Source organism: Scyliorhinus torazame, chromosome 8 (assembly GCF_047496885.1).
Source record: "Scyliorhinus torazame isolate Kashiwa2021f chromosome 8, sScyTor2.1, whole genome shotgun sequence".
Taxonomy (NCBI): domain Eukaryota; kingdom Metazoa; phylum Chordata; class Chondrichthyes; order Carcharhiniformes; family Scyliorhinidae; genus Scyliorhinus; species Scyliorhinus torazame.
Window position 1 is genome coordinate 124,969,918 of NC_092714.1, and position 60,948 is coordinate 125,030,865.

Consider the following 60,948-nt stretch of genomic DNA (forward strand, 5'->3'; position numbering starts at 1 on the left):
GTTGTGGCACTTCCCAATGTTCCAGGTTGGGCTCAGGATACAGTAGATGATCTATCTTCACATGATCACAAATTTCTCTCTCGTCTCAGCTTGCACCAACAATAGGATCCTTCTGGCTTTCTACTAGTCTTTTCTGCACCATAACTGCAAGTTCTTTGGGTGGGGTTTTCTGGCCCTGATACCGGTGGCCATCGACGTGGGCGGAACGAGAACATTTGGAGAGCCGTTCAATAATGTCTTTGCTGATCTCTTCCTGGTCTCAAAGCCAACTCCCTACCTGTTGCCCATAGCCCCTTAATCCATTTTTTAAATCAGAAATATATCTATCTCCCTGATGAAACCATTCAATGATTCAGACTCCACCGCACTATGGGGCAGCGAGTTCCACAGATTCACCACCCTCTGCGAGAAGTAGTGCCTCCTCATCTCAGTTTTAAATCTACCGCCTCTCAACCTATATCGGTGACCTCTTATTCCAGGTTGCCCCACAAGGGGGAACATTTGGTTCACATTAACTTTATCAATTACTTTTAGTATTTTATAAACCGATCAGATCCCCTCGCATCCTTCTAAACTCCAGCGAGTATAAGCCCAAACTGTTTAATCTCTCCTCATAAGTCAACCCGTTAATCAGAAGGAGGCCATTCAGCCCATTGGGTCTGCACCAACCCTCTGAAAGAACACCTAAACCAGGCCCCCATCCTATCCCCTGTTATCCGTAACCCCACCTATCCTGCACATCTTTGGACACTAAGGGGCAATTTAGCTTGACAAACATTTTTGGACTATGGGAGGAAACCAGAGCACCCGGAGGAAAACCACACAGAAATTGGCAGAACATGCAAACTCCACACAGTCAGCCAAGGGCGTAATTGAACCGGGTCCCTGCCACTGTGAGGCAGCAGCGCTAGCCACTGTGCCACTGGCCACCCTAAAAAACACACCTGACCTGCCAGTGGAGATTTTTTGGACAACTCCAAAACTCCCTGTCAGGGAATTGAACCCTGGTCTCCCGTGTGACAGGCGGGGATACTAATCACTATACTAACAAGGAACTCAATTTTTCAGGAGCACCCGAGGCAGGCAAGGGGAGACAGTGCTAACTCCACACAGTCAGCAATGTTGGCATTGAACTAGGGTCACTGACACTGTGAGGCAGCAGTACTAACTATGCCACCATGGGAGTGCAGAATTCTGACATTTCAAAATTACTTTTCACAAAATTCACGAGGAGAACTTTATGCTCAATTTTCTATTCCATTTCCCTGTAATGAATACAAGGAAAACGAAAGATTTGTCAAAAATATTAGTTTTCTAAATCTGAATCAGCCTAATGTGTCTGACTTTTCTCAAATGTTTGTTTTAATTGACATGTAAATATACCTAATCAGGAAATGACAAACACCAATTAAAATAACACTAATTCCTAGATCAATGAGAAGTACTCTCTGATAGGCAGACATGATTAGTACAATCGCACAGGGGACAATAGCCATTTCATGTCTTAGCCATGTAGTCATTCTGCCTGTCAGAGCAACCTCCATCCTCAAAATACCCCAACACAATGTCTTGAAAAAGCCACTCCCCACTAAGGGTCCTGAACACACATCAATGCCTACCCCATAGTCTGTGGCAATGCCCCCTTCCCTATTGCCACCTTAGGGCAGCACGGTAGCATAGTGGTTAGCAAAATTGCTTCACAGCTCCAGGATCCCAGGTTCGATTCCCGGCTTGGGTCACTGACTGTGCGGAGTCTGCACGTTCTCCCCGTGTCTGCATGGGTTTCCTCCGGGTGCTCCAGTTTCCTCCCACAGTCCAAAGATGTGCAGTTTAGGTGGATTGACCATGCTAAATTGCCCTTAGTGTCCAAAATTTCCCTTAGTGTTGGGTGGGGCTACTGGGTTATGGGGATAGGGTGGAGGTGTGGGCTTGGGTAGGGTGCTCTTTCCAAGAGCCGGTGCAGACTCGATGGGCCGAATGGCCTCCTTCTGCCCTGTAAATTCTATGAAAACATCCCCACCATTCACGGCGCCAACTTATCACTAAATTTCTTATAGGGCTCCACTGAAAACACATCCGGTCTTGCTACCTTCCCCGATTGCATCCTCCCAATCGCTTCCTTTATCTCCTGCTTCCTTATCACCTCCTTCAATATGGCCCTATCCTCCTCCCCCAACCTCAAATATTCCAAGCCATCCAGGAATTCCTGCATCCCCCGGTCCTCCCCCGTGGTTCCGACCTATAAAACCTCTCATAAAACTGCTCAAACGCCCTATTAATCCGGCCTGGAGCCACCACCAACTTCCCTGCCCTATTCCGCATCTGAACAATTTCCCTAGCCGCTGCCTCCCTCTGAAGTTGGTTTGCCAACATGCCTTTAGCTCAGGGACTGTTTAGCACAGGTCTAAATCGCTGGCTTTGAAAGCAGACCAACGTAGGCCAGCAGTACGGTTCAATTCCCGTACCAGCCTCCCCGAACAGGCGCCGGAATGTGGCGACTAGGGGTTTTTCACAGAAACTTCATTTGAAGCCTACTTGTGACAATAAGCGATTTTCATTTCATTTCTCTCCATACCACTCGTAGACTGCTCCTCTCGCCCGCCTCAATTGGCGCACAGCCTTCCTTGTGGACAGCCGATCAAAGCTCGCCTACAACTCCTTCCTCTTTTCCAACAGTGCTGGATCCACATTCTCTGCATACCTACTGTCTACCTCCGACATCCTGTCTATTAATCTTTGCCGCTCCACCCTCGCCTCCTTATCCACCTTTGCCTTAAACGATATCATCTCCCCCCTCACCACTGCCTTCAAAGCTTCCCATACCATTGCCTGCGAAACCTCCCCCGTACAATTAAACCCCACATTTTCCTCAATTATTTTCCCAATCTTATCACAAAACCCTCGGTCCCCCAACAGCCCCACATCTAATCTCCACCCCCACCTCTGCACTATTCCCTTCTCCAACATCATATCAACCCAATGCGGCACGTGATCCGATATCGCAATTGCCGAATATTGCGACCCCTTGACCCCGGTCAACAGCGCCTTCCCCACCACAAAAACATCTATCTGCAAATAGACCTTACGAACCGAAGAGAAAAATGAATACTCCCGCTCACCCGGGTGCAGAAACTGCCAAGGGTCCATGATGCGACCATCAATTCACTCAAGGACTTATGTCGGAGTTAAACAGTGGTTTTAATTAACTATTAACTTTGCCTGCCTGCAACTGGTACATACTGAGGACAGTCCCACAGGCCAGCTACTCTTATATTCCTTCAAAGGGGCGGAGCCATGGGCGGAGCCCGTACATGCTCCAACATCCTCCAACATCTCCCCCTGTGGGTGAAGCCATACAATGGCCCACAGATAAAACCCACAGGGTTAATAACATAGAACATAACTGGTGAATTAACTGTATTTACAAACATAGAACATAACTGGTGAATTAACCGTATTTACATTCATCACATTCATCCCCTGTAAAAAAATAAAGTCCGGCGGGGGAGATGGGTCATCAGCCGGTCCGGTGCCCGGATCGTACGCTGTGACTGCCGAAGCACTGGTGTTGCAGCCGCTTCAGGTGGCTGGGGAAGTGGGTTCGGTGCAGCCCCAAGGGTGGACTCCGGGAGCGGCTCTTCCTGAGCTTCATTCCTGCGGACTGGTGTGCCGGGCGGAAGGGAACGCAGGAGCCAAATAGGCGCAGCGGTGTTGGGCATGGGAGAAAGAGCGGGGTACAGCGCGGGTGGGACTGTGGACGTAGTGGAGGCGGAGCCTGCGGGCGCAAGGTCTCAGAGGGAGACGGTATCCTGTTGACCATCGGGGTGCTCAACATATGCATAGTTCGGTTTTGAGTGCAGGAGCTGCACCCTCTCTACCAGGGGATCGGTCTTATGGGTCCGATCGTGTTTCCGGAGGAGAACAGGACCCAGTGTCATCAGCCAGGGTGGGAGCAAGGCCCCTGAGGTAGTCCTCCTAGGGAAAATAAACAAGCGGTCATGAGGTGTCTGGTTTGTGGCCATGCAAATGAGGGACCTAATAGAATGGAGCGCATCAGGGAGGACTTCCTGCCAGTGGGAAACCGGGAGATTCCTGGACCGTAGGGTCAGTAGGACGGTCTTCCAGACTGTCGCGTTCTCCCTCTCCACCTGTCCATTTCCCCAGGGGTTGTAACTGGTAGTCCTGCTCGAGGCGATGCCTTTACTGAGCAGGTACTAACGCAGTTCGTCGCTCATGAATGACGAGCCCCTGTCGCTCTGGACGTAGTTGGGGAAACCAAACAGGGTGAAGACACTGTGCAGGGCTCTAATAACAGTGGGGGTGGTCATATCGGGGCACGGGATGGCAAACGGGAAATGGGAGAACTCATCAATAATATTTAGATAGTAGATATTGCGATTATTCAAGGGGAGGGGCCCTTTGAAATCGATACTGAGGCGTTCAAAGGGCCGGGACGCCTTCACCAGGTGGGCGTTATCCGGTCGATAGAAGTGCGGTTTACACTCCGCACAGATTTGGCAGTCCCTGGTTACAGCTTTGACCTCCTCGGTGTAGTAGGGCAGGTTGCGGGCCTTGATATAATGGGCGTGCCGGGTGACCCCCCGGGTGGCAGAGGTCGTCGTGGATAGCCCGTAGTTGGTCCTCTTGCGCACTGGCGCATGTGCCACGGCACAGGACATCTGGGGACTCGTTGAGCTTCCCAGGACGATATACTATATCGTAATTACAGGTGGAGGGTTTGATTCTCCACCTCAAGATCTTATCGTTCTTGATTTTGCCCCGCTGCGTATTGTCAAACATGAAGGCTACCGATCATTGGTCGGTGACGAGGGTAAACCTCGTACCAGCGAGGTAGTGCCTCCAGTGCCGCATGGCTTCCACGATGCTTGAGCTTCTTTTTTGACCGAGGAGTGTCGAAGTTCAGAGGTGGTGAGGGTGCGTGAAAAAAACGCAACCGTTCTGCCTGCTTGATTGAGAGTGGTGGCGAGAGCGACCTCTGATGCGTCGCTCTCCACCTGAAAGGGGACAGACTCGTCCACCGCGTGCATCGCGGCTTTGGCGATGTCCACCTTGATGCAATTCAAGGCCTGGCGGGCCATGGCTGCCAGAGGGAAAAGGGTGGCCTTAAATAGTGGGCGGGCTTCATCCGCATACTGGGGGACCCACTGGGCGTAGTAGAAAAAAATCCAAGGCACATCTTGAGGGCCTTGGGACAGTGAGGGAGAGGGAGTTGCAGGAGGGGGCGCAGACGGTCAGGGTCGGGCCCTAGGACCCCGTTCTCCACGACGTAGCCGAGGATGGCCAGCCTGGTGGTGCGGAAAACGCATTTCTCCTTATTATAGGTGAGATTCATTTTTTGGGCAGTTTGGAGAAATCGGTGGAGGTTGGCGTCGTATTCCTGCTGATCATGGCCGCAGATGATGACGTTGTCCAAGTACGGAAACGTGGCCCGCAGCCCGTACTGGTCCACCATTCGGTCCATTGCTCGTTGGAACACCGAAACCCCATTCGTGACGCCAAAAGGGACCCGGAGGAAATGAAAAAGGCGGCCGTCTGCTTCAAACGCCGTGTAGTGGCGGTCCTCCGGACGGATTGGGAGCTGGTGGTATGCAGACTTCAGATCCACCGTGGAGAACACGCGGTAGTGAGCGATCGGATTGACCACGTCTGCAATCCGGGGAAGAGGGTATGCATCAAGTTGCATAAACCGGTTAATGGTCTGGCTGTAATCAACCACCATCCGGAGCTTCTCCCCGGTCTTGACGACCACCACCTGAGCTCTCCAGGGGCTATTGCTGGCCTCTATGACTCCTTCCCGCAAGAGACGCAGGACCTCAGACCTAATAAATATTCTGTCCTGCATGCTATATCGCCTGCTGCGAGTGGCTACTGGCTTGCAATCAGCGGTGAGATTAGCAAAGAGGGAAGGAGGGTCGACTTTCAGAGTGGCTAGGCTGCACACAGTGAGTGGGGGCACGGGTCCGCCAAAGCTAAGCGTCAGGCTCTTGAGATTACATTGAAAATCAAACCCTAAAATGAGGGGGGCGCAGAGGTCTGGGAGCACGTACAGCTGGAAATTAGTGCACTCAGCGCCCTGTACCGCTAAGGTTACCGTAGTGCACCCTCTGATTTGTACCGAGTGCGACCCGGAGACGAGGGAAATTGTTTGTTGCGCCGGGAATATCGGGAGCGAGCAGCGGCTTACCAGATCCGGATGGATGAAACTATCGGTGCTCCCGGAGTCGAACAGCAATGTGTCTCGTACCCATTAACCCGGACGGCCATCATTGAGCTCTTGAGGTGCTTGGGTCGCAACTGGTCCAAGGTGACTGCACTGAGTTGAGGGTAACCAGCGGCGTGGTCGGCTGTGCTGGGGCGGCCCCCCGGTGACTGTCCGAGCAGGTCGTACGCGTCAAGCGGCGTAGCAGATGGCATCCAAGATGGTGGCCCCCGTTGGTCAAGCGTGGCGGGCGTCGAGGAAGATGGCGTCCAAGATGGCGGCCCCCATGGATCGCACGTGGCCAAAATGGCAGCCCCCGTGAGTCGCACGTGCTATGCGGAGTCGGAGTCGGCAGGCACGCTGCCACATTGCGAGGTCTGTGGGCCTGAGAGTCGGTAGTCCGGGTCTGAGAGTTTGCGTGCTTAGGCTTGGCGAGGCAGACCTTGGCGAAGTGCCCTTTTCGGCCGCAACTGTTGCAGTGCGCGTTGCGGGCCGGGCAGTGCTGTTGAGTCTGGCCGCAAAAATAACAAGGCAACCCCCCATGATGAGCGGGTGGGCGTGCAGCACAAGCCTGGGGTAGTCTCTGGTCAGGAGCCCACGAGGGTGTCGAGTGTTCGGCCGGAATGCAGTGAGGCTCTGGAAAGCGACCTCCAGTGAAGTCGCCAGTTTCACCGTCTCATCCAGGTCCTGGGCCCCTTTCTCGAGCAGTCGCTGCCGCACGTAATTTGATCTGACCCCCGCAACGTAGACGTCTCGGACAGCGAGCTCCATGTGCTGAGTGGCCGTAACGGCCTGATAGTTGCAGTTGCGCACGAGGGCTTTGAGGTTGCGCAGATAGTCGTTGAGTGACTCCCCGGGGCGCTGGCGTCGAGTAGTAAGAATATGTCGCGCATAGACCTCGTTCACAGGCCACACGTAGATGCGCTCGAGGATTGCGAGAGCGGCGGTATATGAGGTGGCCTCTTCGAGTTGCACAGAAATGCGGTGACTAACCCGTGCGTGGAGGAGACTCAATTTTTGTTTGTCCGTGAACACCGCAGCCAGTGTGAAAAAATTTCCTTTGCCTCCGCGGCCTGTGGATCGAGCTCCAGTCTGTCAGGTTTGAGGGCTGACTCCATAATCGTTTTTGTTCAGATAGTTAATTAAATTGATGCGACCATCAATTCACTCAAGGACTCGTGTCGGAGTAAAACAGTGGTTTTAATTAACTATCAACTTTGCCTGCCTGCGACTGGTACATACTGAGGACAGTCCCAAAGGCCAGCTACTCTTATACTCCTTCAAAGGGGCGGAGCCATGGGCGGAGCCCGTACATGTTCCAACATCCTCCAACATCTCCCCCTGTGGGTGAAGCCATACAATGGCCCACAGATAAACCTACAGGGTTAATAACATAGAACATAACTGGTGAATTAACTGTATTTACAAACATAGAACATAACCGGTGAATTAACTGTATTTACATTCACCACAGTCCACTTCTCCCATTTCCACATTAGACCAGCCAATGCCTTTGCCCCCCCCCCCACCCCCCACCCACCCACCCCCGATTGGGCAAGTGAGCGCAGCTGTGACCTGTCCAATCTTGGCTCCTGCACCAAGTTTCAGTCTCTACCCACTATTAATTCATGTGAATCCAAATCGGGAATGGCCCCACACACCTTCTTTACAAACCCTACACCATCACAGTTGGGACCATACATGCTTACTAACCTCCTCACCAATGTCCCTGTTACTATCACCTACCTACCTCCCTGGTCCGCCACTACTTTCTCCATTTGGAACCTCACTCTTTTATTAACCAGGACCTCAACCTCCCCGCGCCCTGCCATCAAAACCCAAATGAAACAACTGACTAATCCAGCCCTTGCTAAGCTTCACCTGATCCTTCATCCTCAAGTGAGTCTCCTGCAGCATCGCCACATCAGCCTTCAAATGTTTCAGGTGCGAAAGCACCCTCGGCATCTTCACTGGGCCTCCCAACCCTCTCACGTTCCATGTAACTACCCTAAAAGGGGGTCTTCCCCCCTCTTCCCCCCCTTCCTATCTACCATCATCATAACTCCGGGCCCTGCCCCACGAGCCTGACCCACCCCTATCCATTGTTAACACAGAACCCATCCCACCTCCCAGAAACCCCTCTGCACTTCCTCTCGAAGAACCCTCACCCAGTCTTGATCCCCTCCCCCCCACAATTTTCACACCTCCTAGGCCCATTGAAATCTGCTCGCCAGGCTCCAAAGTCCTCAGCCCCTCCCACCACAACACCTCCATTCACTAGCCGACTTAAGGCCTGCCCAGGCCTTCCCTCCCCTCCCGCCCAGCCCCAGGAAAACCAATCAAACATACACATCTCAGAAAAAAATGTCGCCACAAAGAACAATAAAAAACTTAATCTCCAAACCAGCATGAAGTAAAAATATGAGTCAAAACTACATGTATACACTCTCCCAACTCCCCTTCCACAGTCCACAACCCATCTTCAGTCCCATTCTTTTTTTTATCATAATCTTTATTGTCACAAGTAGGCTTACATTAACACTGCAATTAAGTTACTGTGAAAAGCCCTAGTCGCCACACTCCGGCGCCTCTTCGGGTACACTGAGGGAATATTCAGAATGTTCAATTCACCTAACAAGCACGTCTTTCGGGGCATTGGAGATTTTACTTAAACAAAGCTATGATTTTATTTACACTACTAAACTGGGTTTTGAAACTTGGTCCTTTTAGAATACAGAATTGATCAATAACATCTAACTAAACTCACCTACTGATAATCTCACTAACTGGTATAACTATAGTACGAAGTCTTACAACACCAGGTTAAAGTCCAACAGGTTTGTTTCGATGTCACTAGCTTTCGGAGAGCTGCTCCTTCCTCAGGTGAATCACCTGATTCACCTGAGGAAGGAGCAGCGCTCCGAAAGCTAGTGACATCGAAACAAACCTGTTGGACTTTAACCTGGTGTTGTAAGACTTTGTACTGTGCTCACCCCAGTCCAACGCCGGCATCTCCACATCATGGTATAACTATAATCTAACCTTCTCACACTAAGTGCTCTGATGGCCTTCACTAGCTGTCTCCTACTTACACTCCTCCCCTAAGGTCCAGCATCATTGCTTTATATAGTAGTATCTGCAGATCCCTCTAGTGGCTATTCATGATACTACATTAACCCATGAAATGCTGACAGTCATGATAATACCACACCACCGTGCTGACCTTTTATTCCATCTCTTCTCATTGTTTAAACCCAAAACACTACTTCCTGGTGAAACATCAGGCAGAGTTTTCCAGCCCCTCCCACAGAAGATTTTCCAGCAGAGGAGCCGGCTCGCCACTAACAAAATCTTCCAGTCCCACCAATGTCTATGCCTTTATGTGTGGCTCACCTGTCCCTCTACTGGGGAACCTGCCGTGTGAGTTGCCTTTGGCAGGACCGGAAGATCCCACTGGCAGGAGGGGCTGGAAAATCCCACCTATTATTTTACTTCATTCAGCTTAGTATACTGTATTTGCTGTTCACAGTCTCGTCTCCACTGCATTGTGGAGGCTAAACAAAGTCTGCAGAGCAACTACGTTGAGTTCCTTAATCTTTCCCACCCTCTTCCCTGTCACAGACCTTCTCTTTTAATCTTCTCTCCATCCTCAACACCCCCCATTGCCGAAAAGCTATTACATTTTGACTTTTCCCAGTTCTAATGAAAGGTTACAGACCTAAAAGCATTAACTCTGGGTAGGATTTTCGAAGGATTGGGATGGGCTAGAGGGAGGAGGGCCCGGAATTTTGTGCCACTAGTTGGCTTGCCCGCTTGCCAGCACTATCCCAACCTCAAGCTATTTCCAAGAAGCACCAGGGATTTCATTGCACCAGGGACCTCCCTCCCAGCTGCTCCAATGATTGGATTGCCATCCACAATCTTGATCTGACAGTTGAGGCCATCTTAAAATCATAATTTTTAGCTGGTCTTGAGTGGACCGCTCTATTGAGTCATCCTCTCTTTCTTTCTGCAGACATTGGCACACCCCACTTCGGGCAGTGGACGCCAACGTGCCATTGCTACAGGATCTCCTATATACCCTCCAACCTCAGAAGCCTGCCTGCTGTCTTTAATTGGAGCTCTCCAACTTTACTGTTCCCCAACCCTGAACAGCCTGTTTCTTCCTCCTTCCCAAAATCCTAAAACATGGCTTGCCTGGTAGACCCATCATTTCAGCCTGTTCCTGCCTGACTAACTGTTCCTTTCCTATCTTGAGTCTATTTCTTCCTCTTCTTCTCCAGTCTCTTCTCCTCTACATCTCTGACTCTTCTGATGACCTTTAATATTTGCCAGGAATCGTCTCCATTGCATCTTGGATGTCCAGTCCATCTACAATCCCATCCCCCACCAGATGGTCAGAGGGCCGTCCACTTCTTCCTTAAACAGAGGCTCAAACAGCCCCCATCCTTCACTACCCCACCCGCCTATCTCCTCTACCTGACTGCATTTGTTCTCACATTGCATAACTTCTCCTTTAGCTCTAATCACTTTCTCCAAAGAGCAGATGTTGCTAGGTGTACCCACGTGGGTCCAAGCTCCAGTTGCCTTTGTTCCAGTAGACCGCTCCCTCATCTCATTTTCATGACAACACCGGTACAGTTTTCTGTTCCCGCCCTCAACAGGAAAATTTAATTGACTTTGCTTCCAATTTCTACCTTTCGCGCACGTTCATACATCCCCACCTCCAACTCTTCCCTTCCTTGACTTCTCTGTTTTTATATCTAGTGATATGTTATCTATCAATATTCAGTGTAAGCCCACCAAATCTCACATCTACAACTATATTTCCTCACACCCTGCTTCCTGTAAAGGCTCCCTTCCATTCACCCAGTTTCTTCTTCATCTCTGTTGCATCTGTTTGGATGATGCAACCCTCCATTCTGAAGCTTCCAATATGGTTTCCTTTGTCCTCAACACAGGATTGACATCCCCTTAATTAAATGTGGTTAACAGGATCCTTGATCCTATCCATTCTATTACACCTCTGCTTTCACCTTTTCTCCTCCATCCCAGAACCCTGATAGGATTCTACAGAAGGTAGATAAATCACTTGGTTGCATGGTGTACTGAAGGCAACCTCTCTCTAAATGTTGGAAAGACCAAAGAACTGATCATCGACTTCAGGAAGCGTAGCACGACACCACCCCCCATCTGCATCAATGGCTCCGAAGTGGAGATGGTCGATAGATTTAAGTTCCTGCAGGTCACCATCACCAACAGTCTGTCCTGGTTCACTCACGTTGATGCAACAGTCAAGAAAGCCCAACAACGTCTCTACTTCCTACGGAAGCTAAATAAATTTGGCATTTCTGCATCGACTTTCACAAACTTCTACAGATGTGCCATAGAGAGCATCCTATCCGGCTGTATCACAGCTTGGTATGGCAACTGCTCGGTCCAAGATGGCAAGAAACTGCAGTGTGGTGAACTCAGTGCAACGCATCACACAAGCTTGTCACCCTCACACTGATTCTGTATACACCTCCCGCTGCCTCAGGAAGGCAGGCAGCATTATCAGAGACCCCTCCCACCCAGGCTTGGCCTTCTTCCAGACCCTTCCATCAGGCAGAAGGTACAGAAGTCTGAAGACCCGCACATCCAAACAGAAGAACAGCTTCTTCCCCACAGTTACAAGGCTCCTCAACGACTCTCCCTCAGACTGATCTGTTCCCTGTAAGATCACTATTCACAACGCCCTATGCTGCTCTAGCTCATGCATTGCTTTGTTTGGCCCCTTGTAACCAATCACTGTTTGTCGATGTACCAATTGTCAATGTACTCTGTTGATTATTCTTTTTGTCTACTATGTACGTACCGTGTATGTTCCCTTGGCCGCAGAAAAATACTTTTCACTGTACTTCGGTACATGTGACAATAAATCAAATCAAAATCCCCTTGTCTTCATCTTTCACTGCACCAGATTCCATGTTCATGGGTCATCCTTCACAATTTCAACCACCTCCAGCATGATTCCACCACCAAACACAACACCCTGCTCCCCTTTCAGCCTTTTAAAATCAAGATGTGTATCCCCCAGCAAGCGTTCTCGGGTCACCGCATTGCGGATGCCGCACACCAACCTGTATCTGAGTGCCTCAGACAAGGTTGGGCCGAACTCGCAAAACTCAGCAACGAGCCCCTCGAACCTTCCGATTAGTGACAGGCTCACAGCCTGGATGCAGGCCTCCTGAGGCCTAGTCCATAGAATCAGATAATTTACAGTGCAGAAGGAGGCCATTCAGCCCATTGAATCTGCACTGGCCCTTGGAAAGAGCACCTTACTTAAGCCCATGCCTCCACCCTATTCCCGTAACCTAACCTTTTTGGACACTAAGGGCAATTTAACATGGCCAATCCACCAAACCTGCACATCTTTGGACTGTGGCAGGAAACCGGAGCACCCGGAGAAAACCCACGCAGACATGGGGAGAACATGTAGACAGTGACCAAGCTGGGAATCTAACCTGGGACCCTGGAGCTGTGAAGCAATTATGCTAACCAGTGTTCTACTTTGCTGCCCAACACAGTAGCACAGGTTGAAGTGAGTCTGGTCTGAAGGAAATGGCGTTTCCTGCAGCTGCACTTTGCTCTTGTCGCCAGTGTAAAGTTCCAGGCGAACGACCACACGGAAGCGATGACTGTAAGAAAAGCTCAAGTTTATTTACCTACTATAATACAGCTCCTACACTCCGAAGAGCCTCCCGCGCCTGGCCGGGGTATTCACGTTCCTTGGCTTAAGAGTGTAGCTCTGCCCTCACTTCCAGTGACGGGGATGTGCTGAGCAGTCACAAATCAGGTGGCTCTCCTCGAGAACACAGTAAAATAGGCACATTTGGACGAATTTAGCATGGATATCCGGACTCAACCTACCCATAAACAGCAAAGGAAGAGAAAAGGAGCAATATGCCAGCAAATGGGAGTTCAAGAGGCCGCAGGGAAGGCAGAAGCGGTGGAAAAGGACAGGAACAGTGAGCGAGTGAGTTGGTGGTCCCAGGAGGCGATGGGTCCCTGGCCACCCCCGAGAGAGGGAGACAGATGACCTGAACAACGGGCTCCCCCTCCCACCTGGAGAGGGAAGACAGTGAATGCGATGGAGGAGGAAATCACAGTGGAGGTCCAGGTGGTGGTCAAGTTGGCGGAGACGCTGGTCGCCATGCGGATGGCGCTCAACGGAATAGGGAAGAAGCTGGAGGCTCAGGGGAAGATAATCCAGGAGCTCAAAAGGGTATCGACTGACCAGAGCGACAGGATTATTGCTCTGGAGACTGAAATAAAACGGTTGGTGGCGACCCAGGGGAGCCTCAAGGGAAGGTCAAGCATCAGGTTTCGACACCAAAATATTCAAATAGTGGGCCTGCCAGAGGGTATCAAGGGCAGGGACCCGACAGATTATGTGACCCAGATGCTGGGCAATTTATTGGAAGGGACAGCTTACCCAAGCCGCCAGAGATTGACGGGGTGCACAGACCACTCCGACCAAAGTCCAAGGTTGCCAATAATCGCCAAACTACACAGGTATCAGGATCAGGAGAGGATCCTGCATTGGGCTCGGCAGACAAAAGCGAGCAGTTGGGAAGGACACAGAATACGGGTGTATTAAGGCAGTGGGGCAGACCTGGCAAAGCACAGAGCCAAGTTTAACCAAGCGAAATCAACCATGTCCAAGAACGGAATGAAATGCGGAATGTTATTCCCAGCCAGGCTCTAGGTGACATTCCAGAACAAAGAACATTATTTCGCCATCCCGGCAGAGATGGACGGGTTCGGGCGGATGAATGGCCTCGACAAAAGGCAGACAAAGCAGCGATGAGGAAGATGCAGAGGGATAAAAGAGAAAGAAAAATGATGGACATGAGCAATGATTGTGCGGGACTATAGTGCCTCACTTTGAGCAAGAGCACCAGCTCACAGGGAGGAAAGGGCGAGGGTAGCGGAGGGCAGGAAAGGGGGAAGAAAAGACAAAGGGAAAGGCAATTGATTGGGCATAAAGAGAGGATAAGATCACCCATGGAGGGTGCCACCACACCAGCAAAGGAAAGCAAGCGGCAGGAGGTATGAAAGCAAAGGGGGCCGCACCGCATCTGCCAGCAGGGAGTGCCTGGGCGGGCGGGCGTATGGAAAAAGGGAAAGGCACATGTGCTGTGCACGTTGGGAACTGCGTGTGTGCATTGGGAACTGTGCATGTGCAGCGCACGTTGAGAACTGCGCATGTGCAGTGCTCATTGGGACCTGCGTATCGCCCAGGATCCTTGTGAGATTTCCCATTCATGAACTCGACATTCAAAAAAGATGCAGAATCCGGAATTTTTAATTTTTCGGAATTTCGGATCAGGGATGCTCAACGTGTAGTATCTCTAGCATTTTCTGTGTTCATTTCTGATTTCCAGCATCCGCAGTATTTGGTTTTTATTTGTGCATTACAGCAGAATGGTTGGTGTGCATTACAGCAGAATACACTTATTCAGCAGTCTATTTACACAATGTTGCCTGATGAAAGTAGGATCATTTTTCCAGCAAAGTGCATATGCTTAGAGAATAGTTATGTAATACGAATCGCATAAATCCCAGTCACTCACAGTGGTGCCTTCTCCAGGTGTGATTTACAGGGGGAATTATGCTGAAGGGGGAATAAGCGCAAGGGAACATAGACAGCACCTTCCCAAGGAGGTGGTGCCACCAGAAGTTGCAGCCTTCCTGCGTGAAGAGCAACATGCCAGCTTGGGACTCAGTGCCCAGACACTTGGACTGACTCTGCATTTCGGGAGCTGCATTCTGGCCGGAATTGTTAATCACTTTATCCAGTCTTTTATTTTTGCTTGTCTCAGGTTGAATGTGTTGTTTTGCAAGGTGAGTATTCTCAGGATGGGGAGGGAAGGATGGCGGAATACTGGTAATATCACTGGATTAGTAATTTAGAACAATTTAGGTCAAATGCTCTGGGGCATGAGTTCAAATCCCAGCATGGCAATCGATGGAATTTAAATTCAATTAATAAATCTGGAATTTATAACTCGACTCAGTAACAGTCACCTTAAAATTCTTGTCAATTGTTGTAAAAAAAACATCTGGCTCACTGATGTCACTTAGGGAAGGAAATTTGCCAAACTTCCCTGCAATGACCTACATGTGACTCCTGACCCACGGTAAAGTAACAGACTCTGAGATTGCTTCACAAATCCCTTGGTTCAAGGGCAATTAGGGATGGGCAACAAATGTTGATCTTACTGGTATTTTTGTTAGATCATTGGATCAATCACTCACATGGTCAGTACCCAAAATAGTCAGTGGATTTGCTGAGAGGACATTGACCTGAAATGTTCATCTCCCCCTATCGCCATATAGGTCCATCTATATCCATCCATATCCATCCCCAGCCCATCTATATCCATCTCCATCCATATTCATCCCTATCCCATCCATATCCATCTCCATCCATATCCATCCCCATCCATATCCAAACCATATCCATCCATATTCATCCCTATCCCATCCATACCATATCCATCTCCATCCCCATCCATATCGCCCATCACCCTCCAGCCGTTTGCCTCATCTGTCTTCAAGGGGCTGAGTCTCAGCAGCGCCGCCTGCGGCCGCTGCTGGAAGGGCGCATGCGCACTGGCGGCAGCCGACACCTTCCGCCCAGCGCGTGCCGGGCGTTCCAGGCACTTCCGTGTTGTGCAACGTCACTTGGAGACGGACGGAGATGTTCCGAACGGTCGGCAGCTGGTTCGGCCTGGAGGGCCCCCAGGAGCAGCCGGCCCCAGGGGGTGCCGGGGACAGCGGCGGCGGGGAAAAGGAGCAAGAAGGAGGAGAAGCGGTCGGCGGGGATGAGGCTCCCGAGATGCTGAATCAGGCCAAGGGTCTGGGCGGTGAGTGTGGAGCCGGAGCGGCGGCTCTTCACGGCGGGGAGGCCGCAGCTTCTGCAGCGGGCGGTGCCGCCTCCTCCTCGGGAAGGTGCTGCCCTCTCCTCGGGAAGGTGCCGCCTCCTCCTCGGGAAGGTGCTGCCCTTCGAGCTGGTCCGTCCCCCCCAGCGTAGGCAGCATCCAGGGTGTCGGTCACAGGGATAGTGAGCAATGTCCCATCTCAGTATAATACACATGTTGCCAGCCTTGGGAGCACTCTCGTCTCTCCATCAGCAGGTGGACCTGCCCCAGGCCCACAGGCTTGAGCACAAACTATGGTGATGCTCCAGCGTTGTTGGTGGCGAGCCCTTTTGGACCGCTGGACGCCCACCTGATGTAGGTACGCCCACAGTGTTGTTAGGTGAGGGGTATCTCGGATTTTGGCGAAGCAATAACGCACTGTTAAATTGTCTGAGATGCTTTCTTTCCGATGTGATAAACTGAGGTGCTAACTGCCCCTTAAGGGTCACACAACATATTGGTGGTGTTCTGATTATGTCAATGACAGGCCCATTTGGCACTTTTTGCAACCATGGTCGTCTCAACGTGCTTTATGTCAGTGCTTTTCAAACTTTTTTACCAAGCACCCATTTTTACCGACCTTCGTGACCCATGCTGCCCAAACTTTGTGACCCACCTTTTTGCTTATCTTTAATGCGACAGGTGAGCCGGCTTGGTCCTCATGATCGCACTTTCGTTGTCATTCAATGTTACATTTCTGCTATGGACTTCAGCTGATGATTAAAGTTCTCACTGCATTCCTTGAAAAACATGATGTGGAGATGCCGGCGTTGGCGAGACCATGCAGACGCTGCGACAACGAATGAATGGACATCGCGCGACAATCACCAGGCAGGAATGTTCCCTTCCAGTCGGGGAACACTTAAGCAGTCAAGGGCATTCAGCATCTGATCTCCGGTAAGCGTTCTCCAAGGCGGCCTTCAGGACGCGCGACAACGCAGAATCGCTGAACAGAAGCTTATAGCCAAGTTCCGCACACATGAGTGCGGCCTCAACCGGGACCTGGGATTCATGTCGCATTACATTCATCCCCCACCATCTGGCCTGCGAAATCCTACCAACTGTCCTGGCTTGACACAATTCACACCTCCTTAACCTGGGGTTGCCCCATCTCTGGATCTGTAAAGATTTAATCACCTGCTAATGCTTGCATTCCAAGCATTGTCTGGCATCTTTGAATCTGTCTATATATATGTTTCTGGAACATACCTCTTCATTCACCTGAGGAAGGAGCAGCGCTCCGAAAGCTAGTGACATCGAAACAAACCTGTTGGACTTTAACCTGGTGTTGTAAGACTTCTTACTTTTCTTTGAAAAAGATCAAGAGATTTGACCTCAAACTCACCATTCTTAGTCTTCAAATGCCTTTTGAAGTTTTGAGGGTTTTAATCTTCAATTTGCCAGTAGTTCACTGCTCATAACACACTTGAGCTTTGCATTCTGATTTGCATTGGCACAGTTAATAAAGCCATACCTCAAGAAAGCTTCTTTATACTGCTTTGAAATCAATTTCAGCTTCTTAATGGGTTGTTCATCAGAAGCCCTGGAACTTACACCACCACTGCTTTGTCCTGCCGTGCACTCTTCTGAGAAGTTCTCTCCAGCAGAAGATTCAGTTGTGAGATCCTGGCCTGTTTGCGTCTCACGCCCTTTCTACCTTATTGGAAACTGATCCATCTTCAGTTATTCACACACTCCTGTTGCTTGCTTGCTGGCAGCTACAAAATGGAGGAATCTCCTCTGTGATTTTGCGGCCACATCACGGATCGTGTGACGTATGTGCCCAGCATGTGACCTGCTCTCTGTTGCCACTTCTAATGGGAAGACTCTGCCGTTTTTAAAAATAAATTTGATCCTGGGACAGCGAGCTGATGTCGGGAGGAGACGGTCCTAGGGCAGCGTGCTGATGTCAGGAGGAGACTGTCCTGGGACAGAGCACTGACATCAGGAGGAGACGGTACTGGTACAGTGCACTGATGTCAGGAGGAGACGGTACTGGGACAGTGCACTGACGTCAGGAGGAGACGGTACTGGGACAGTGCACTGACGTCAGGAGGAGATGGTACTGGGACAGTGCACTGACGTCAGGAGGAGACGGTACCGGGGCAGCGCACTGACGTCAGGAGGAGACTGTACTGGGACAGCGCACTGACGTCAGGAGGTGGCCGTACTGGGACAGCGCACTGACGTCAGGAGGTGGCAGTCTGGGGCACCGGGCCTGTGCACTGTTGGATCCACTTGAAGGGGCATGCATGCGGACGGCATTCTTTTTTTTTTAAACAGCATATAGCATCCCATGAGTTTTATTTGCGAAGACTGATGACTTATACACCATTACAGTGACAAGATTGCAGAGGTTTCAAACATTCACACATTTCACATGCTGTTCCTTAGATTCCACTTGCCCTGCCCCAGAGGAGAACCACATGTCATTTCTATTCTGTGATTGCGGCTGGCATCTTCTTCTTGGATCTCAGTTTGAAGAACAAACAAATTACTGCAATCCCTGTTTATGTAGCTATCACATAATTCCTCCTCCCTGTGATGGTGTGGGCATTGAAGTACTTGTGGAAGTGAAGTGCCAGCAGCATGACCTGCCATTCCCTACCCTCACACAAACGTCACTCGGCCGCTCTCTGTGTCCTTCACCGGCCGCAATCTGCAAAAGTCTCACCGCTGGGAGTACCGCCCCCCTCGTCCTATTGGTCAGTGGAACAATGCGGCGCCGGATGTGACGTTAGGAAAGCTAATCACCCATTGGATAATCTGGGTGCCAATCGGATGGAGCAAGGCAAAATGCTGCAAATGTTGGGAACATAGCAGCCAGTGTACATAGCAAATTCTCAAAATGCAATGTGATAATGAGCGGATAATCGTTTTTTATAATGTTGATTGTGAGATAAATATGGTTCAGGATCCCAAGGATAACCTCCCTGCTGTTCTTTGAAATAGTACCATGACATCATGTAATACATCTGTCCAAACAGGTAGATTTTGATGCACAATCTCATCTGAAAGTTAACATCTCTGGCAATGCAGTATTCCTGCAGTACTGCAGTGAGTACCAACTTTGATCTTGGACTGGGACTTTAACCCACAACCTTGTGACTCAGTTGAGAGTTCTATCAACTGAACCATGGCTGACTGTTAATGGCATTATTGTCGTAAGGCAACAGTGATAAACCGAATACTTATTCTGTCCTCCAGGACTGCCATGGAGGCTTCAAGCTTTGAACTCCTGAAAGAAGATCACAACCACGTTGAGCTCTGATATGCCTGAGCACACTAACTTTTCTTTAATAAATTTAGAGTACCCATTCTTTTTCAGTTAAGGGGCAATTTAGCACAGCTAATTCACATATCCTGCACATCTTTTTGGGTTGTGGAGGTGAAACCCAAGCAGACATGGTGAGAATGTGCAAACCCCACATGGATAGTGACCCGGGGCCAAGATTGAACCCGAACCTCGCCAGCGTGAGGTAGCAGTGCCAACCACTGCGCCGTCGTGCTGCCCCTGAGCACACTAACCGTGGTACTTGGTAGACGCTTCCAAATACTAAACAACTATTAAGGCATTTTCAGTGTGACATTTTAATTGACTTCAAATTTGTTTCATGTGATTTGAATTAATGTAAAGAAGATCATGCTTTTAGAATGTCTTCTCTATCTATAACCATTACTGACAGTTGGTAAGTAATTTGGCTCTGATGGAATGTATCCTTAGTTGCTGAAAGAAAAAAAGATAGAAATTATGTAACACAATTTTCAATCCTCATTGGGTAAAGGAGTAGTGCTGGAGGATTGCTACAAAAGCAAAAAGATCAAGAATTGGGAGAGAGAGAAACCAAGAAGCTGCAGGCCAGTCAGCCTAATAATGGTAGTGGGGAAATTATTAAAAAACCATTATCAGGGACAAAATAAACCTTAATTTTGAAAGACATGCGTTAATCTAGCAGTGCCATCATGTATTTGCTAAAGGAAAATAGTGTCTCACTGACGTGACGGAATTTCGAGGTTGATCAAGGTAGTGCATATAGGGGCTTTTGGAAGATATTCGACAAAGTGCCACACAGGCTTATTAAGCTAAAAACAAGGGTGGTGCCGAGTCTAAAGGTGACGATTTTTGGAGTGTCAGAAGATCTGGGAGTCCAGGGGGCGAGAGAGGCCGACATCTTGCCCAGAGACAGATATTGCTAGCGTGGATGGACTCGAAGCCTCCAAAATCCGAGATCTGGGTTAGCGACATGGCCGGGTTTCTCAGACTTGAGAAAATTAAGTTCGCCTGAAGAGGGACGATGCTGGGGTTGGTCCGGAGAGGGCAGCCGTTTGTCGACTTCCTCGACGAAAACGGCAAAAAGTAAAGGGGGGGGGGGGGGGTGGGGGGAGTTAGGCTATTTTCTATTTAGGGTAGGTGGGATTTGTTAGGGATGGAGATGGTTTATGCACAATGATTATATTTGGACTTGTACGGGGAAGCACGGTGGAGCAATGGGTTAGCCCTGCTGCCTCATGGCATTGAGGTCCCAGGTTCGATCCCGGCTCTGGGTCACTGTCCGTGTGGAGTTTGCACGTTCTCCCCATGTTTGCGCGGGTTTCACCCCTACAACCCAAAGATGTGCAGGGTAGATGTATTGGCCACGCTAAATTGCCCCTTAAATTGAATAACATTTATTTGGTTCTCCACATTTATAAAAAAAAAAAATTGTATTTGTCCTGTTTACTGTTATTATTATAAAATTATAAATACCTTAATAAAATGTTTTACCAAAAAAAGATGAAAGTCCATGAAATTAATAGGAGGACGATAATTAGGAAAATGGTTAACGGCAAGTTTTGTAAATGATGTAGAATTGAGCATTGAGTGTAGCATTATTAAGTTTGCAGATGATACAAAACTTGGCAAAGTAGTAGGACAGTCATAGGTTTCCGGAAGATAAAATGGGCAGAAGCATGGAAGATGGAATTCCATGCAAAGAAGTGCAAAATAATGCACATTGGGAAGACAAATATAGGACAGTATATAATAAATGGCACATTTTTGAAAAGTGTTGATGAGCATGGGGTCTTTCGTGTCCAAATACACACATTTTCAGTGTGGCAGGATTGATCAAGTTAAAGAGACAGATGGGTTTATAAATTGAGGTAGGCCTTAGCTGGGGAATTGTGGACAATTCAGCACCACACGTCTGGAAAGATGTAAATATATTTGAAAGATTACTGTTCAAGTTGCCAGGATCATACCAATGATGAGGGGTGGCAATTAGGAAGGGAGATTGGAAAAGTTAGGACTGTTTTCCTTGTACATGGAAAGCTGATATGCAACTTAATGGAGGTTTACAAGATGATAGGTTTTGAAGGAGTGGATAGAGTAAAACAAAATTTCTCTCATAAGTTGGTCAATAATTAGAGGTAATGGATATAAAGTCATTGGAAAAGATCTGTGGGGTGGGTGGGGGTGATAAATATTTTCAATGAGTGGTTGGGATCAGGAATGCTCTGAGTAGGTGATGAAATTTGATTCTATACGTTTTAATAAGAAATTGGACAGGTAACTGGGGAGCTTTACAAGGTTCTATACAAAAAGGAGCGCGAGGTGTGAGACTTGGTATGACTGCTCTTTTAAAGAGTCGGTAAGTCCACCCCCTTGACTATTAAGTTTCAATGATTCTAGTACATTAAAAACCTCCAAAACCATCCTTAACCCTCCCACTAGTTTATGGAACTTGCAGTTCTTTTTGTCTTTCGTATTACATGAGATCATTCATGCTATTCAGCACACTCTTTACATGTCATTTGAAGTATGGTGCCTTGTCCATATATTGTAACAATCAATTTTCCCTTTTAATTACTTATTGCAAGTTGCTAAGTGCCAGGTACCTGCCAAAACCTCAACTGTGCTAATCCTGTTTTCTTTATGACATACTTATTTCTCATTCTTTCATCCAAAATACAAAGTTTGGCATTTTTCACGATCAAGTTTAATGTATTTGCTCAGTTAACACACAAATCATCCTGTATCCTCCAACCTCATTACACCCTATTTATGTAATCTCTAATTACAATAAGTTTACAGCTGGTTTCTAAATCCAGGTCATTTGATGTAGATGGAAATAAAATCCAATTCTCAGCCCATATCCAAGACCTCCATTCAGGATCTCTGCATTTTATATATTTTAATCCAAGTTTTCTCCACTCTGATATTGCATCTTAATTTCTGTTGATTTTACTTTAGTTGGTCTTTTGTGTACAACTTTATCAAAGACTTGCTGGAAGTCAAAATAAACCAAATCTGAAGGATTTCTACATTTTTGTGTTTGTAACTTCCTAAATGGGAGATTTGGTGAGTAGAATCACTTTATCCCTACAGCTTGATGACCGTTACTCATAAGCTTTTACTATACAGGTGTTCATTCACCCTGTACAGTGCAATTCCATTATTTCACCCTGTATTAATGCAAGGCTAATAGACCTCTGATACATACACTCCTTTGGTTTCTCCCCTTATTTAAAATGGGGTGATCCCATGTTTGTTTCCTTGCAATTCTTCAGACTTTTCAAGTAAACAGTGAATCTTCGACTAACCAATACCTCAGATTTTTCTCTAATCTACCTCCTCGATTGTATACCATCTGGCCCAGGTTACAGGTGGAAAATGTCCACATGGCTTGATGTGTTTTTTTTTGTTTTTTTTAAATTTATTCTCCTTTTTCACATTTTCTCCCACATTTACATCCATCAACAATAAACAGTAATCAGCAAGATATGTCAGTCCCCATAATAACAACGATCCCATCTACCCACCAACCCCCGAACCTCAACCCGCATGTTTACATAAACAAATGACAAAAAGGAATCGGGGATTACCCGTAGTCACCCTTAATCTTACACAGCTCCCCCCCCCCCCCCCCCCCCCCCACTCCTCCCACCGCAGGTCTCCAGCTCCTCCCGTCCACTGCCTCTTGTAAAACTCCTCCTCCCAACCTTGGTTCCTTCCCCCCAACTTTCCACCCCGGCTAGACCACTCGGACCCTGTTCTGCCAGGCTCCGATGGCCGCAGCCCCTCCCCCCACCTCACTCCCGTTCACTGACTGGCCAGCGCGAGGCCCCCGCCCGGGTCCCTTTCCCACTTGCCCGGCCCTAGGAAAGCCCAAAGATCCCCTTTTAGCACACAAACCCCGCATATCCACCTACACCCCAAAGAACTCTCATTTCGAGTGAAAGTCCCGTCCCTTCCCTTGTCCAAATATATACCACATTGGCTCCTTTAATCTCGACACCCGCGCACAGTGATACAAAAAAGAAGAAAATACAATCATGAGGTTGCATCGGCACATGGCCATTCCCCAATTTGTCAGTTCTGCCACAGTCCTCCTGCTTTCGCAAACTCCTCCGCTGCTTCCGCCGTTCCAAAATAAAAGTCCCTGAGCTTCTAAGTCACCCTCCGCTTCGCTGGATATACAATGCCGCACCGCGCTAATGTACAGTGCCCTCTTCACCCGGTTGAAGGCAGCCTGCCTCCTTGCCAGCTCCTCCGTAAAGTCCTGGTATACACGTATACCAGCTCCAGCCCACTGCACCACCCGCTTCTGCTTGGCCCAGCTCAGGACCTTCTCCTTCACCCTGTACCTACGGAAGCACAGAGTCACTGCCCTTGGCGGCTCACTCGCCTTTGGTACAGGCCTCCACGACCGATGAGCCCGATCCAGTTCATATCGGGAAGGATCCTCCCCCTCCCCCAATAGTTTTGCCAGCATTGTGGCAAAATACTCAGTCGGCTTCGGTCCTTCAACTCTTTCGGGCAGCCCCACAATCCTCAAATTCTGTCGCCTTGATCTGTTTTCCAGGTCTTCCATTTTTCCTCGCAGATCCTTATTAGTATCCATCACCTTCTGCGTCTCTTTCCCCATCGAGGCAAGTTGATCACCGTGCTGCAATAACGTCTCCTCCCCTTGCTCTCGCACCTCCGCCACTGCGCTCGCCACCTCCGTCCTCACCGGGGAAACCGCCTCCTCCACCAGCACACTCAAAACCTCTCTCATCTCCTTCCTCGCCGTCTCCATGCATTTCGCAATCTGCGCTAACTGCTTTTCAAATTCCGCAGCCATCACCTTCGTTATTTCTTCAGCCGTAAGCAGTGCGGCCTTCCCTGGTGCTCCAGCCTCCATTTTTCCTGGTGACCTTTCCACGCCCCGACGGACCTCCAGCTGTTTTTGTTCCGGCCGTTTTCTTGCTCACTCTCGACATTTTTCTTTGTTCTTTTTTTCCTCCTGTGTCTTCACTGTGCCTCCTCCGTGCCTTCTCCCTGCTTCTGCCGCCTCCGCGGACCTTGGGACCGGGCTTAAAGCCCCGAAAATGCTGTTGCCGAACGGGAGCCCTCCATTGTGCGGCCGCCGCCATCCGGCTTGATGTGTTGATGCGTGAAAGATTCTATATGCTGTCCACAAGCTAAGGCAACGAGTTCAATTAGGTATCCTATGAAGTAGGGCAGCACGGTGGTGCAGTGATTAGCACTGCTGCATCACGGCGCCGAGGTCCCAGGTTCAATCCCGACCCTGGGGTTTGCACATTCTCCCCATGTTTGCAGGGTTTCGCCCCCACAACCCAAAGATGTGCAGGGTAGGTAGATTGGCCACACTAAATTGCCCCTTAATTTGAAAATAATGAATTGGGTACTCTTAAATTTTGTTTTTAAAGGTATCCTATGAAGTATGTAGAAAAGTTATTTTGCCCCAAGCAAATGAACAGTTGCTGATATTGGAGACTAAACACTTGCCATCAAAATTGAAAGCCTATAATTCAATATTAAAGCGCAGTGCATTTAGACTTACTTTGCATGAAAGAATAGTTCAAAAGTGTTTGTAAAACTTTGCTTTCCCAATTTGAGTTTTGCTGATTTTTTAAAAGATTGCCTTTGAACGGTAGCACAGTGGTTAGCGCTGTTGCTTCACAGTGCCAAGGACCCGGGTTCGATTCCTGGCTTGGGTCACTGTCTGTGCGGAGTCTGCACGTTCTCCCCTTATGTGTATGGGCTTCCTCCCACAAATCCCGAAAGATGTGCTTGTTAGGTGAATTGGACATTCTGAATTTTCCCTCCGTGTATCCGACCACATGACTAGGGGATTGTCACAGTAACTTCATTGTAGTGTTAATGTAAGTCTACTTGTGACACTAATACAAATTATTATTATTGTTAATAATGTCTCACTGCCTGCCCACTGTTGCTTACTGAACCCATAGAGATTTTTTCAAAATAAATTTAGAGTACCCATAATTTTTTTTTTTCAATTAAGGGGCAATTTAGCATGGCCAATCCACCTAACCTGCACATATTTGGGTTGTGGGGGTGAAACCCACGCAGACACAGGGAGAATGTGCAAACTCCACACAGACAGTGACCCGGGGCCTGGATCGTACCCCAGTCCTCAGCGCTTATAGGCAGCAGTGCTAACCACCATGCCACCGTGTCTCCCGATCTAGAGAGATCTTTACCATTTGCAGGATATCGATAGTAGGGCGAGTTGGTGGGTCATTGGGGGTATTAATGCAGTAATCTGACAATCAATAGAATAATCTGGATATAGGATGAGAATTATCAGTCCTGAAATTAATTGAATTAATTGAAGGAGTCCAGCGATGACCATTATTGGGGACATAATTTAAACATTGGGATTAATTCCTTTGTCTTTGTTTCAAGCATTGAATTGAAGTTCATATCATACATAAAAATGTATCAAACAATTCACTGGAGTTATCTCTTATAAGCTTTAGTCTAGAGTCCAAGTTGATGTGGAACTTTCACAGTTAGCATGGAGGAATCTAATTTGTAGGTTACTAACATGTGAATAAGAGTTCAAGCAGAATTGTAAGTTAGCACTGTTAGGGACACCCAGAATATGGCATTTCAAACTTAGCCAGACTGAGCTTGGTGAGTGGGTGGGGATGGAATCGATGGCAAGGCAATCCAAAAGATCAGAAAGAATTAGATGTTGAAGCCCTTTACAGTGGTGATCTGTACCTTGAAAGACTTCCTGAATACTATTATGACTGTCACACTAATGGAACTTTACATCAGGACCAAATAGTTTAATTTTCTGACTTGTTTATATTTCGCCCTTTTATTGGCTTCACTGTGTTCCACGTTTTTAGAAAAAGAAAAAAAATCCGTGTGTACAAATCTCCTGTTTGCCCTGGTGACAATTGTGAAATCATGGTGAAAAACCTTCCAATCAATTGCTGGTATATTTGTTGTATTTTAAACACGAGCAGCAACTTGAAAATGTATCAGTGTTGGTGGACTTCTATATTAGTTAAATCTGACAACTAGAGACCTGAGTCATGTATCAAATTAGTTGCTGATTTATTTTCAGTATAACTTATATTTATATTACATATTGTAACATTGTGTTTTTTCCTCAAGTGAACCTTGAGCGATAGAACAGGGAACAAGCAGTCTATCTGTTCCCAGGATTGATTACTTTGAAGACGTTCTTTCCCTTTGTAAAATAAAAACAATTGGCCTTGTACTGTTAAAATCAATAACTCAGTCATGGACTGAATAGAATTTACCTTATTTTTTGCCCAGTGGTTTCCTTAATTAAAAAAATATATACATTTACGCGATGTGGGCATCGCTGGTTATTCATAGTTATTCATAGAATTTACAGTGCAGAAGAAGGCCATTCGTGCCATCAAGTCTGCGCCGGCCCTTACAAAGAGCACCCTACTGAAGCCCACGTATCACCCCTAACCCCGTAACCCAGTGAAATCATGGTGAAATTGCCCATCCCTCGTTACCCTTCAGAATGTGGTGATGAGTTGCCTTCTTTGAATCGCTGCAATCCCTGAGGTGTAGCTACACCCACAGCGCTGTAAGGGAGGAAGTTCCAGGATTTTGACCCAGCGACAATGAAGTAACGGTGATGTATTTTCAACTTAGGATGGTGAGTGACTTGGAGGAGAACCTCCAAGTGATGGGGTTCCTCGGTATTTGCTGCTCTTGTCCTGGTGGTCGTGGGTTTGCAAGATGCTGCCTGAGGGGTGACACAGTGATTAGCCCTGCTGCCTCACAGCTCCAGGGTCCCGGGTCAATTCCAGCCTCGGATGACTTTGTGTGGAGTTTGCACTTTCTCCCCATGTCTGCGTGGGTTTTCTCCGGGTGCTCCGGTTACCTCCCACAGTCCAAAGATGGTTAGGTGGGTTGGCCATGTAAATTGCACCTTAGTGTTCAGAAAGTTAGGTGGGGTTACTGGGTTCCAGAGATGTGGTGGAGGTGTGGTCTTAAGTGGGGTGCTTTTTCCAAGAGCCAGTGCAGGCTCGATGGGCCAAATGGCCTCCTTCTGTACTGTAAAAATTATGATTCTAAGAGGAGCCTTGGTCAGTTCCTGCAATGCATCTTGTAGGTGGTACATACGGCTGCTCTGTTCATCGGTGGTGGAGGAGTTGAATGTTTGTGGAAGGGGTAGCAATCATGTGGGCTGCTTTGTCCTGGATGGTGTTGAATCGAGTGTTGTTGGAGCTGCACTCATCCAGGCAAGCGGAGAGTATTCCATTACACTCCTGACTTGTGCCTTGTAGATGGTGAACAGGCTTTGGGGCTCAGGAAGTGAGTTACTCGCTGTAGGATTCCTAGCCTTTGACCTGCTCTGATAGCCGCAGTATTAATATGGCTAGTCCAGTTCAGTTTCTGATCAATGGTAACTCCCAGGATGTTGATTGTGGGGGATTCAGCGATGGGAATGTCATGGGGAGATGGTGGGATTCTCTCTTGTTGGAGGTGGGCATTGCCTGGCACTTGTGTAGCATGAATACTTGTCACTTGTCAGCCCAAGCCTGGATATTGTCCAGGTCTTGCTTCAGTATCTGAGGACTCACATGATGTTGAAGATTGTGTAATCATCAGCGAACTCCTACAGTGATGTCCTGGAGCTGAGACGACTGACCTCCAACCACCACAACCATCTTTTTCCAGGTATGACTCCAACCAGCAGAGCGTTTTCCCTGATTCCCATTGACTCCAGTTTTCCTAAGACTCCTTGATGCCATAACTCGGTTAAATGCTGCATTGATGACAAGGGCAGCCATTCTCACCTCACCTCTGACATTCGGCTCTTTTGACCATGTTTGAACCAAGGTTGTAATGAGGTCAGGAGCTGAAGTGACTCTGGCGGAACCCAAACTGAGCGTCCATGAGCAAGTTATTGCTGAAATGGGCTCTTGATTCTTTTTAAGCCATTACTACATGACTTTATCCAGAGACAGTCCATTTTAAATTAAAACAGGGGGTTCTCTTCTTTAGAAGACAGAGATCATTGTATCGTAAGGTTTAAAATGATGGTAGAAATGGGCAATAGGCAGTCTAGATTAACATAATTAACTGAGGGAGTGCCGACTTCAATGTGGCAAGAACAGAGCTGGGCCAGTTAGACTGGAACAAACGTTGGTGGGAAAAACTAGCTGAACAATGTGTTATTTTCAAAACAGAAATGGTCTGGACACTTTCAAAGCATATTCCTTTAAAAGGAAAGATAGGATAAACAAATTCTAAACTCCTTAGAAGAAAAAGGAGCTTGAAATTAAGATAAGGAAGATAAAGTGTGCTAAGGACTGGTGTCGGATAAAAAACAGTTGAGAACCAAGAAGGTTCAAAGGGGAGGTGAAAAAGCACATTAGAGAAGTGAAGAGAGATTGAGAAAAGACAGGCAGCCAACATAATGGGGAATCCAAAGTCTTTTATAGGCATATAAAAGTGTGGTAAAAGGAGGAGTGGAGCCAATCAGGGACCAAAAACGGAATTTATACAAGCAGTCTGGGGACAAGGCTGAGATATTAAAGGAATACTTTGCATCTGTCTTTAGCAAGGAGGTAGATGCTGCCTAGGCTATGGAGACAGATAAGGAAACACTGTCCCTCAAAGGGTTAAAAATTGATAAGGAGGAAGTGTTGATTGTCAGTACTTAAAAATGACAAGGCACTGGGATGCATGAGGATGTTGATGGAAGTGAGAATGGAAATTGCAGGGGTGTGACCATAATCTTCCAGCCTTCTCTAGACTGTAGGGAGGTACCAGAGGACTGGAGAATTGCAAATGTTATACCCTTGTTCAAAAAAGATTGTGATGTTAGCTCTCGCCACCAGGTCAGGATAACAGCAGTGAGGGGCAAACAAACAATTGTTTGAGATAGAATTAGTAGTCACTTGGAAAACTGGGTCAATTAGGAAGAGCTAAAGAGGAAATCATGTTTACCTAACTTGCTGGAGTTTTTTTGAGGTGATAACAGAAAGGGTTGATGAGGGTAGTGTTGTTGATCTAGTGTACATCAGTGTTTTTCAAACTGTTTTTCCCGGGACCTACTTTTACCAACTAGCGGAACTTTGGGACCCATGCCAGCTAACAATAACGACCCACGTTGTCCGACCATCGCAACACACCATTATTGCTTACATTTAATGCAACAGGTGAGCCTGCTTGGGCCTCCCAATTTCACTTGCTTGGTCCTCACAATCTCACTTGCTTTGTCATTCAGTGCTACATTTATGCTAAGGACTTCGGCTGATGATTTAAGTTCTCGTTGCATCCTTTGAAAAAAAAAGCAAGAGGTTTGACCTTGAATTTGGCATGCTCAGTCTTTAAAAGCCTTTGACGATTTGAGGTTTTTAAACTTTCATTTGCCATTACTTCCCTGCATATCACACTCGTGGGTTTTGTATCTGATTTGCATTGGCACAATAAAGCCATACCTCAAGAAACCACCTTTATACTGCTTTGTTTCTGATTTCAGTTTCTTCTTAATGAGTTGTTCACCAGAGACCCAGCAGGCACCAGCATTGCTTTTTCATGCCGGAGACTCTCCGAAGAAGTTCTCTCCAGCAGATTCAGTTGTGAGATCCTGACCTGTTTGTGTCTCTGGCCCTATCTTTCTTATTACAAAAATAATCCATCTTCAGTTCTTCAAACAGTCCTGTTGCTTGCTTGCTGGCAGCTACAAAAAGCACAGGGCTTGTGGCGTCAGCGTACGCGCCGAGGAGGTGACCTCTCTGGCAAAAAGACTCAACGTTCATATTTAAAGCCTGTCGCAGCCGGCATTCTTTTTTTATTTACTTTGAAACTTTATTTCCAATACCTGATTTTTCCTTGTTTATGACTTTTTACAACTGAAAATCAAACAATTTCAGTTGAACATGCGCATCCTTATATTAACACAAACTTTGTTTTAAATATATACCAATTTCTTTAGAAATTTAAACAAGTATGGAAAAAGGTGCAATCTTGTTTTTACTTTACAATCTATGACTTTAGACGCGATGAAGTAACTTGTCCAACACACACAATGTAACAATATTTATTATTCGTTCCACTGCATTGCACTTTCCATACACCCAAGCCATCACCCTCTCCATTCTCACCAAAAGCACTGACTTCCTGGTTTCCAGAGAGTTGTGACACAAAGTGATGACGTGTGGACTTCCAGTGTTGACATGTGTCAGCCGTATTGACTGGCCTCGTTTATCAGTATTCCTGGCTGACAAACCTGACCTGACTTCCCCCTCATTGTTCAGTAGCTGCATCTACCCCAGTCACTGACTGCTGACCATTTCCCGACCAGTACTTCACGTTGTGGGATTGCAAGCAGAAGTACTACCGGCCGTTGAACAGCTTGACCACTGAGCCACAGTTCGCATACTTCTAATCGGTGGTGGGAACGAGCTAAGCAGTGCGCAGAGGACGAGCACTAGAGAGCCGCTACAAGCTGGGACCACCACTGTTAGCATCGCAAATCCACTTGGATGCCTGTCAGCTCCCTGTCCCCACCCGTGCGCGCGCAGTGACCAGGGCACAGCCCAGCCTCGCGCCGCCCCACCATCTCAAACGGCGCAACCAATCGGGGACTGCCCGCGGTGGGCAATCTTAACAACCGGTTGTGGCCATTGGGGACTTCTTCCCGCAATTGGGAACGCCACAACCGATCGCTCCACGACCCCCACAGCCCCCCAGCTGGTCGCAAACCTGAGTTTGAAAAACTCTGGTGTACATGAATTTTCAGAAGGCATTCGATGCAGTGCCATACAACCGACTTGTGAGAAAAGCTATAGCTCATGGAATAAAATGGACAGCAAAAACGTGGATTCAAAATTGACTGAATAATAGGAAGCAGAGAGTACTAGTCAGTGGATATTGTTCAGGCTGGAGGAAGGTTTGTAGTGGTGTTCTCCGGGGGGGGGGGGGGGGGGGGGTCAGTATTGGGACCCTTGCTTTTCCTGATAAATTGATCAAAATCTTGGTGTGCAGGGGACAATTTCAAAGTTTGTGGCTGATACGAACCTTGAAAGTATTGTAACCTGTGAAGCGGAGAACCGTGTAGAACTTCAGAAGGACATAGACAAGTTGGAGTGGGCAGATTGGTGGCAGATGAAGTTCAGTGTGAGTTGATAATTTAGCTAGGAAGAACATAGAGAGACAATATAAAATAAGAGGTAAAATTCTAAATGAGCTGCAGGAGCAGAGGGACCTTGGTGTACATGTGCATAGATCATTGAAGGTGGCAGAACACGTGGAGAGAGCAGTTAATAAAGCATCTAGTATTCTGGGCTTTTCTAATAGGGGTGTAGGCTACAAGAGCAAGATGGTTATGCTGAACTTGTATAAGACACTAGTTAGACCTCAGCTGGAATATTGTGTACAGTTCTGCGTGCGCGCCACTATAGGAAGGATGTGAAAACATTGGAGAGAGTGCAGAAGAGGTTTACAAGAATGGTTCCAGAGATGAGAAACTTCAGTTATGAGGATAGATTTGAGGAGTTTAATTGACATATGTGCTGTGTCAGAAATTGGAAAGAGAATTTAGACCCTTGGGATAAAAGAACCAATACCTAGTTTAGGTGCAGCATCCCTTGGTGACACCCAAAATTTGTCAATATCAATCTGTTCAGTTAATAGATCAGCTTTGTTTGATTAAAAACTTCACAACTGTAATACTGCATGAGTATTTAACCATGTGTTTGTTGCTTTGTAGAATCTCTTAGATGACAGATATTTTGTACACATTAGCATACAAGTTGCGAAATGTAGATTCCACAGGAATACCAAAAGAACCTGACTCAGTATTTGGCAAGTTTTATTGAAGGTCTCAAAACAAGGGCAAGGAAGCAGGATAATCATAGAATTTACAGTGTAGAAGGAGGCCATTCGGCCCATCGAGTCTGCACCGGCTCTTGGAAAGAGCACCCTACCCAAGGTCAACACCTCCACCCTATCCCCATAACCCAGTAACCCCACCCAACACTAAGGGCAATTTTGGACACTAAGGGCAATTTATCATGGCCAATCCACCTAACCTGCACATCTTTGGACTGTGGGAGGAAACCGGAGCACACTGAGGAAACCCACGCACACGCTGGGAGGATGTGCAGAATCCGCACAGACAGTGACCAAAGCCGGAATCGAACCTGGGACCCTGGAGCTGTGAAGCAATTGTGCTATCCACAATGCTACCGTGCTGCCCTTTGTTCATGTTGTTATGCCCTGTTGTTAAAGGGCATAATGTTACATGCCCTTTTAATTAATTGAGGGTTCTGTTAACTTAGTTTAGATACTTGTTATATACTTAGAGAGTCGCGTTACGTATCTGACATTTTCTTCTCTTGCATAGATTATCTGTTCAGCTTTGCCACTGCTGCGACCAAAAAGATATCTGAATCCATGGTTGAGACTGCACAGACTATTAAGAAATCTGTCGAGGAAGGAAATATTGATGGTGTGATTGACAAGGTTCGTATGCTTCCACTGAAAGACACATATATGTTGATGTATTACAGCCATGGTGGATGGTGTTGAGGAAATGAAAGAAGAATATGTGAGAATTCTGGTGCTGTTATGCCCATGTCCAGTAATTTGTGATGTCTGGGTAGAGTTTTTGCTTTGGAGGCAGTTGGGTACAAATTGTGCAGGTTAATATATAGTTCAGGTATTTGTAAAAATTAATTTGCATATTCACATGGAAAATGTCCCATGAAGCAGTGTAATCAGGTGAAGTAATAGAAAGTAATTATTTATTTCCTTTACACGTTACATTTAACAGTGGTAACTTAGTGCAGTTTTATCAATGCTGCTGGAACTGGAGTTATTGCAACAAACGAGCATATTTACAAAGCATTGACTCCTCCACCTATGAGCAGCCAAATTTTATATCACTGAAAGGGATTTTTAAAAAACATTTCCGAATCTCAACAGAAGAAACTTGCCATCTCGTTATTTTGACAGGTGACCTGGCCAGTTTTGGGGTTGGGGGAAAGCTTCAAGCTTTGTTTTAACCCCATGTTAAAGATTTCTTTTAAATGTATTTTATTACAAACGTGTAAAAACAGTAACATATGCAACACACTCCACTACATCACAATCTACAGTCTGTACAATTTTCCCCCTTTCCCCTACCCCCCCCTCCTCCTCCCCCACGACGAACAGTTCCTCAAACGTTATGAACAATCCCCATCGTGTCTCGAAGCCCTCCTCCAATCCCCTCAACTCAAATTTGTTCTTTTCCAACCATAAAAAAATCATACAGATCTCCCAGCCAGGCCGCCACCCCCAGCAGTATATCTGACCTCCAATTTAGCAAGATCCTTCACCGGGCAATTAAAGAAGAGAAGGCCACAACATCAGCACCCTTCTCCTTAATCAGCTCCGGGATTTCCTACACCCTAAAGATCACCACTATTGGGTCCTCTGTGACCTTCACCCCAACAATTTTGGACAATGTCCCAAACACCGCTTCCCAGTACCTCTCCAGCTTCTCACAACCCCAGAACATGAGTGCATGATTCCCCGGCCCTCTCCTGCACTTCTCGCACTCGTCAGCCACCCCTTGAAAGAACCCACTCATCCTTGCCCGAGTCATATGCACCTTGAACTGAATCAAGCTCATCCGTGCGCAAGAGGAGGTTGAATCCACCCTACGCATCGCCTCACAGCACAGACTCCAGTCTATCCGCCGCCCCCCCCCCCAACTCATCCTCCCACATGTACCTGATCCTCAGCACTGGCATTGCAGCCCCCCCTGCTCCCCCAACCACCCATATATATCCCCAAACCTACCCTCTCTCCCAACTCGTCCAGGAGCAGCAATTGCCCTCACCAGCCTCGCCTGCCTCCACTTCCCGTACATCCCATTCATCTCCCCTGCCTTAAACATATGGTTCTCGCACAGTGGTGTCGACACCAACATCCCCTCCAATTTAAAGTGCCTCCTCAGCTGATTCCACACCCTGACCGTCGACTGTACCACCGGGCTCCCCGTATACTTCCTTTGAATTAACAGCAACAGAGCCGTCACCATGGCTCTATTCCTCCATCTTGACCCACTTGCCCTGCCCTTGCAAACTCTTGAGATCACCATCTCCAATTTCCGAAAAAGGTCTTCGGGAGGAAGATCGGTAGGATCTGGAAAACAACAGGAACCTTGGCAGCACATTCATTTTCACAACCTGCACCCTCCCTGCCAGTGTCAGGTGTAATGTGTCCCATCTCTTAAAATTCCCCTAATCTCCTCCACCAACGTTGTCAAATTCCACTTGTGCATTGTAGCCCAATCCCTCGTCACCTGTATCCCCAAATACCTGAACCTTTCCCTAGCTACCTTAAATGGCAGCATCCTCAAATTGGCCCCCAGCCCCACCGCATTCACCGGAACGCCTCGCTCTTCTCGACTTTCAACTCGCTCTTCCCGACTTTCAACTTCTACCCAGAGACCCGAAACACGTGCTGTTGGGTGAATTGGACATTCTGTATTCTGCCTCTGTGTACCCCACCCCACTCCCCTTCCATAACGCTATTAATATCTCCACCCATAATCAATTGGTGCGTATCCAGATCCGTGATCGCTCCCAGCAAACCCCTCACAAGCCCCACATATTTCCAATTCAGCACATGCATATTGACTGGCACCACCGCCGTCCCCTCAATCACCCCACTTACTATCACATATCTCCCCCCCCCCCCCCCCCCCCCCGGATCCTGCACTTCCTTGGCCCCCACAAATCCTGTTCTTTTGTTCAACAAAATGGCCACCCACCAGGCGACTTTGAGTCAAACCATCGAGTGGAATACCTGTCACACCCATCCCTTCCTCAACCTAACCTTGACCTTCACTCGGAGGTGCTCTATAAGAAGATCACCTCCGTCTTCAAAAAACTCCTAGAGTGCGCAGAAATTCTGGACCTCTTAACCGGCCAATTAACCCCCGAACACTCCACGTTACAATTCTTACCGGAGGCTTACGCCTCCACTCCCCCCTACCGTCCGCCATCATCCCTCTCCAGTTCTGCCTCCTCTAATACCACCCTAAATCGGGGCCCATCCAAGATGGTCCCCCTCTTTGTCCATGACCATGCTCAGTCTCCAATGTGCCACGTCGCATTCCCCCATCTCTCCCTCCCGTCCCGCCCCTCAGCTCGCCACCCCGCTCGGCCTCCTCCCCACCTCTCTCGGACTCCTCCCCACCTCACCTCTTTTCACCAGCGTTACCTGCCAGCGTGGCAGCGCCGAGGCTTGAAGGCCCCCCCACACACACCCTGTGGATTATAAAAAAAACAACTAAAGCCATATTCCAACCCCTCTAAAAGAAAAACACCACAGATGGGGGGAGAGGGGGACAGCTACCCCTGTACATATGTTTAACACCGCAAAATACAATATACAATAACATCAACAAACCAAAGGAACCCCCTCCCACCCTCCGGCAACGTACAACAACCATAACCTCCAACATTTGCAGATGCAGCTCCTCGATCTCACACCAACTCTCAGATCTCCCTCAGTTTATGGCCCCTTATTAAGTCATTAGCCTCTTCTGCGGTTTCCAAATAGTACTCCCGGCCTGCGAATGTACCCCACAGTTGAGCCGGATAAAGGACCCCAAATCGGATCTGCCTTCGGTACAGCACCAGCTTGATCCTGTTGAATCCTACACGCCCCTTCGCCAGCTCCGCACCAATATCTTCATATATTCAGACGTGGTTCCCCTCCCATTCACAGTCTCACTTCTCCCTGACCCATCGCAAGATTTCTTTCCTTCTCCACGCATTTGTGCATGCGCACAATTACCACCCGCAGAGGCTCCCCTGCTCTCAACCTCTGCTTTAAAGACCTATGGGCCCAGTCCACATCTGGGGCCTGAGCCAACACTCTCTGCTCCACCAACCTGGCTAACATCCTTGACTCATATTTCGTGGTGCTCGTTCCCCACACCTGGCAGCCCCTCAATTTGTAGGTTCTGCCGCCTGGACCTGTTTTCTTGCCCCTCCACCTTCACCCTCAGCGACTTGCATAGGTCTCCCAGAACCTCCACCTCCAGGGACACGATCCGGTCACTCTGGTCAGATACCACCATCTCCACCTCTCGTATCTTCACCCCTTGTACCTCGAGTCACTTCTCCACTCATTCTATCAACCTTCGCAGAGGTGCTACTGCTCCCTCGATGACCTTCAACCAGTCCCCATGCATCTTCTTTCTCTGATGTCGAAATTTATCTTTGATGACGGCCATCAACTGTTTTCACATTCTCCCTGTTGCTAATTGTGTTTCTCTTAATTTGGCTCTGAAGATGGTGGCCAATATGGTCGTCTTCCTTAATTCTAATTACGTTTGCTCTAGAGTCGCCAGGTATCTTTCGATACCGCCACAAGGTTCAAAACCGAATACTGATCAAAGACTCGATACACCAGTTAGTAAGTTCAAACTCAATGCTCATTTATTTACACACACAGTCAAATATACTCATGCATAAACTCTACAAACTAAACTATCACTACTGCTAAAGCCTATACTTAGCTTTGGGCCTCACTCAGTCAGAGGAACAATGGCCATTGTTCGGTTCTGAGGCTGTTGGGGTCGAACTGGTACAGAATAACAACCCAGGAGCGCCTGTCTCGTAGCGCGTGTTAACCTTGGACTTACTTGTTCTGATGTTGCTGTTGGGCAGGTCTCTCCTTGGTGAGAGTCGGGGCCGCAAGAGAGCGATTCTCTCTTGGGGGATTCTTCTTGTACCAAAAGGGGCTTTGCGCGCTTTTGGGCGGGTCTTGAACTTAGCCCCAATTAATTGGGCCGTTTCCCAATCGTTCCTATCGATTTCCTCCAATAGAGAGGTGGGTGCCCTGATTGCTGGGCGTGTCCTAGGTGGCCGTTGGCCTGTTTTGTTCTGGTCTCCTCCGGCGCCGCACGGGTGTCTGTCTTGGTATTGTTTACTTAAATGTTACCTTTTTGTCCCTGGGGATGGCTCATTAGTATGGTAATGGTTTTGCAGTATCGGTCTTGTCTGGGAGCTACGGCTCCAATCAACAGACAAACCTTGCACCTGCTTGCTTTCTCAGTACTGTCCATTTTCCCTGCAATCTTTGCAAAGTGTCCATTTTGTAACCGGGAAGTGGCCATCCCAGATGGCTACATCCCCATGTCTGCGTAGGTTTCACCCCCACAACCCAAAGATCTGCAGGTAGGTGGACTGGCAACGCTAAATTGCCCCTTTATTGGAGAAAAAATAATTGGGTATTCTAAATTTAAAAAAGAAATGAAGGCCATCAACTGTTCCATCTTGGCCTTTCCCACTGGCGTCGATCCTTCTCCCTCTGCCAATTTTTTGCAATTGTCGCAAGGCCTCCAATTCCTTAGCCAGGTCTTTGACATTTTTGCCGGGTCTAGTAGCCAGTAGACATACCAATCTTGGGGAGAACCTCTCTTCCCCCCTACACCTTCTGCAATACTTTCCTTTATTTTTTAAATTTAGAGTATCCAATTATATTTTTCCAATTAAGGGGCAATTTAGCCTGGTCAACCCACCTAACCTGCACACCTTTGGGTTGTGGGGGTGAAACCCACGCAAATATGGGGAGAATGTGCAAACTCCATACGGACAGTGAGCCAGGGCCGGGATTCGAACCCAGGACCTCAGCGCCGCAGTCCCAGTGCTAACCACTGCGTCACATGCCGCCCTCTGCTCCACTTTCCTGCCGGAGCTACCTCACTAACAGGTATAAAGTGCCCACGCCTTCGACCCGGAGCTGCCACTTACTCCACAGCCGCCACCGAAAATCAACTCGGTGTCAAAGATTGGCGAAACCTGACTTTTGCTTGTGTTTCCACAATCACTGGGTTGGCCAATTTCTAGCAGTAACTTTATAATCCGTAATATTTTCTTTTTAATAAACACACTCGACCTGATTGACCGTCTGGATATTTTTATCAAAGGTAAATGTGCTGGTTTAAAACTAGAAAATACATTCAAGTAAACCTAAAGCTGTGTAAAAGAACAATATCTTATATTGGACAGTGCTTTTGTGGCTGTTGCTGAATTTGTATTCAAAGTGTGATTGTAGTTCCATTTTAATGTGAGTTTATGTTGAAGGAAATACGAATTCTTGCTTTGCAATCCGTCTCTTTCTAATATTGAAGGGGAAAGTGTTTTCTCAAGATAAAGTAGAAAGTAACACTTTGGTGCATTTTTTTTCAACAATTAATTGTTGATTTAATATTAGTTTGCAAACAACAGGCACTTGTGCAGCACATCAGCTATTGTTGTATATGCAAGTGAAAGTGTACTTTTGTGTCAGGCAAAAAGTCAGCTATTAAGTAAGTTCAAGTTATAAGTTTGTATCCAAATCATGTGGTTGTAAGCAAATTATTTTTCTGCATTTTTAGACCATCATTGGAGATTTCAAAAAAGAACAAGACAAATTTGTACACGAAAAGTTGACGAAGAAAACAGGTACTGTCCATAGATTCCTAAAATGCAGAAAGGGGCCATGCGGCCCACCAAATCTACACCGACACTCGGAAAGAGCACTCTACCGAAGCCCACTTCCCCGCCCTATCCCTTTAACCCTGCGCATTGATCATGACACTAAGGGGCAATTTAGAATGACCAATTCACCTAACCTGTCTGCCGGTGGAATGTTGTATGCTTTATGCTGTATACAAGTATATGCTTTAGCATAGCTAAGCATTAACTAATTTTTTAACTTTGTCTCAATTGACTTTCCAAATTCCATATTCCTCAGATGTGATGGAAATTTCTCGTTATTTGATACATTTGACCAAAATCATTTACAATGAATCTGTGAAAAGCAAAGCAAATTTTAATATATACTGGCAGATTACCCTGCTTATAGTAAGTTTGAGGATATGCTGTTTTAGAATCCCTATAGTGCAGAAGGAGGCCACCTAGCCCATCGCGTCTGCACCGGCCCTTGGAAAGAGCACCCTACCCAAGCCCACATCTCCATCCCATCCCCGGAACCCCGCCTAACCTACACATCTTTGGACTGTCAGAGGAAACCAGAGCACCCGGAGGAAACCCACGCAGACACGGGGAGAAAATGCAAACAGCGCACGGACAGTCATCCGAGGCTGGAATTGAACCAGGGACCCTGGAGCTGTGAGGCAGTAGTGCTAACCACTGTGCCGCCGTTTAACACATTGCAAATCAGAAAAACTGATTCATGGTGACTGAATGCATCTGACATATTCTATTACATATTCTCATATTTTTGTATTCTTTTAGGGACCAGGGGCGAAATTCTCCTACCCGCCCCGCCACATTTCTGCGCCGACCGGCCGGCGGGAGTCTCCGTAACACCGGCCGGTCAATGGGGTTTCCCATTGTGGGGCAGCCCCACGCCGTCGGGAAACCCCCCGGTGCCGGCAGAACGGAGACTCCCGCCGGCGGAGAATGACGCCCATGATTCCTCAGGCGCAATTCTCCCATCGGGAGTCTAAGTGCCGACGCCGGAGTGAAAACCGGAGTGTTTCACTCCGGCGTCGGAGCCCGCGCCGGGCCTTGGCTCCGCGTAAATGATGGCATGCGCGGTTGCCGTCCTCCCCGAGGCCGCCCCGCAAGAAGGTGTCGGATGGATCTTGCAGGCAGTGGAAGAAAGGAGGTCCTCCTTCAGAGAGGCCGGCCTTCCGATCGGTGGGCACTGACCGTGGGCCAGACCCCCCCCCCCCCCCCCCCCACAGGCCGCCCCCCCCCCCCCTCCAGCGTTCCCGCGCTGCTCCCGCCGGCAACAACCAGGTGTGGACGGCGCCGGCGGGAACCCGTTGTTTTGGGAAGGCCGCTCGGCCCATCCGGGCTGGTGAATCAACGGCGAGCACCGATTCTCCCAGCGGCCAGCCGTGATTCTCACCGCGCTGGTTTGGGGGGGGGGAGGGAAAATTGCGTGCTGGTGTCGGGGCAGCGTGACGGGACACGCGCGGCTCCCCGGCGATTCTCCCACCCGGCTTGGGGGGGCAGAATTCCACCCCCCCCCCCCCCCCAACTCTGTCCATTAATCTGTTTTTTTTATGCGTTATGTATTTCATTTTTATCCTTTACCATTTTGAGGAGATAAAGCAAGGTTTTACAGTCCGAGGTAGGTGTCCAGTATTTAGCTGCACCCGAGGAGGGGAAGAGAAATGATCGTACACTTTGGTCCTGGTGGTGGTAGGTAGGAATGGTCGGTCCTGCAGTTTGGTTGCACTACTCAGGATTTCTTGTTTAGACAATGCTAAAGTTGTAGTGGTCAAAGATGCTTACACCTTGCAAAATGAGATTTCTATTGAGGGTATCCAACATAAACTTTACATTCCTATCTTAGGCTGGATGATCTTTTTTTAATTCATTTACGGGATGTGGGCTTCAGTGGATAGTTTACTGGAGCATTTACTGCTGCTTTGAACCGCTGCAGCCATGTGCTATAGGTACACCCACTGTGCTGTTAGGGAGGGAGTTCCAGAATTCTGACCCAGCGACAGTAAAGGAACGGCGATATATTTCCAAGTCAGGGTGGTGAATGACTTGGAGAAGAACTTCCAGGTAGTAGGGTTCTCATATATCTGCTGCCTTGTCCTTCTAGATGGTAATGGCCTTGGGTTTGAAAGGTGCTGCCTAAGGAGATTTGGTGCGTTTCTGCAGTGTAACTTCTAGAGTGTGCACACTACTGTTCATCGGAGGTGCAAGGAGGGAATGTTTGTGGAAGGGATGTCAATCAAGCGGGCTGCTTTGTTCTGAATTGTGTTGATCCTCTTGGATATTGTTGGAGCTGCATTCATCCAGGCAAGAGCATGCCTTTTAGATGGTGGACAGGCTTTGGGGAGTCAGGAGGTGAGTTACTCCCAGGATTCCCAGCCTCTGATCTGCTCTAGTATTTATATGGCTAGTCCAGTTCAGTTTCTGGTTAATGGTAACCCCTAGCATGATATTAGTGGGAGATTTAGCGATGGTAATGCCATTGAATCTCAAGGGGTGATGGTCAGATTCTCTCTTATTGAAGATGACCATTGCCTGGCATTTATGTGGCACAAATGTTACTTGCCACTTGTCGGCCCAAACCTGGATATTGTCCAGGACTTGCTGCACTTGGACATGAACTGCTTCAGTATCTGAGGAGTTGTGAACATCCCCACTTCTGACCGTATAATGGAAGGAAGGTCATCGATGAAGCAGCTGAAGATGGCTGGGCCTAGGACACTGCTAGGTATGACTTCACTCACTGGGGAGTTTTCCCCTGATTCCTAATGTCTCCAGTTTTTGCTAGGGCCCCTTGATGCCACACTCAGTGAATGTCCAGGGCAGGCACTCTCCCCTCACTTCTGGGACGCAGCTCTTTTGTCCATGTTTGAACCAAGGTTGTAATGAGGTTAGGAGCTGACTGGCCCTAAACGGCAATTAACTTGTTATTGTTGAGCAAGTGCTGCTTGATAGCACTGTTGGTGACCTCTTCCATCACTTTGCTGATGATCAAGAGTAGACTGATGGGTCAGTAATTGGCTGGGTTGGATTTATCCTGTTTCTTGTAAACAGGATATATCTGGGCAACATTCCACATTGCTGGTAGATGCAAGTGTTGTAGCTGTCCTGGAACAGTTTAGCTAGGGGTGTAGCTGTACTGGAACAGTTCAGCTAGAGGCGCAGCAAGTTCTAGAGAACAACTCTTCAGTACTATTGCCGGATGTTGTCAGAATCCATAGCCTCTGCAGTATCCAGTGCCTTTAACAGTTTCCTGATATCACGTGGAGTGAATCGAGTTAACTGAAGACTGACATCTGTGATGCTGGGGACCTCTGGAGGCGACTGAGATGGATCATCCACCCGGCACTTCTAGCTGAAAATTGTAGGAAATGCTTCCGCCTTATCTTTTGCACAGATATGCTGGATTCCCCCATCATTGAAGATGGATATATTTGTGGAGCCTCCTCCTCCAGTGAGTTGTTTAATTGTCCACTGCCAATCACGACTGGATGTGGCAGAACTGCAGAGCTTGGCTCTGATCCGTTGGTTGTGTGATCACTTAGTTCTGTCTGTCGCTTGCTGCTTTTTTTATAGTCGTTATTGTCACAAGTTACTGTGAAAAGCCCCTAGTCGCCACATTCCAGCACCTGTTCGGGTACACGGAGAGAGAATTCAGAATGTCCAAATGACCTAACAGCACATCTTTCGGGACTTGTGGGAGGAAAGCGGAGTACCCAGAGGAAACCTACACAGACACGGGAAGAAGGTGCAGACTCCGCATAGACAGTAACCCAAGCCGGGAATCAAACCTGGGACCCTGGCCCTGTGAAGCACCAGTGCTAACCACTGTGCTACTGTGCCGCCCACTACAGCTTATGCCGTTTTGCATGCATGTAGTACTGTGTTGTAGCTTTACCAGGTTGACACCTCATTTTTCGGTATGCCTTATACTGCTCTTAACATGCCCTCCTGCACTCTTCATTGAACCAGAGTTGTTCCCCAGGGTTGATTCATTAGTGGTAATGATAGAAAGGAGGATATGCAGTTGAGTATAATTCTGCTGCTGCTGATGGCCCACAGTGCTTCACAGTTGTCCAGTCTTGATTGTTGCTAGATCTGTTTGAAATCTATCCCAGTTGGTAGTGCCGCACAGCACAATGGAGGGTGCCCTCAATTTGAAGATGGGGCTTCATCTCCACAAGGCCTATGTGGTGGTCACTCCTACCGTTACTGTCATGGCCAGATGCAACTGTGGGAGGTAAGTTGGTGAGGATGAGGTCAAGTTTGTTTCCCTGATTATTTGCTGCAAACCCTGCCTACCACCTGTGTCCTTTAGGACTTAGTCAGTAATGCGGTTACCAAGCCACCCTGTAGCACAGTGGTTAGCACAGTTGCTTCACAGCGCATGGGCCCCACATTCGATTCCCGGCTTGGGTTACTGTCTGTATAGAATCTGCACGTTCTCCCCGTGTCTGCGCGTGTTTCCTCCGGGTGCTCCGGTTTCCTCCCACATGTCCCGAAAGACGTGCATGTTAGGTGAACTGGACATTCTGAATTTTCCCTCTGTGTACCCGAACAGGTGCCGGAATGTAGCGACTAGGGGCTTTTTACAGTAACTTCATTGCAGTGTTAATGTAAGCTTACTTGTGATAATAAAGATTATTATATTATGATGGATATTGAAATCCTCCACCCAGAGTACATGGTAATCAGCAGGAGGTTACCTGGCCCATATTTTATCTGATGCCATGTGAATTTGTGGGGTCTGGAGGTGGCGCTGAGGACTCCCAAGGCAACTCCTTCCTGACTATATACCACTGTGCCACCACCTCTGCCTGCTCTGTCCTGCTGGTGGCACAGGACATGGCCAGGAATGGTAATGGTGGTGTCTGGGACATTATCTGTGAGTTCACTTTTGTTACAGGATATGTAAAGACTTCTTTGTAAACAACAGTACTTTCTTCCAGATGCTGCAGTACCTCCTTGGGTTGGATATAGTGAAGAAGAAGCTATTCAACAGCAAATCCTAGCCTTATCAGCAGTATGTGTGCTTTTCTGTAATATTTCAATGTAATATCACAATGACTGAAGCTAAAGTCTTTAATGTACCCTTAAATATTCAGCTTGGGCACAAACTTTCTAACGTCAGAATGACAGCATCCCAAATGAAAACTTGTATTGAGTGGCCCAGATTTTTATGCAAAGGTGAGATCTAGTGTCAATTTTGCAGCTGCTAACATGATTCAACTGTTGCTGCTTTAATGATTAATTATGCTGCAGCCATCATAGCGGATGCCAAACATTCGTCACTGATCTAAGAGCAGAAACGATGGCATGTGCATCACCTGGAGCCGTTGGGATGGTTTAAATCATGGCTCAGCGGTATCAGTCATTTCTAAATCATGAGTTTGTAAGTTCAAGTGAACTTAAATTCCAAGAATGATTTTTTTTTTAGCTTCCAGTTATGTTAGGCTGGAGGGTGTTTTGTATATTTTAAATTGCCACAATATTCTATGGTGACAAATTGCCCATTTTGAAGACTATCCACACGATCAAGTAAGTGCTCAGTGTGTCTGAATCTTAAGCCTGCATTTTGTTTTTTTGCCCCATTAAATGCCAGGCCATAGTTGTAACCTTGTGCTAGACTTCCATCTGGGGGTTGTAAACTGGCATCGTCCGAGGCAATGCTTTTCAACCCAGCAGTTCGTTGCATAAAATGATCAGTGCCGTGAACCCATTTTCCCATCTTCCCACTTTGATGCCTTGTGCTTCTTTCTCCTTCCAGGTTCTTCCTGCTATGTGCCTTATTTGCATCCACAATGTGAAACTATTTCCTTGTGCTATCATTCTTGTAATGCAGGATCAATCTTAGGAAGGTCACTGGGAGGTGAGGTTGCCTGAGCCTCCCTTATTTTCGTCTGTAGGGATTTTATTTAACCTGATTCACGGTCGTACATTTTAGCGATGGTAATCATTTGTCAGTGAATAATAGTCCTACTTAATGTAGATCTTACATAAGCCTTTTGTAAAATCTGACGAAAGATAAACTGAGATTCTTGTGTTTTCAGGAGAGGAGAAATTTTTTGCGAGATCCGCCAGCAGGAGTGCAGTTTAATTTTGATTTTGATCAAATGTATCCTGTTGCTGTTGTAATGCTTCAAGAAGACGAACTTCTTAACAGAATGCGATTTGACCTAGTTCCAAAGCTGTAAGTTACAAGTATAAATAGATTGCATCCACAACAAAATGACTAGAACGGCAAAAAGACGAACACTAAATATGTTGTAGACCTTAGTTAATTATATATATGTTAAACAAATGTTCTTTTGAATGTGAACTGGTTTACTTATGGCTATTCCCATCTATGCTGCTCGGTTTGTCCATGTGAATTGGAAGGGACAGTTGCATAGAAGTGAGTGGAGATTTCAGCGACTGTTTACAAGTCAACGAAAAGATGGCATAGTGACAATGCCCATAGAACAAATTAAACCAGTTCTAAATGTTATGCAATATTTGGTTCTGCCAGGGTGGGGGATGGGAACCACATGGTTCCGCCAGGATGGTGGTGAGGAACACATGGTTCCGCCAGGATGGTGGGGAGGAACACATGGTTCCGCCAGGATGGTGGGGAGGAACACATGGTTCCGCAAGCATACGGGGAGAGCACGTGATTCTGCAAGGATCTGGGGGAGCAGGTGGTTCCGCAAGGGTGGGTGGGGGGAGCACGTGGTTCTGAAAGGGTGGGGGGGAGCACGTGGTTCTGCAAGGATGGTTGGGGAGCACGTGGTTCTGCAAGGATGGGGGGAGCACGTGGTTCTGCAAGGGTTGGGGGAAGCACGTGGTTCTGCAAGGATGGGGGGAGCACGTGGTTCGGCAAGGGTTGGGGGAAGCACGTGGTTCTGCAAGGGTTGGGGGAAGCACGTGGTTCTGCAAGGGTGGGTGGGGGGAGCACGTGGTTCTGAAAGGGTGGGGGGAGAGCACGTGGTTCTGCAAGGATGGTTGGGGGGGGAGCACGTGGTTCTGCAAGGGTGGGGGAAGCACGTGGTTCTGCAAGGGTGGGGGGGGGAGCACGTGGTTCTGCAAGGGTGGAGGGGGTGGGAGCACGTGGTTCTGCAAGGATGGGGGGAGCACGTGGTTCTGCAAGGATGGTTGGGGGGGGGGGAGCACGTGGCTCTGCAAGGATGGGGGGAGCACGTGGTTCTGCAAAGGTGGGGGGGAGCACATGGTTCTGCAAGGATGGGGGAGCACGTGGTTCTGCAAGGGTTGGGGGAAGCACGTGGTTCTGCAAGGGTGGGGGGAGCACGTGGTTCTGCAAGGATGAGGGGAGCACGTGGTTCTGAAAGGGTGGAGGGGGTGGGAGCACGTGGTTCTGCAAGGGTGGAGGGGGTGGGAGCACGTGGTTCTGCAAGGGTTGGGGGAAGCACGTGGTTCTGCAAGGATGGGGGGAGCACATGGTTCTGCAAGGGTTGGGGGAAGCACGTGGTTCTGCAAGGGTGGGGGGGGAGCACGTGGTTCTGCAAGGGTGGAGGGGGTGGGAGCACGTGGTTCTGCAAGGATGGAGGGGAGCGTGGTTCTGCCAGGATTTTGGAAGGGGACACATGGTTTTGCCAGGATTTGGGGGACACATGCATTTCTGCCAGGATTTTGAGGTGGGGGGAAACACGTTGTTCCGCCAGGATTGGAGGGGGGAGCACATGGTTCCACCAAGATTAGGGGGGGTGGGGGAGACATGGTTTTGCCAGGATGGGTGGGGGAGATAGAGAGAGTGGATAGCAGAATGGGATCAGTGCAGCAGACAAGTCCATCACTCATGGATTAAAATAAAATTCAGTGCAGTTATAATAGAGACTGGGACCGTGCCTCGGCATTCAAACAAACTGCATATAAGGAAATAGGTCTTACTACATCTGAATGTATTTTTTTTTTTTAACTGAAATGTCTAATTTTCTTTTCGATTGTCTCTTTTTTTGGCTTTATAATTCCACAAAACAGTTACGGGGATAGGGTGGAGGCATGGGCTTAAGTAGGGTGCTCTTTCCAAGATCTGGTGCAGACTCGGTGGGCCGAATGGCCTCCTGCACTGTAAATTCTTTGATTGTATAATTTTAGTGATTGGAAGCCAGAGTCCAGCGGCGTAACACAGGGATTAGATGACTGTGTAGGATCAATAAGTTTGCAGGTAACACAAAGATTGGCTGGGTGGTTAGCAGTGATGTTGAGTGTCTTGGGTTACAGGAAGATATAGACGAGATGGTCAAATGGGAAGATAACAGGCAGATGGAGTTTAACCCTGAAAAGTGTGAGGTCATACACTTTGGAAGAATAAATTTGACAAGGAAGTTTTCAATGAACGGCATGACACTGGGAACAAAGGGACCTTGGAGTGTTTGTCCATAGATCTCTGAAGGAGGGCAGGTTAATAGGGTGGTGAAAAAGTCATATGGGACACTTGCCTTTATCAATCAAGGCATAGATTACAAAAGAAGGGAGTTGTATAGAACTTTGGTGAGGCCACAGCTGGAGTACTGTGTCCAATCCTGGTCACCACATTATAGGAAGGATGTGATTATACTGGAGGTGGTGCAGAGGAGATTCACCAGGATGTTGCCTTGGATGGAATGTTTAAGTTACTTAAGTTATGAAGAGAGATTGGAATGGCTTGTGTTGTTTTCATTGGAGCAGAGAAGACTGAGGGGTGACCTGATTGAGGTGTACAAGATTGCGAGGCATGGACAGGGTGGATATGGAGCAGCTGTTCCCCTCATTTGAAGGGTCAGTCACAAGGGGCACAAGTTCATGGTGAGGGGCAGGAGGTTTAGGGGTGATGTGAGGGAAAACTTTTTTTTTTACCCAAAGGGTGGTGATGGTCTGGACTGTGCTGCCTAAGAGGGTGATAGAGGCGGGATACCTCATTCTTTAAAAATAACCTGGATGAGTACTTGACACTTCATAAAATTCAAGGTTCTGGGCCAGGTTCTGGCAAATGGGATTAGGTCGGCAGTTCGGGTGTTTTCCATGTGTTGGTGCAGAATCAATGGGCCGCTTCTGCACTGTGTTTTCTGTGATTGTGTGAAGAGCGATTTGTTAGAATTACAAGAATGCTAGGGTCTTTAAATTTGGGTGTTGTGAAAAGTAAAATCTTGGTGTACTTTCAAGATAAAATATAATTTCTTTGTGGTAAGTTGAACAAATTTCTCCACACAATCTATACATTTAAAAAAAAAAACACTTTTTCTTGAAATGTAATCAAGTGGCATTAGGGGTAGAAAGATGAGCGTGGGTTTAGCTGAAATTTTACTTGATTATATATTGCACTAATTTGCATGCAATATTTTGTTGACAGAATGCAGTATGCATTAATTCTGTATAAACTCACTTTTGACCTCCTGATTCCCCCTCCAGTGTGAAGGAAGAAGTATTCTGGAGAAACTATTTCTACAGAGTGTCACTTATCAAACAGTCAGCTCAGCTTACAGCTCTGGCTGCTCAACAACAAACAGTTGACCAAGAGAACAGAGAAGCTAGCAGTACAGATGATGCCCATTTGACAGGTAAATGAACATCTTGGTAGACAGTCCAATGATGGTAATGTTTTCACCCCTGTTGGTTAGTCTATTTGTCTAAACAACAGGTTAGACATTCCGGTCCCCCAGCCGTGTGTTTCTCAGCGACGTGCCTTTCGCTGGCAGTGGGCGTCTCTCTTCCTGCCACTTGTCAATGGGATTTCCCATTGAAGCCACCCCACGCCCCTGGGAAACCTACAGCAACGATGCGCTGCCAGCGGGAAAAGAGAGTACCAGTGGCCAGACAGTTCCAACCAATATATCTGAAAAACTAATGACTGGATTTCATATGGTTTGTTTTTAGTGATATTTGTGGATCAGGATTCCAGATTTTTTTTTATAGGTTCCGTTAAAGGTTGGAGATTGGGTGAATTGACTTTTTTTTTGTTTTATGTTAGTGGTGTAGTTTGGCTCAGGTGCAATTTGACAGAGCTGTCGAAATGTGAGCATAGTTTTCAGAGCCGATTGTTGGTTATGGATCAGCCTGAAGCCCCCACAATGGGATGGAAGCTCTTAACTAGAAGATTTATTTTTTCAGCTTTTAGTTACAGCGCATCGACCAGGCAGTGAAAAACCACAAAGAGGAGCTGCGTAATTGTGATAATGTTAGCACAGCGTGGTCAAGGTATGCATTCCACTGAGTATCCCCTTAATTTGTTCTGCTTGCAATATGCCACCTTATTTGGCAGTTGTTAAATTTTGTGTACATCTTTCTATTTTCCAGCCAGCAAACCTAACTGAAACATGTCTGGCCTGCTGCTGGCTGTGAACTATGCCAATTGCATCAATAGCAGACATCCTTTAAAGAGATTCCCCATTAACTTTCATTACTGTGGTGCCTTTGCTCTACTTAAGAGAAATTGAAGATGCTCTGAGCATTAAGTTGAATTATTTAATATATTTAATTGGTAAAAATAGTGTGACAATGTGATGAATAGGTTCTTACTGTCACTTGGAGTCAACAAAGTGTTCTCTGGATTTCACTTGTGAGGTTCGATTAATCTCTTTCAGGAACTGTGAAACATACTAAAATCTAATCAAGGAGCTCAAATAATATAGACCACAATCATACTTTTGCAGTTATGATTAACTTAGTTAAATAGTTTTAATTGTGATTTGTAGACTGTTTGCAAGATAGCAATGAAGCCGTATTAACCCGCATGCGCATTCTTATCCGAAGGCAATTGAGATGCATACACGTCCCTTTATACTGCACACCGTAGATAATTTAATTGTTTAGATCTATGGTTATCACTGCTGAGTGAGTTGTTCATAACCAGAATTTCATAACATTTTTCTTCCTTTCAGAAACAAGGTCAAAAACACCACCTTGTGCAATCCAAACTCAGACAAAATCATGTGAGGTAATTTTTATTTTGACTTGTACAATTTATTACTCTACTAAGTATTTAATAATTACATGATAATGTAGGGTGTAACTAGACCGATTCTGGAGTGGTTTTGATTTTTTTTACTGCCTCCGAGAGAACCACAGCAATCTCTTCATCCCTTGCTGATCCTATCAGGAGGAAGAGGAAATTTCCACAAGTCCAGGTGCTACAGAATTTATTAGCGATGCATACGATGCATGCAATCTGAACCAAGAGGATCTGCGGAAAGAAATTGAGCAGTTGGTGTTGGATAAAAAAGACGATGGTGCAAAAGAAGGTGGGAATGGCAATCTCATTAACAAATATTACCTGAAATTTCTTCTCGAGTATCCTATTTCGTTCATCTTCTTTCTAAAATTCATAAATTAATTATGGTTTTATCTGAAATCTACACATTGTTTTCTAGCCCAACAAATATACCGATTGCATCTTTGTATAATATCGGGGGGGAAACTCTCCACTGGTTGGAAACTCTCCTGGCACAAAGGAAAATGGTTGTGGTTGTTAGAAATCTAGAGATCAACCAGCTCAGCTCCAAGACATTGCTGCAGGGATTCCTCTGGTAGTGTTATAGGCCCAACCATTTTCAGCTTCTGGATCAATGAGCTTTCTTCCATCATAAGGTCAGAAGTGGGGATACTTGCTGATGATTGCACAATGTTCACCATTGAGCAGGTCAGAGGCTAGGAATCCTGCAGCGAGTAACTGACCTTCCCAAGGCACAAGTCAGGAGTGTGATTGAATACTCTTCCCTTGCCTGGATGAGCACAGCTCCAAAAACACTCGAAGCTTGACATCATCCAGTACAAAGCCGATTGGCACTCCATCCAGAAACATTTAATCCCTCCACCACCGATACACAGTAGCAACCATGTGTACCATATACAAGATACACTGCAGGAACTCACCAAGGTTTCTTCGGCAGCAACTTCCAAACCCACTACCATCTATAAAGAGAAGAGAACACCACCACCTGGATGTTCCTCTCCAAATCACTCAAAATCTAGACTTGGAAATATATGTCTGTTCCTTCACTGTTGTTGGATCAAACTCTTGGAACTCCCTCCCTAATAGCACAGTGGGTGTACCTACACCACATGGACTGCAGGGGTGCAAGAAAGCAGCTCACCACCACCTTCCCAAGAAAATTAGGGATGTGTAATAAATGCTGGCCTCGCCAGCGACATCCATATCCCATGAATTTTTTGTAAATTCTCAAACTCTAGTTTTTGTAGCTGTCTTATTACTAATTATTTACTTCAGCCTTTCCATTGTTTTTAGTTTCACTACATTTCCTTTGAGCTGAAACCTTTAATTGGATTTTAATCCAAGTTTGGATATGATATTTTCAGACCTACAGTTTTAGATTCTGATTTTCGTTCTTAAACCAGTTCACTGTGCAGCAAGGTTTGATTCCATTTCACTGCTACATACTGCATACATACATTTCCTAATAAATTAATATTTAATTTTTTTTATTTTAAAAAATATATATTTTATTAAAGTTTTCAAACACCACCACCTTAGAAATTTTTCCACCTTACAAATCAACAAAAAAGATAACAATAACTAATAAATAACATAATTTAAATAAAATAGTGATATAACAAAGTAACAAAAAATAGTGCTCCCCCCCACCCCCACCCCAACCAGAACAAAACAGGTTGCCCCCCCCCGGTCTGGGCTGCTGCTGCTGACGGTCTATTTTCCCTTAACGTTCCGCGAGATAGTCAAGGAACTGTTGCCACCGCCTGGAGAACCCCTGAACCGATCCTCTCAACGCAAACTTCATCCATTCCAGTTTTATGAACCCTGCCATATCGTTTGTCCAGGCCTCCACGCCGGGGGGTTTCGCTTCCTTCTACATGAGTAAGATCCTTCGCCGGGCTACCAGGGACGCAAAGGCCAGAATATCGGCCTCTTTCGCCTCCTGCACTCCCGGCTCATCCGCTACCCCAAATATAGCTAACCCCCAACCTGGATTGACCCCGACCTTCACCACCTTTGAAATCACTCTTGCCACTCCCCTCCAGTACCCATCCAGTGCCGGACACGACCAAAACATACGTGTGTGGTTCGCCGGGCTTCCCAAGCACCTCCCGCACCTGTCCTCCACCCCGAAGAACCTGCTCAGCCTCGCTCCCGTCATGTGTGCTCTGTGTAGAACCTTGAATTGTATCAGGCTAAGCCTGGCACACGAGGAAGAGGAACTTACCCTACTTAGGGCATCAGCCCCCAGACCCTCCTCAATCTCCTCCCCCAGCTCTTCCCATTTTCCCTTCAGCTCCTCTACCAGCGCCTCCCCCTCCTCTCTCATCTCCTGATATATTTCGGACACTTTGCCCTCCCCGACCCATACCCCCGAAATCACTCTGTCCTGGATCCCCTGTGTCGGGAGCAGCGGAAATTCTCTCACCTGTTGCCTCGTAAACGCCCTCACTTGCATGTATCTAAAGATATTCCCCGGGGGAAACTCATACTTTTCCTCCAGCGCTCCCAAGCTCGCAAACGTCCCGTCGATAAACAAATCTCCCAATCTCCTAATTCCTGCCCGATGCCAGCTCTGGAACCCTCCGTCCATCCTTCCTGGGACAACCCTATGGTTGTTCCTGATCGGGGACCACACCGAGGCACCCGTCACCCCCCTATGTCGCCTCCATTGCCCCCAGATCCTTAAGGTTGCCGACACCACTGGGTTCGTGGTGTACCTTTTCGGGGCGAGCGGTAGCGCCACCGTCACCAGCGCCTTTAGGCTCGTTCCTTTACAGGATGCCATCTCAAGCCTCTTCCACGCCGCCCCCTCTCCCTCCCTCATCCACTTGCGAACCATCGCCACATTGGCGGCCCAGTAATAATCATCCAGATTCGGCAACGCCAGTCCCCCTCTGTCCCTGCTGCGCTGTAAGAACCCCCTCCTTACCCTCGGGGTCTTCCCTGCCCACACGAAACTCATAACACTCCTATCTATTTTCTTAAAAAAGGCCTGAGTGATCAAAATGGGGAGACATTGAAACACAAAAAGAAACCTTGGGAGGACCATCATCTTGACCGCCTGCACTCTGCCCGCCAATGAGAGTGGCAGCATATCCCACCTCTTGAAATCCTCCTCCATCTGCTCCACCAGCCGCGTCCAATTGAGTTTGTGTAAAGTTCCCCAGCTCCTGCCTACCTGAATTCCCAAATATCGGAAGCTCCTTTCCACTCTCTTCAATGGCAGGTCATCTATCCCTCTTCCCTGATCCCCGGGGTGTACTACGAAAAGCTCACTCTTCCCCATATTAAGCCTATATCCCGAAAAATCTCCATCTCCCTCAATATCTGCATAACCTCTGTCATCCCCTCCACAGGATCCGCCACATACAGCAGTAGGTCATCTGCGTAGAGTGCTACTGTGTTCCTCTCCCCCTCTAACCACCCCCCTCCATTTCCTAGAGTCTCTCAACGCTATGGCCAGTGGTTCAATTGCCAGCGCGAACAGTAATGGGGACAGAGGGCACCCCTGCCTCGTGTAACCGAAAATACTCCGATTTCTGCCGATTTGTGACTACACTTGCCACTGGGACCCATGAACTACTAGCTGTATGAACCATAGTCTGGGTGTGCATTGCAGCAATTTAAAAAACAATGCAGGGAGGGCCCCATAGAGGAGTTTAACCCAACTGACAAACCCCTCCCCGAACCTAAACCTCCTCAGCACCTCCCATAAATACTCCCACTCTACGCTATCAAATGCCTTCTCTGCATCCATCGCTGCCACTATCTCTGCCTCCCCCTCCGCTGGGGGCATCATTATCACCCCAACAGCTGTCGCACGTTAGCATTCAGTTGTCTCCCCTTTCAAAACCCTGTCTGGTCTTCATGCACCACCCCCGGGACACAATCCTCGATCCTCATCGCCAGCACTTTTGCCAGCAACTTGGCATCTACATTCAGGAGCGAGATAGGCCTATATGACCCGCATTGCAGTGGATCTTTATCCCGCTTCAGGATTAATGATATCATCGCCTCCGACATTGTCGGGGGTAGAGCCCCCCCTTCTCTGGCCTCGTTAAAGGTTCTTGCCAACAGCGGGGCCAACAAGTCCACATACATCCTATAAAATTCCACCGGAAGCCCATCTGGTCCCGGGGCCTTCCCTGCCTGCATGTTCCCCAGCCCTTTAGTCACCTCGTCCCCCCGATTGGCGTCCCCAGGCCTGCCACCTCCTGCTCCTCCACCTTCGGGAACCTTAGTTGGTCCAAAAACTGTTGCATCCCCTCTTTTCCCTCCAGGGGTTGGGACCTATATAGCCTCTCATAAAAGGTCTTAAAACACCTCATTTACCTTCCCTGCACTCTGCACCGTAGTTCCCGTTCCATCCCTAGCTCCCCCAATCTCGCTCGCCGCTATCCTCTTATGAAGCTGCTGGGCCAACAGCCGGCTCACCTTTTCCCCATATTCGTATCTCATCCCCTGTGCCTTCCTCCACGGTGCCTCTGCCTTCCCTGTGGTCAGCAGGTCAAACTCCGTCTGAAGTCTTTGCCTCTCCCTGTATAGTCCTTCGTCCGGGGCCTCCGCATATCTTTTATCCACTCTCAGAATCTCCCCCACTAATCTCTCCCTTTCTTTGCCCTCTTTTTTTCTCCTTGTAAGCCCTAATGGAGATCCTTCAGCGCTTCCCATACTACCGCTACATGGACCTCACCATCATCATTGGCCTCCAGGTACCTTTCAATACTTCGCCGCACCCTTCCACAGACTCCCTCATCCGCCAATAATCCCACATCCAGTCGCCACAGTGGCTGCTGTTCCCTCTCCTCTCCTAGTTCCAGATCCACCCAGCGCGGGGCATGATCTGAAACGGCTATGGCCGAATACTCCGTTCCTTCCACCCTCGGAATCAGTGCCCTACTCAAAACAAAGAAATCTATCTGGGAGTAAGCCTTATGAACATGGGAGAAAAAGGAAAACTCTTTGGCCAACGACCTAGCAAATCTCCACGGATCCACTCCCCCCATTTGCTCCATAAACCCCCTGAGCACCTTGGCCGCTGCCGGCCTTCTTCCTGTCCTGGATCTAGACCGATCTAACCCTGGATCCAGCACAGTATTGAAATCCCCACCCCCCCATTACCAGGCTTCCTACCTCCAGGTCTGGGATACGTCCCAGCATCCGCTTCATAAATCCCGCATCATCCCAGTTCGGGGCATATGCATTTACCAGCTCGACCTCCATTCCCTGCAATCTACCACTCACCATCACATATCTACCACCATTGTCCACCTCTATATTCCTAGCCTCGAGCGACACCCGTTTCTCCACCAATATCGCCACCCCGCTATTTTTTGCGTCCAACCCTGAGTGGAACACCTGTCCCACCCATCCTTTCCTTAACCTAACCTGATCCGCCACCTTCAGATGCGTCTCCTGAAGCATGACCACGTCTGCCTTCAGTCCTTTTAAGTGCGCGAACACTCGGGCCCTCTTAATCGGCCCATTTAGGCCTCTCACATTCCACGTGATCAGCCGGATTGGGGGGCTGCCCCCCCTCCCCCGCCGACTAGCCATCATCTACTCTAGGCCAGTCCCACGTCCAGGTCCCGCGCACCCACCAGTCCCCCAGGCGGCGCACTCCCGTCCCGACCACCTCTTCCCTTGCCAGCTCCCTCTCGATCCCAGCAGCAGCAACCCAGTTATTTCCCCCCCCCACCCCCCTCCCCCCGCTAGATCCCCATCTAGTATGGTTACTCCCCTCCATAATGCTTCCAAAAGTCAGCTGACCCCGGCTTCCCCCGCTCTCTCCTTGACCCCCCCCCCCCCGTGTGTGTGTGGAACTCTCCTCCTCCTTGCGCGTATCTTCCCGCCATCATCTCCCTAGCGCAGGAAAAAACCCACCCGTTCCTAGATCAGCCCCGCCCCCTATGGCGCAGCTCCAACTACAGCCCCGTTCCCATTCCCCATCCCCCCACCTATGTCCCTTTTTCCATCGGCGCCCACATTTCTCAGTGTCTTCCCTTTCCCCTCCCCATCTATCGTCCCGATACGGTGAACCTCCCATTCCCCAATTTACATTCCTGTACATCAACATCGTCATCTCCCCCACAGCATCAGTCCCTCAGTTCTAGTCCCAACTTTTCTTTTTGGATGAAGGTCCATGCCTCTTCCGACGTTTCAAAATAATAGTGTCTATCTTGGTACATGACCCACAATCGCGCCGGCTGCAGCATCCCAAACTTTACTTTCTTCTTGTGAAGCGCTGCCTTGACCCGATTAAAACTCGCTCGCCTTCTCGCCACCTCCGCGCTCCAGTCCTGATACACTCGTATCACCGCATTCTCCCACCTGCTCCATACTTTCTTGGCCCAGCTCAAAACAGCCTCTCTGTCCGTGAAGCGGTGATATCTCACCACTATCGCCCTTGGTGGTTCTCCAGCCTTGGGTCTCCTCGCAAGGACCCGGTGAGCCCCTTCCACCTCCAGGGGGCCCGAGGGTGCCTCAGCTCCCATTAGCGAATGGAGCATCGTGCTCACATAAGCCCCAACGTCAGCTCACTCCACTCCCTCGGGGAGGCCCAGAATCCAGAGGTTCTTTCTCCCCGATCTGTTCTCCAGGACTTTGAGTCTTTCGATACACCTCTTGTGTAGCGCCTCGTGCGTCTCCATTTTTACCACTAGGCCCAGAATCTCATCCTCGTTCTCAGCTGCCTTCTCCTTCACCCCACGGAGCTCTATCGCCTGGGCCTTTTGCGTTTCTTTTAGCCCTTCGATTGCCAACAACATCGGCGCCAGCACCTCCTTCTTCTTTAATTCCTCCACACAACGTCTAAGGAATTCCTGCTGATCTGGCCCCCATGTCGTCTGGTCTCCACCCGTCGCCATCTTGCTTCTTCCTTCTCTTCTCTGCCGCTGCTCCAGAGGATCCTTCGCAATCAGGCCACTACCACCGATCTTTTCCATACACACTAGGGGGGACTCCTTACTTCGTCACCCCACACTGGGTTTGGTCCGGAAAAAATTTCCGTTGGGGCTCCCAAAAAGAACCCAAAAGTCCGTTAAAGCGGGAGCTGCCGAAACGTGCGACTTAGCAGTGCATCGCCGCAACCGGAAGTCTTAATATTTAATTTTTAACCACCATTTATAGTCAGGTGTAGGAAAATCAAACATAACCCAGCGGAGTTTTGAGGGTGTAAGATCACTCAGTTCAGAACTAGTTTTTTAATAGTATTTCTGACCACAAAGCGCACAATGTGGATTGAAAAGCACAATGATCTCAAAGGCAATAATGGAGCTGAGTCAAGTAGACCAGAACATTTAATTCCTGATGTGCTGAATTAGCTCATCAGAACTGAGACAGTATTGAGGTTGGTTGGAATATCTTCCCCATAACAAAGTGGCAATCAACCATTATTCCCTTTCTGAATCACTCTTAACAGAGCTTGCTTTCAGCGTAGCCTACTTTAGAATGCATGGAATGTGTTCAAGGTCACAACTAAACTGAGAATTAAGTGTGTTTTCATACTAATAGAATTAAACTGGCAGTTGTCCAACCTTTTTTAAAAAATTTAAGAGTACCCAATTATTTTTTTTCCCACTTAAGGGGCAACTTAGTTTGGCCAATCCACCTACCCTGCACATCTTTGGGTTGTGGGGGTGAGATCCATGCAGACACAGGGAGAATGTGCAAACTCCACACGGACAGTGACCCAAGGCCGGGATCGAACCCGGGTCCTTGGTGCCATGAGGCAGCAGCACTATGCCACCATGACATCTCAGTTGTCCAACTTGATTGCATCCAGCAAATACAGATGAAAATTCAAGCACCTTGTACTCAAACTAACTCACCAAGCTGTAACAATTTTGCTGTACTTGAGCAAGTTTTTTCTCAGCCCAGCAATGTCAAATGAGTTCAACTGATTTCAGCTTCTTGGACATATTTCCGAGTAAGTTAATTTTTTCTTTGCATGCGCATTGGCTGCCACATTTCCTACCTTACAATAGTAATACAGTTCACAAAATAACTTAATGCCTGTTTCAGGCTTTGGAACATCCTGGGCTGGTGAAATGTTTAAATGCAAGTCTCTTTCCAAAAGCATATTGTTCAGAATCAGCTGGTTGGCAAAGCTAATTGGAGCACCAAAGTGTGGCAGGTCAGAGGGAAGAAATAAGTTCCTGACTTTGGCCCCGTTGCTGTGGATTGCATCTAGCCCCTGCTCAGTTTATCCCGGAATATTGTCACTTGTAGCTTTCAGTAGCTAGCAGAAGAGCAGCACTAAGTAGAGTGGGTCACCCAGCTGTGTTCCCAATTGCAGTATGTGTGACCTGAGCAAGTTCTGAACCAAGGGATTTTACACCCTCAACTTCTCTGGGTTATGTTTGATTTTCCATACAGTATGTCCCTCTCTCAACATCAACAAATGTGTTGTCTGCTTTCTGGGGTACATTTTGTAAGATTGTCACAACTGAGCCCAATCCTTTCCTCATCAGGGATCACTTAGTAGTGACTTGGATTGTAAAAACCTGGGCAATTTCATTATGTCCTTAACACAATGCCTTTTAAAAACAAATCATTTATGTGGTCTCTAAATATTTCTGATGCAATAAGAGAAGGAAAAGATCATTTTAAAGCAAATAAGGTATAATTCTAGCTATGAAGAAGTTGCACTTTATGACTTTCACTAAATCGGGAATGCTGAATTTTAGCATGCGATTTGAAAAGATTTAAGCTGCTTCTACATAGCAATTTCAATTTAGGCCAAAGGTAGGAACACTCAATGTAATCTCACAATGTCAGGGTAAACTTTAAATCTATATTCTAAATTTCTCCCAGCATAAAACAAGTCCAGTCTTGGAACTTCACAATGGAACCGGTTTAGTGAAACACTTGATTAATTATACTACACCTATCCATTCCACGTATAATAAACAGTGTCATATTTATTTGCTACCAGTGACTAAATATGCAGTATTGCAACATTCTTTCTCAGACAAAATGTGTCTAGATAACTCCGACTAAAAAAAGGTTGCACTGAGCCTGTATGTAAGCACCAGAATCTGCAATAGATTGTGTATAGCTCCGTAGGTGCATTCTTTGAAATGAAGCAAAGCAATAGTGAACCTTCTTTAACTTTTTTCAACAGCACCTGCTGACTGGGAAGAGGAACTGCAGCAAGAACTTCAAGATTATGAGGTGGTGGTTGAGGCAGAAAAAGCAGGTGAAAATTGGGATAAGGAAATTGAAGACCTGCTACAAGCAGATGGTTGAATTGAACATTGTGTTGCACTCCTTTACTTTTCCCAGCACATAACCAGCATGACTGGCATGAACCTCAATTCTCTTCACAATATGTCATCTGAGAAGATAAGACGTAGGAATAATTCTGAATACGATGTGCCTTGCTTTATGCCTCCTCTGTAATTTGGAATAATTAACTTTTTTCAGTCAAAGGTGGATTAGCAAGGTTAGATTTCCAATCAAATTTGTACATTAGTACTTTAATGCATTCCATGCAGATGTGCCAGTAATTTATAGTTGAATATGCAAACGTCTGCCTGGTGCAAGTAAAGTGCTGATGCAGGCAAGGGGTTTCAGTGTGCTTTCTCTTTAACTTCCATCATGTGATAAAGAACTGAAGGAAGCACAGCTTTCTTCACAAGCTAGTTATGAACTTAGCAAAATTCATGACATTGTTTATGCTAAATTATATGCACAAAAGAGGTGACCATATACTTCGTTAGAAGTTTTCCGTTGTGAAAAATATATATTCAGACTAGGTTAAAAATAATCTAAATTTACTATGTACCAGTGGATATAACAATTTGGAACACTAATTCTCATCCTTTCTGTTAGCACAAGAAACCAAAGTTTTTTTAAAACTCTTTGCATCTTTATTGATAAAACAATCTTTCCATATTCCTTATGTTTAACTGATAATGTTAGTAATAGTCAACTAATTATATGGGGTTTTGCAAGAAATGTTTTAATACAAAATAGCTTTATAAAAATTCCAAAAGCATTGAGAATAGTACAAATGTTTGTCATTTCATATTTGCCAAGAAGCACTTGTAAGTTTGGAAATCTAGATATATTTCTAGCTTTGCTTGATTATTTACATTTTTGTGAAGCAAATCCAAAGTTTCTGTATCAATATTGATTCTGGAGGCTGATTAAATGATTAAAGTCTTTTTCACAACACTCCACTATAATATTTATAACTTCAACGGCAAACATATTCTCTCAATAGCCACCCAAAACTACGTTTCATGCAAGGTGTTTGCTCATTTACCCATAACTCTGTCACCTGTTGCCTAGCTGTAGACTGATATTTTGACATCTTGACGTTTATGACCTGTTATGTCATGATTGGTAATAGCAGCCTCCAATTTTAATCACGAATGGGGAAGTCCTACAAAATGTCTACTCCCAGTCTAATCCTAGCCATTAGCTACAATATGTATCGGTGTGCAGGTGGCTTGAAGCTGCTAAAATAACAGGGCAAATGAGTTATAGCAGAAAGTTTGTTTTTTTATTGCCACCAGGTCTAGAATGTGTATGGCTCCCTTCACAACAATTCAGACTCTGATGCATTTCAGTAAAATGCAGTTTTAATATATCATGTCAGTTTGGGATTCCGTAAATGCTTAAGTACTTGATTTGATTTTAAGTTGTACAAAGTTGTTTATTCCAGGCTAAATGTAACTTATGAATTTCTCGTGTAGCATTTAAGTCTTAATAAATTAGATTTTCTTTAGATTCATTTATGTTCATTTTGTTGCAGATTCGTTTAAGCAGATATGAATTTGTTTTAAATGTCTATCAATTTGTAAATTTTGACAGATTTTTCCAAGATATTCTGTTTGAAGATTAATGAAAAAATTGCATTAAATGTAACCCTTTGACATGATACAGATACAACATGAGGAAGAAGGTGAAGTGAGCTAATAGATTTTTTTATTAACTTTGTCTTAATATTCTATAGTGAAAATATTGTCTTCATTTTTTCTACAAAAACTAATTATGAAGACACAACTTTGACAAAAAAAAAGTTTAGGGGAGCATTTAAGATCCAGTAGCACTAT

General features: G+C 47.2%; 1 protein-coding gene across 1 annotated transcript; it reads left to right on the forward strand.

The window, feature by feature from the left end:
* Positions 1–15,929: 15,929 nt before the first annotated feature.
* On the forward strand, positions 15,930–60,620 carry syap1 (synapse associated protein 1). The gene is made up of 9 exons (XM_072514138.1): positions 15,930–16,134; positions 32,835–32,953; positions 38,874–38,940; positions 43,908–43,981; positions 45,009–45,148; positions 48,343–48,491; positions 49,812–49,867; positions 50,030–50,171; positions 59,010–60,620. The coding sequence occupies exons 1-9, from the start codon at positions 15,969–15,971 to the stop codon at positions 59,132–59,134; spliced, it is 1,038 nt and encodes a 345-aa protein (XP_072370239.1). The 5' UTR covers positions 15,930–15,968; the 3' UTR covers positions 59,135–60,620.
* The last annotated feature ends 328 nt before the right edge of the window (positions 60,621–60,948 follow it).

Coding starts and splice junctions, on each gene's coding strand:
- syap1 (XM_072514138.1), top strand. CDS start 15,969: ATGTTCCGAACGGTCGGCAGCTGGTTCGGCCTGGAGGGCCCCCAGGAG. Junction 45,149..48,342: donor TTTGACCTAGTTCCAAAGCT/GTAAGTTACAAG, acceptor TTCCCCCTCCAG/TGTGAAGGAAGAAGTATTCT. Junction 49,868..50,029: donor CTCAGACAAAATCATGTGAG/GTAATTTTTATT, acceptor TGATCCTATCAG/GAGGAAGAGGAAATTTCCAC.